At 37.1% G+C, this 56,850-nt stretch overlaps 1 protein-coding gene and 1 long non-coding RNA gene across 2 annotated transcripts; one reads left to right on the top strand and one right to left on the bottom strand.

Annotated features, from left to right (window-relative positions):
• Positions 1 to 366: 366 nt before the first annotated feature.
• GMFB (glia maturation factor beta) lies at positions 367 to 31,861 on the bottom strand. The gene is made up of 7 exons (XM_078151567.1): positions 31,779 to 31,861; positions 18,492 to 18,588; positions 16,658 to 16,707; positions 15,469 to 15,518; positions 15,056 to 15,138; positions 5,907 to 5,980; positions 367 to 4,670 (listed from the first exon to the last, which is right to left on the bottom strand). Exons 1-7 carry the CDS (start codon positions 31,779 to 31,781, stop codon positions 4,599 to 4,601), a joined length of 429 nt encoding a protein of 142 aa, XP_078007693.1. The 5' UTR covers positions 31,782 to 31,861; the 3' UTR covers positions 367 to 4,598.
• On the top strand, positions 31,847 to 50,677 carry LOC110220634 (uncharacterized). The gene is made up of 3 exons (XR_002327928.2): positions 31,847 to 32,761; positions 35,894 to 35,997; positions 48,521 to 50,677. It is a non-coding gene; the product is annotated as an uncharacterized LOC110220634 (long non-coding RNA).
• The last annotated feature ends 6,173 nt before the right edge of the window (positions 50,678 to 56,850 follow it).

Here is a 56,850-nt window from a genome sequence, read left to right on the forward strand (position 1 = left end):
ATTTTTTTTCTGGGGTATTCAGTGCTTTTTGACTCCTTACCTCTTTACAACAAAGAGTCAAATCCCTTGACCAATATTCTATTCTGCTTCTATTTACTGATAAAAATTTACTGCTTAAGCTAGTAGTTTCTAAATAGTGTGTTCTGTAAATGAACCATTTTAACATCAGAGCAAGCCTCTTTACAATTTAAAAAAATAATTTTTTTTTCACCTTCCCCTTACTCTGCACTGAATTCCCTTTTTCAGCCCAAGTTGTTCCAGTTATAAAAGAAGCCTTCTGTATCCAGTCACAATATTCCTAGCTAGGTAGCCAATGAAGATTTTAAGTAATGGTGAAAAAAAAAATGGAAACATTATTCTTTCATGTAACATTTTATTTAAACCAATACACTCATCATGCTTAGCTAGAGACCATTTAAAATAAACATGCAGTATGAAATAGCGAAGACTGACACAACGTGAGGAGGTTGAGCCACTTGTTACTGTTAAAACAACTACATGAAACTGTTAACATAGATGAGACTGAGCTTAATGTTTCAAGCTTCCTTGATAAAATAAGGTTGTATTAGAACATTGCCATCACTGGAAGCTTGACCTGCCATGTCAGAGTTCTCAAAACGTTCAGGTAATCTTTGTGGCTATGGAAATTTGCAGTTTCAATGAAAACTTAATTCAGTCCTTTAAATCGAAATATTACAGGTATCTAATTACTATTATGTGTAGAAGATATGAGAGTAAACAACTTAAAGTTTTGCTTAAATATATTCTACTTGGGACCCTTTGTTACTAGATAAAAGGTTAATTTTTTCCCCTCAAATATAAAATAAAATTTGACCAGAAGATTTTGAGACTGACTTTTATATGCTAAGTTGTGATGGCTCAAATCCCAGATTCCAGTATAATCAACCTAATCTATTGAATTAACAGAGATAACACATAGTGCTAAAGGAGTAATTACAAAACACGAATTACTCCCTATTTCTACCAAATACTAGCATTTAAACTTCTATGAAAACATCCAAAATCATTAGTCCAACTTTATGGGTTAATGACTTACAATTATGCTTATGTCTGAAAATTAATCTAGTCATTTTTAATTAGTAAGAGCTTAAAAACAAATCCACAAACTTTATTTACTCAATGAATTTTTGAATATCAAAATCAAACCTGGTAATAAACTTCCAATGCCAGAGATTTTATTCAAGGTTCAGACCTGAGCACACCAACTTTTTATGGCTGTCTGACTCCTGAAAATAGGAGTTTTTATTAGGGGAAAAAGTGTTGCAAGACCTTTTGCTACAAAGGCTATTATTAATATTGCTATAAAAATATTTGTAATTGTATCAACACTTGCTCAAATATAAGAGGGTGCTTAACTGTATTAGGCATGTAGTAGACATTTCCAGAAACAATAATACAAAACTGATGGCTTAAAAAAAATCTAAAACTCAGTGTAATAGATTGGTAATAGGCTCTTTCCTAGATTTGCTCTGATACCAGAAAAAAGAACGCTACACGATGCTTGGAGAACATTTTGACATTACAATATAGTAATCGATCAACCACCAATCATTTATTAAGCACCTACTATGTGCTAGGCACTGTTTAACCTTCAAATGTAGATGACTTCCCCACATAAACTAAATACAGGACGGGATAATTCATTTGTCCCACCTTGACAAAATGTACTCTTACTGCAATAATGCAAAAAAAAAAAAAAGGCCAACTATTTCCAAATGAATGCTAACTTAGATGGCAAGTAACTAAAGTCATGCCTGTGAGGCAATTAGTTCTTGAAGTCTGATCAGCAACCCTCCCAATAGTCTCAAGGTCTGAAAGTGCTACCAGATGAGGGAAAGATGAAGAACTATTAAGTATAAAAATCAGATTATGAACCAGATGGGAGCAGTTTCTATTTGGAAGGTGGGAAATATTTTAAAATGGAATGGAATAAATGGAATGAATTCCGTGGTAATTCTTTGAGGAAGAAAAAAGAGAAAGGAGCAAAGATACAGACTGTTACAAGGGAAATTTAATAATCATTATAATAGCTAAGATTTACATACAGCCTTAAGGTTTGCTAAGTTTTTCATACATATTATCTCATTTGATCCTCTCAACACCCCTGTGAAGGTGCTATGAAACTTATTTTAAAAGAAACCCAAAATGTACTAGGACTAAAAAATGTTTTCATTTTCAAATTCTGAGAATATTTTTTCTAGTATTGGTATTAATTGTTCCTTAAGAGTTTGATAGACTTCCCCTGTAAGCCCATGAGGACCATGGCTTTTTTCTTGTTAGTTCCTTTACAGCTAGTTCTAGTACTGGAAAAAGGGACCATAAAATAATGAAGTGACAAAGGGGAATCTGGCCAAAAGTCTGAGAACATTTAAGCTCAGGTGTCTCTAATAAAGCACTGTGCTAAGGAGGCCAAGGTTGCAAGTTTAATGACCAGTTATCAAAGTTAATTTCATAGTAGAAAAAAATATCACTTCCATTGAACCCATTACTATAACTAGCTGCCTTTAAATGTATGTATGCCATTGGTCATAAAGGGAAGAATCTGGATTGTTTATCACAACCCAGTGCCACAACTAGAAAAACAATGAAAAATTATTTCAATGACAGTAGGTCAATAAGTATACAGGATCTTAGTACAAAAGACAAAAATTTCCTATATTTTAAGATCACAGCACATTAAATACATTCTTTGACAGCACTGTTTCCTTTTATTGCTGTGACCTGAGACAACAGAATATTACTTCTTTAGTCAAAAGCATGCCTACACTAATAGCATAGAGGTTTTACCCTCCTGATTCCAGAATTCCAGGATCAGGATGTGACTTCAGTCACTGAACGTCTCTCCGCTTCATGTTACTCATTTATGAAATGAAGAGGTTGGACAAGATGGCCTCTAAAATTTCTTCCAGTCTAGATCCAAGATCCTATGAATGTAAGTGACATTTCATTTCTGAAAAGTCCCAAAGAGCAAAAATTGTGTATTTAAATAAAAGTTCATAAAATTCTTAAATTTTGTAGAAGTAATATGTGAAAGAAATAAGGAATCTCTTCTACTCTTTAACAATAACAACAAAGAAAAAAAACACAATAAAAATCTCTTTTCTCTTTTTTCCATATGTCTTATTTCCTGTTTCCTTTAATTTCCTGCTTTCCTATTAAGGAAGATACATGATAAATTATTTAGGTCATGAAAGATTCTCATTCAGTAATATTAGAAAATGTTAATACCTCTAAATTTAGTTGGCACATACATTTGAAAGAAAGATAGAAATTATGAATTAAATATAATCCATTGCAAAAAGGCTTTTGCTAATTTTTTTAGAAAATGACTAAGATATAAGATGAATCATTTTACTTGGTTGTTACATTACTGTTTGAGGACAGATCTTGGTAAGTCTTTGTAAAATGTCTACTTTTGAATGTTTTAAAGTAAACATTTTAAAAAGACATTTTAAAGTATCCTTCATAATAAGATTTATGCTAATGACATGTATGAAGAATAGCTCAATTATTCAAGTATTCATTTAGCTTGGAATGCCATTCTGATAACTAAAGTATTACAGCATCAATATGAATTTGATTGACATATTATTTTTGTTGACATATTATTGTTAATAACATATTGACTTATGTTATTATTGACATATTATTCCAAACAGTTAGTATGACCAAGGTTTAAGATCAATACTTCTTCCCTCTGATACAAATCTAAATCACCGACACATACAAAATCCTAACTTTTAACTGCCAGGTATTCACTAATGCAAGGAAATGGCTGGAATTTACAGAAGTGAAGTTGGTTTTGTTACAAATTTCAGTTATAGAATTAGACACTACAAAACATTTTACTTGGACCTTTACAAAAGTATTCATTTCAACAAGTCTGGATTACTGGCAGTGTAAAACTCTCTAGATTAATTTTAAAGCTAACAAATCAAAGGCACAGTATTAACAGGTTTAAAATGACTAACACTCATATGACATCAGGAAATACTCAAGTTTATAATTCCATAGTACTTAATATTGTTCGATAATTATGGATATTAGAGGTTATGGAAGAAAAATGTAGTAAACTAAATTAAGTTATAGAATTAATGAAAAAAGACTTAGAATACATGATACTCTAAGGTCATATTTATAGGCTCAAATTTGGGTGATTCAAGCCTTAAAATGTGTTTCACATATCTGACAAGTAATATTATGCTAACATCCAGTACTTGTCAAAAGGAGGCAACCATTGCTCATCAAAAGCAAATTACCCATTTTCCAATGGTGAATGAAAATAGTAACAAATTCTGAACCAGAAGTAATAGAAATTAGTCACAAGAGTGCAAAAATTCCCTGCAGAAGTATTCCACTAAACAATTACAAATATGAGGAAACACTTTTAAAATTTTCATTACTATAAGAAGAATCTTCTCCTTTGTACAAACTTTGTACAACTGAAGATTTTTATTTGCTGCAGGAAACAGAATTGTAAATAACAGTGCATTTTTAGGCATAAATAAGTATTTATGTCTGGTTCCAGTATAGTCAGGTTAGTACATAAATACTTAAAGAGTAACAGGAAGTTCACTTTAGTGGAAAAATCCAAGTTTCTCACATAACCATTCTTCAGTTAGATCTTCAGTATTTCTTATTTCAAATACCTTGAAAGACAAAAGCTGAAGTTAAAATTGTATCAAAATTTAGTTTCATTTTCCTTATCTGACCTCTGTGAACAGCAAATTGGGACTCTTAAGGAATGTTCAATTACTGATACTTAATATTTGGGAGAATTAATTTAAAGTATTTACTCAAAAGGACTGGAAGAGGTATAAATCAGATAAAAACATGTACTGGGCCTGAAAACTCAAATATTCCAAAGAATAGGTCTGAAAACTATAGGCCAGAGCACTCAAGTTTCAGTTGACTTTTTTCTTCTGGTGAGGCAAGGGGATTAAGTGACTTGCCTACGGTTACACAGTTAGTAAGTATCAAGTATCTGAGTCCAAATTTGAACTCAGCTCCTTCTGACTCCAAAGCTGGTATTCTAGCCACTGTGCCAACCACCCCTCAGTTGACTTTTAAAAGACTGGAGATAGTCAATGAAGTAACTGGGCTGTGGTACACTTTTGACAGAGTGGATTAGAACACTGTTCACTCCCACCAAATGATCACAACTCTCAAAGTTTATATGTTCCAAGAAATATTCCTCAAAATGTAGAACAAATAGTCCTTCCACTTCTGGCAGACTAGAACCATTTCAAATTTGGGTAAATCACTCATAGTCCACTAGCTGCGTTTACTCCACCCTTGATCAAAAAATCCCTCAGCACCAGAGATGCTGCTTCAGGGTAAAAGGTAGAGGAAAAAATGCACAAATAACATTCATATAGGCTGATGGGTGGAAAGCAATGGGGGTAAGCCTTAAAGCAAAGCAAAGAGATGGGAGGCAGCTGAATAAGAGAAGAGGTGGGAAAGATACTATATTAAAAAATAAACTAAAATTTTTTTGATTAATCTATTTTTATTACTATAACATGAGGAATAAGAAAATCATCAACTAAAAACTGGTATAGGAAGTTCAATAAGTTTTTAGAGAAACAAGATTTTATTTCAGTCTTCAACAGGACCAAAGGACAGCAAGTAGTTATGAAGTCTTATATCAATCTCCTCGTATAAGGAAAGTGGTATGTTCTTTAAAAATCATTAATAATCTTAAATATCCCAAGAATGTTAATCTTGGATTCTAAGAAATCATTTAGTTTTGGGTACAGTTAACTGCATAGTAAGTAGCTTACTCACTGAACTGGATTCATTCAATAAATGATTTCCTAATCTTCTGTAGTGACGTGCTTTAGTAAGCACATTCTCAACAAACAAGTCATATATTAAAATGATACCTTGGTTAGTTCAGCTGTTTGAACTAGCTTATTCTTACTCCCAGCATACATCATCTGTTGTTCAGGCTTACACCCTGTAGTTTAGAAAAGAGGGAAAGCAGGAGATATGAGAATTTGAGAAAGAAAAATTGAAAAACTGTTTTCTTTACTTACATTTAATTTAGTTACATTTATTTAGAATTTCTTTTGATATTAAGACAAATACAATTAAATTCGCATGTCCCATACTTCGAAGTATTCATTAAAGCACACACATGAGTTGATATCAAAGATATATTTGGTCAGAAACTGGTTATATTGTGAGAATGAGGAATAACAAAAGGTCAAGCTTGTATCACTGGTACTCCTAAAGTGCCAAGAGACAACAAGTGCTGACATCATTTTTAGCTCTAAAGTTTATAAAGCCCTTTACCAGCATTTCATTTGATCCTTACAGCCCTGTTAGGTTAGGTGCTATCTACATTACTACCCCATCCTTCAGATAAGGAAACTGAAACTCAGAGGGTGAGTGACTTCTCCGAGGTCACAATGCAAGTTAAGTGTCAGAAGCAGGATCTAAACTTTGGTCTTTTCTGACTCCAAGTTAAATGCTCTTTCCATTACACCACCCTACATCACTAGGAAGATCTTCTAATGCTGGGTAGATAACCTGGTAGAGAATTTATGGGAAGATATAATGGACAAGAGTCAAATAGGACTCTTTTTTTTTCCTCTTCAAATTCCTGGTTTAATATATATATTTTTAATTTTGAAGAAAAAAGTTCCAAACAGCAGGCTGCTTCACATGAATAACTCACAATATCAACTTTTTTTTTGGGGGGGGTGTTGGGGGCATGGGGAGTGAGGCAATAAGGGTTAAGTTACTTGGCCAGGGTCACACAGCCAGTAAGTGTCAAGTGTAATGAAGCCGCATTTGAATTCGGATCCTCCTAACTCCATGACTGGTGCTCTATCCACTGCATCACCTAGCTGCCCCACAATATCAACTTCAGAAAACAAAGTCTGTTTAAAAGAAATATATGTAGGTAAGAAATAACCTGTAGCCCTGAAGAAAATACCCATGTCAATGAGATCCACTGAAATACTGGAGAACCAGATTACACGCGAGCATGCAAAAGATGCAATTACATTATATTTAACACCATTCAAAGTAAATATAAGTAAAGTAGTCAAGTTTCAGCCAACTGCAGCTTTGATTCACAATCCTTAAGTTACCAAAAAGACAAGAATACTCTGTACTCTGGCTTATGCATTATAAAGAGCTGGACTTCTAGCAACTATCTACACTTGACTGATTGACTATCCAGATAGATTTTAATAAAGCTTTACAATTTGCAAGGTACTATTAGGTGCTGTGGGAGAAAAAGAAAAGTACAAAAGTCTTCTCTCCACAAGCTAGTTGTGGAAATGATTCATCCTTTTAGAGATTTCACATGCATCTAAACACATATGTAATATAGGAATAGAGATCAGACTTATGATGGCATTGGTACAGAGAACACCAAGTTAAGTAAAGTCTGTTTACTGCTCACGTTGACACATCCTCTGCAATCTTAGAGAGCTAACATGGCATCAAGAGGTAAAACGACTCGCCAAAGGTCAAACAGTCAGCAGCTAGGAGAAGCAGGGCTTAAACCCAAGTACTTCTGGCTCCAGCCCCAGTTTTCTGTGCCCTATATCATGCTGCCTTTATGTACACCTGAGATTTCAGGAAGGCAGATTTCAAAGAGTACAGAAGGATAGATAGGATTCCATGGACTAAAATTCTATAAGGGAAGTCAGCCTAGTAGGGAAAGGTGGCTCTGAAGAATGAAATTCTGAAGATAGTGAAACAATTCTGATGAGGAAGAAAAAGAGATTGATAGGGATACACAGGAAATTCAGGAGCCAAACTAGATTTTTAAGAAATATACTGGTAACAGAAGATGAATACAAATGCATTGTAGAGAATACTGGCATGCTGAATGAGGTAAGGGTGGTAGGGAAAGGTAAGGACAACAAAAACAGGTTTTGTTTTGTATTTTTTTTTTTTGGCTAGGCAATGAGGTTAAGTGACTTGCTCAGGGTCAACACAGCTAGTAAGTGTTATGTGTCTGAGGCCGGATTTGACCTCAGGTCCTCCTGAATCCAGGGCCAGTGCTCTATCCACTGTGCCACCTCGCTGCCCCTTGTTTTGTATTTTTAAAAGCTATCCTGGGATAAAGAAGATGACAATCAGTATTCAGGGAAGAGGGGCTATTGATAACTGACTACAGAGAGACAGCAAAGATGTTCTTATTTTGCTTCTGCTATCTCTGCCTAAGAAGATGAGCTGCAGCCTGCAAAGGACAGAACAATGGCTAACAGGGAGCTTATACTAGGCCTGAGTAAGAAGGTATTGATAGACTGTCCATCTACTCTTGATGAATTCAAAATGTCATCAATGAGCCACTTCAGTACTAATGATGTGCGGGATAAGCCACTGTCAGTGACAATGATGTGCCACTTTCAGTGATAGCTTAAAAATTATGGAGAATTGTAAAGATACCACAGAACTGCAGAAAGATAAATATCTTGATTTTGAAAAAAACAGAGAGAGAGAGGGAAAGAACATAATCTGGAAACTTTAAGCCAGTGACCTTGACACTGATTCATGACAAAAGTCCAAAATTATTAAAGAAGCGATTACTGAACATCTAGAGGAGGAGCCACTGACTACAAAAAGCCAGTATAGCTTGATCAAGAAGACATGATGCTAGGCTAACCTTGTTTTCTTTTTTGATGGGATTACTAAATTGTTGTATAAGAGGAACACAGTTTTTCTTGGCAATAGCAAAACATTTGATTGTCTCTCCATTTCATGCAGAAAAGATGGAGATGTGGCCTAGGAAAGATACAATTAGATGGACTCAGAACTGGCTTAAAAGTAGTCACTAATAGTTTGATATCATTTTGGGAGGTCTTCAGGGAGGAAATGGATAAATGAATGGAAATTATTTTTTAAGGTTACACATGTGCGATCATGTTAAACATATTTCCAAATTTGTCATGTTGTAAAAGAAAAAACAGAACAAAAAAGGAAAAACCAAGAAAAAAAAGTGAAAACAGTATGCTTCAATTTGCACTCAGATTCCATAGTTCTTTTTCTGGATGTGGACAGCAGGAAAATCATTTTTGAAGAGCTTACTATTTGCCAAGCACTGGGGATAAAAACAGAAAAGTGACACAGTCCCTGCTTTTAAGAAGCTCACATTCTAGTTGAGGGAAGATTGAAGTTAAACCCTGCTCCATTTAACATTTTTATCAGTGACTGAGATAAAGGCATTGAGCACATACTTCAAGTTTGTGAAAGACAGAAGGTTGGGATGTACTGCCAGCACAATGGATAAAAGGATGTTAATAGGCTAGAATACAGGGCCAAATCTAATAAGACAAAATTTAATAGTAACTTACCTGCAAACAATTAATTTCACAATGTACAAGATGGGCATCTACCTCACCAAGATTGTTGTGAAAATCAAATGAGAATACACATGTACAAAATATTTATAGCTGTTCTTTTTAGGATGCCCATCAACTGGGGAATGGCTGAGCAAGTTGTGGTATATGAATGTAATGGAATACTATTGTGCTATAAAAAATGATGAACAGGCTGACTTCAGAAAAACCTGGAAAGACTTGTATGGTCTGATGCTGAGTGAAGTGAGCAGAACCAAGAGGACTTTGTACACATTAATAGCCACGTTATGCAATGACTAATATTGTTAAACTGAACCCTTCTCAGCATTACAAGGATCTAAGACATCTCCAAAGGTGTCGGGATAGAAAATGCTGTCCACATCCAAAGAAAGAACTATGGAAGTCGAATCGCTATCATTTATTTTTACCTTCTGTGAGTTTTGTTTCATCTTTCTGATGGTTCCTCCTATTGGTTTTAATTTTTACTTACAACTTCACTAATGTGAAAATGTTTAATGGGTATGTAAATGTAAAGCCTATATCAAATTGTGCGCCGTCTTGGGGAGGGTTGGGGGGGAGGAAGGGGAAGAAAAATTTTCAACTCAAAAGCATATGGAAGTGGTTGATAAATCAAAATAAATTAATAAAAATTTAAAAATAAAGTGATTCTAAACCACAAAAAAAATCAAATGAGAATATATGCAAAACTAATTAAGGCCTGCATGGGAGCTATTATATTTAGGTCATAACAGATAAATATATTTAAGTTACATGTAAAAAACAATGGGGATATAGGGCCAGAAAATCAGATTTGGTCATATGGCTGAAAGTATTTTTTGGGGAAAAAAGTGATGAATAGGCAGGTTATGGAGCCTGGCCATTATTTTTTAGAAAATGTGGACCAATTGAAAAAGGAGAGTACTGGGCACAAAAATCTAGTGGCAGTGTACAAGAAGGAATGAAGGGGGTAAAGACTAGAGGTGAGGGGATCGATGTAGTTTTTACAGAACATAAGTGGATAAGAGACTAAATTAATGTGGTAGTAGTGGGAATTAAAGTAGTTAACTTAAGTAACTTCAATTATCTAGACATCTGCTAGAGCTCTTGCTCTGCCAAAAAGCAGAGCAGCTAATAACATCTTATTATTTCATCCTTCGAGAAGTAGAAGGACAAAGAGAAATTCTATTTTGGATATGAATCTCACCAACAAGGAAAAGATGAAAATGTGGGGTGAAAATATGCAGAATCTTAGTGGCACAGGGAAGAAGTAACTACTCTATTTTAAGAGCATATTATAGTGGGGGCAGCCAGATGGCAGTGGATAGAGCACCGGCCCTGAAGTCAGGAGGACCTGAGTTAAAATCCAGCCTCAGACCAAACACTTGACACTTATTAGCTGTGTGATCCTGGGCAAGTCACTTAACCCCAACTGCCTAAAAAAAAAATGTGGAGAAAAAGAGTATATTATAGTGGACAGAAATAAAAAGCTAGGTATACTCAGACATGTATTTTAGATTTGGGGAAGGCAGATTTCATAAAGTTCAGAAGAAAGGTAAGTAGGATGCCACTGACTAAAATTTTATAGCAGATGACAGCTCAGGAGGGACAGGAAACTCTCAAGAATGAAATTGTGAAGACTGTAACATGAACCTAAGGCCAACAGAAAGGATTAGTGTACTTGCACATGTGTGTGTGTTTGAAGTGAAATGGAGGGAAAATGAAGAACAAGGGAAGTGAGAGGACTGTTGCATGGAAGGGGTGGAAGGAGGTAAGCTGCAAACAGAGAGGCGGCTGAGGGGCTCAACTCTTATTTTGCTTCTATTTTCTCTGCTCAGGAGAGTGACCTGTGCATGTGAATAGAAAAAAACGGCTGAAAGGGAGTTGGTACCCAAGATAAGCAAAAAGAATAAGAGAATACCTAGCTGCTCTTATTGAATTTAAGTCATCCAGCCCAGATTAACTATATTGTTGGCTACTGAAGGAACATGCAGGTATGAGTGTTGGGCTGTGGTCAGTGATATCTGAAAGACCATGGAAAACAAGATGGGAGAAGTGCTGTTCACCTAATTTTCTAAAAAGAGAAGGGGAACAGAATGGCCAGACTTTAAGCCTATGAACTTGATTTCCTGGAAAGATTTTAGAACGGATCATTAAAAAGATGGTTTGTGACTATCTATAAAAAGAAGTGATTTCAAAGAGCCAGCATGCCCTGATTAAACTAATCTGATTCCCTTTTGACAGGGTTACTCAATTGGAGGATGAGGATGAAATCCTATAGATAAAATTTACATGTATTTTGAAGTGCTAAAGTATCACATATTTTTATGGAAAATATGGAGACTAGATAATTGGTTAAATGGCAAGATTCTGGAGTAGTCATTCAATGTCAACTTGGCAGGCCTATACTCAATTTAAAAGAAAAGTCAAATTCAAAAATAAAGGATCAGGGATGTATGTTTAGACAATATTTCCATCTGAAAAAGATCTGAGGGTTTTACTGGACTTCAAGCTCGATGAGTCAGCAGTATAAGATGGCAGCCAAGAGAGCTAATGAAGTCCTAGACTACATTAATAGAGGTAAGCATTACGAGTTTCTAGAAATAAAGAGATGATTATCCTCTGTACTTTTTCCTGTTAAGAATACATCTGTATAATTGTGTTCAGTTCTTGGCACCTCTTTTAAAAGGGTTATGATAAGCTAGAAGGTGTCAGAGAAAGGCAACCAGGATGGTGAAGAGTGTTCAGCCTATGTCACACGAGGATAAATTGAAGGAACTAGGGATGTTCAACCTGGAGAAGTCAGATGGGTGGGGAGAACACTATGTAGAAGAGGGATTAGACTTGTTTTGTTGTTTGGCTGCAGAGGCTAGAATCCAGGGCAATGTGCAGAAATTGTAAAAAGGCAAATCTAGGAAAAACTTCTAATGATTAGAGGTATGCCAAAATGGAATGGACTATTTCAGGAAGTTGTAAGCTCTTCATTCAACTTTTCAAACAGATCATGGATTACCACTTATCAGATATATTGTAGTAGGGAGTCCTTTCAGGTATGATTTGAACTAGATGGCCAGAAGTCTCTTCTAATTCTGAAGTTCTGTGATGGGGAGATGTTACAAAGGAAGATTATACAGGTTTGGTAACTAACTATATATAGGAGTCATGTGACAGAGTCAAGAAAACTTTATTGATATAATGTTTTCCTTAATGTCTAGTCTCTGGAGTTCCACAATCTTTTCTCGTGATGGGTATAAAGAGATAGTTTCGGGGCAGCTAGATGGCGCAGTGGATAGAGCACTGGCCCTGAAGTCAGGAGGACCTGAGTTAAAATCTGGCCTTAGACCAAACACTTGATACTTACTAGCTGTGTGACCCTGGGCAAGTCACTTAACCCCAACTGCCTAAAAAAAAAAAAGACAAAAAAAGACAGTTTTGCTTATTCGAGCTCTGTTAACTGCAAATGTCACCCTTCCTCATTCTCAATGAATCAATACTGCTTTTTAAAATGAACCAATACTGCTTTTTAAAATGAACAAATGAATGAAAAAGCATGTACTGCCTTCTATTAAATGTATACATACATTCAAGAAATTTATATGTAGCTATATTAAGAGGACATTTATTCTGCTTGTTAAGACCTTTGTGTATTTTTCCCCCCTTTCCCTATAGAATCTGAGTTAGCATGTCATATTTTGAATCCCAAGGTGGAAAATCATAAACACCTCTATAAGTTCTCTGATTCATCAACAGAAAGAATAACCCAAGGCCATTCTTCTGGCACTTGCCAGATAATTTAAGAGGCAGAACTACAAGGCAATTCTGCCTACACCAATGAACATGTATCCAGTAAGTGTTAACTGTCCCTTGCTTTTTGCTTTCATCCCTATCCACTCCTTTCCCAATAATGACTTCAAGAAATGCCCATCCCATCAAATGGCTTCAGTCTGTCTAGCATCACATATGCCAAACTCTGTCTTACATTTCCCTTGTTACATAACCTTGAGTAAATTAGAGAACATAACAGTCTCACACTCTCATCTCCCTCAACCAATTACTGTACTTCCTAAGAACAGATCTAGAAGCAGATAGCAGATGATAACTTGCTCCCCAGTAACACCACCCTCGAATCCCCCCAAAGAGAGGACCATCTCTGTCACATCAGAAATGAGACCTTTTCTTCTTTAAAAAAAAAAATAGTGAAAGAAAGCCAGGGAGCCATCTTTAACGCTGCCACAACCATTCCAATATGGTGAACTGTCACACTATTACCCAGTCTAGAAATAGACTCAGAAATCTGTAGCATTCTACTCCTGTCTCCAGTTAGCAACAATGAACATTCTTTAATAAATCTCTTTAGGGTGAACTTTCTCTTTACTTAGAATGTATACAGAGTTGCTACATAAATCATTCATTTGAAGGAGCATATACCACCAAATGAAGAAACTGAAATAAATAGAAGAAACTGATCAAGTTTCATCATCATTCTTAAAACCAGGGAACCTTTGTTCCAATTACTGCAATGAGTTGTCCTAATCATTAGGTAAAGGAAAGGAAAAGGTCCAAGAAAAGAAAAACATAATAATAGAATAACAACTTAAATGTAGATAAACTAACCAAATTAACAGGAAATAAATGAGAAAACAAAATCATTAGCTTTTTATATTACTAATTTGCCAACCAGTGTATTTTGTAAAATCTATTTTAAATCAGTCATATAATTTTAAATTGAACTGCAAAGGAAAAAAATAAAATCTAGAATCTGTTTTGAATAAAAATAAATATTTCATTTCAGTAACAACTGTTTCATTTTTTTAAATCTCAAAAGTAATTAAATATAACATTTGAACGGTGTTGTATTTATATAATATACACACTTCCCTTAAAATAACACTTTACTTAGTAGCAAAAACTAAATACTTTTAAAAACTAAGAATATATGAATTTGAAGATCACAAATGTTTTCATCAAATTTCAATTTACTGTACACTTAAAAAAACCTTACCAATAATAATTCTCTGTTACATCTACAAATTACCATAAATGGACAGATTTCTCAGGATTTCAGGTTGAGGGGAAAAAAGACTAATTCAGTATTCTGAAAGGTGATGCCTACAATATATTTGTCCATTATTTACTCCTTCTAACCCTAGAGAGCAAAAATTATTCTGAACTCAAGTAGGTCACTGTATGAAAGAGCGCATTTGCAGATGGATTGGCCAATCTGTGAATTAGTAGATTAAATTTACTATGTGTAGAGAAAAATCTTAAGAAATCAGTTTTATCTCATTTTTTAAAAAAAGCCCCTTGAATCTGAGAACAAATTTAAAATTTATAGTAACTGATCTTGAAATCAAGAGAACACTTCATTACTCAAATAATTTTAACAATAAAAAAAAGTAGAGTTTAAAGTTCAAACTTTTCTACTGGGGGAAAGCCCAAATTCTACAGTCTGTATTTCATCTAGCGCTCATGCTATTCACAAAGTCTATGCCATGTGACTACTTCGTGATATTTTTCATTAATAATCCCCTTGGATGAAGTCCATTTTAGGCTGACTTTAAAGAAAACTGTTATACAGGGATACTCATGTTTATACAACATGACAAATTTAAGAAATCTAGCATATTTCATCTTCTAGTACATCATTCAACATAATTCACCTTTACTAGGATGTATTTATTTACATATATACATTATATGAGAATCATACTTACCAACAGGACTAGAGAAAATAAAGCACAGAGGGTATGAAACTCTTCCATCATCATGTTGATATTTATAACTATATACAATGAAGGTTTTTCTTAAGTTAAGGAAATGTGAAAAAACTATTTTAGTACTTGAATAAGAATCTTTTTAAAAAGAACACTAGATTAGAAAAATTGGATTACTCTTCAATCAGTTTAAACTAGGCCCCTACCTACCTCATTTTACATTCTTCCATGATATTATACAATAGTAACGATATAAACGGAATATTATGAAATAAAATAAAACACAATAGAAATGTACAACAGATTTTTTAAAAACAGAACAAGTTTTATATATGTGTGTATGTATAAAATAATTTTTTTGCTCTCTGAGGAAAATAAAATAATTTTAAAAAGCAGAAAAATAAAAAGGATATCGAGGTTGTCGTTCAGGCAGTTCATCTTTAAGCTCATCAGGTGAAATGCCCTGGCAATTTAACAAAAAGCAATGTTCAAGAATGTTCTTGGACAAAAGTAATTAGCAGAATAAAATGCAACAGTATTACTGTATAATTATAGACTTACAACCTTCATGAGTAAAGTAAAACTTGACTAAATTGAACATCTACAACAGAACTAATAATTTCTAGGTTAGTAAAGAAATCTATTCTAACCTCACCTATTCCATTCTAACCAACATCTATTTTTTTTTTTGATGAGGCAATTGGAGTCAAGTGACTTGCCTAGAGTCACACAGCTAGTGAGTGTTATGTGTCTGAGGCCATATTTGAACTCAGGTCCTCCTGATTCCAGGGCCACTGCTCTATCCATTGTGCCACCAGCTGCCCCCAACATCTATTCTAACCTCAACTATGCTGACTAAATGACAGGCTGATATAAACGGAAAATTAAACTGTGCTAGGTCTTCAACTGCAAGGACCCCACTGCTGAGTGAATGAATGAGCATTCTTTCTTCTCCAAATAAGTTTAATTTGTTTCTTCTGGAGTTAAAAAATAAAGTTAATTTATTTTCACTTCACTAAGTTAATTTTTTTTTAAGCCAAATCACACTGAAGCTTTAATTCATCTGCTAAACTAAGTTCATAAAAGAGTAATGAAGTTTGGCCTTGGAGACAAGAAGACCAAATTGAGTTTTTAATCTGGCACCTGACAAATTCTATCTTTGTAACCTTGTCACTTAACCTGAGTGCTCTAGGCAAGTCTCCAAGAGTCTAAGTTGCCAAGTAGATGGTGACTTGAATTGGTAGAGGGTTTCCTACACCAACAAAATCCCAGGCACAATCCCTTTCTGTAACTTGTAGAAAGTCAATTTATATTGGCTGAGCAGCAGTTCAGCAAAAACTTATCTTAGGGGCTTGTCACACCTCATTTGATAAAAAGAATTCTTCCATGATTATGTTTATTAGATGGGATTTCCTTATCACTTAAAATAAGATAATTAACTTTACTTAGCAAGATAATATAATTATTAAGATTTTTTTCATTTAGTGACCACACATTTGAAAGAGATAACTAAACTTTACATGGGAAAGCAAAGATAGCATTTTTCATGTGATAACATGATTGAACTATAATGAAAGATTATCTTTAGTTGATTTGACAAACCTCAAGTTCTTCATCCAGGACTACCAGACGTTTATCCTTGTCAATCTTCACTATAATAAAAACACAGTATATGTGAATTTGTGCACATCTAATGTGAATTTAATTTTCCCATCCCTTGGACTTATTTCTTTAGCATCTAAAATGGAAACTGACCAAGAAACACATGAGTCAAACTCACTGATGACTTATTAGCCTAATATTTGTTCTTTGGGATAATTATATTTTTATTTAGTCAACTCTTGAAAGCAGGATTCTCACAGATGATCAAGTTAGTTGACAGTACCTGTAGTAGGTCTATTTTATGAAGCAGCAGTACTTAATTTACTTATTTAGAATATTGCTGTCTCAGTTACCTCTATATATTTTACAAAGAAGTCTTTTAAAATCCAAATACTTAATTTCCTACCCTAATCCTGGGAAGATCTGAAAAGGGCCAAGCTTTGCACCAGTCAGAATGATCTATACCCAGCATGGAATGAATGAGCCGTAGACAAAAGTTGACCAATACAGAAAGAAAATTGGACAATATGAGAAAAAGGATGGCTTACTAGGTCTTCCTGAGTCAGGACATTAATGCCACGTCTTTTTTTTTTTTCTGGCAAGGCAAATGGGGTTAAGTGACTTGCCCAGAGTCGCACAGCTAGTAAGTGTTATGTGTCTGAGGCCACATTTGAACTCAAGTCCTCCTGACTCCAGGGCCGGTGTTCTATCCACTGTGCCACCTAGCTGCCCCTTAATGCCACCTCTTTATTTTACTTGAAGTGAATTTCCCCAAGCATTAGATATCTACATTCAAATACTGGGACAAACATACATTCCAAAGTCAAACACATATGATTTTTTAAATATCCTGTTCATCTCCTTTGGTGCAAGCAAGTATTTTCTTAAGTTAAAGAAATGGGGGGAGGGGGGAAGCTACTATTTTATTTGAGCAAGTGACATTATGTTATGCCTTTATTTTATCTGAAGTAAATTCCCTCTGTGAATTGCTTGCTAATATTTTAGCAAACCTTCAAACACATATTTTTGATCAAAAAGATTCTGTCTTGGGGTAAAAACTGAATTCACTATAGCAATAAAACATGCAGTTTCATTTTTCACAACTATGTGCTTAGATTGGTTTTAATTTGTAGCTTAAGTACAGTTGCAAAGATATCACTATTAATTTGCTTTAGTTTGCCACATGCATTTTAGTTAAGAAGCACAGACTACAGAATTTACATTCCCCTCCCTCCTCGACTACACCTTTCTCATCATTACCAAATACTACAATTTCAGACTCTCATATTGCCCATGAAGAAGAGTTTTGAAAGTCAAATTCATTGTTTATGAGAAATGGGGGAGGCAAGACACAAAACTACTCTTCTCATCTTTTGCTAGATTTAGGAAAAAGTGAAATTTGTTCTTAAATAGTAGCTTACTACTTCCGAAAAAAGTGGACATGTTGAATACTTAAAGAGCTCCTGAATATTACTATATCTAAATAAAGCTAGACCACATCTCCTTTACCCTAAAAGAAAAAATAATCATTTAAAAGTATTTGAGATAGGCATATATTTTTAATATTATGACATTTAAACCTAAAATAGAAGGGCAGCCAAAAGTCACTTGGAACTAACAAACTAGTTCTTAACTAGGAGCTGCCACAATTGTGGGGTATCTTTCTTCCCCTGTTTTGTGACTTTTAGCTGTTGTTTCTGTGTGAAAAGTAAAATTAAAAGAAAAAATTGGGAAGGGAAATTACTTTAGAAAAAATTGTTACATGAGCTGTGGCTTTTAGTGAAGGATTAAACAAGTATAAGACTATAACTTTGCTGACGATAGTTGAGCTTACTTATAATAGCAGCATTGTTAGTTTCTTTGCGAAAACGAAACTTTCTCAGTTTCTCCACTAGATCTTCAGCAACATCACAAACCACCAGAGATTCACTCTGGGAAAAAAAACACACACACACACACAAATGAAATAGTTTCAATATGTAATTTTTTAAAAAATCATACATGTAAATAAGCAATTTATACATGGCTAGATATTAGCAGTAAATGAATATAAATGCCAAATATACATAAATGAAATCATTGAAGAGTAGTTTTTACCTGTTAATAATTTAAACTCTTTTACTAACTTGTCCATGCAAACTTTTTTCTCCTACCTGATATGGTAAACTACATGAAGATGGATGGGATTATTTAATTCTCCTTGCCCTGATCAAGACAGATGCTATATGTTGGATATTTTCCATAGGGAGGAAAAATTCCATAAACATAAGACTATACAACTTCTTTAGAAAGCTTCCCTACAGCAAAAGGGGAAGGTCAAGGGTTAAGGGAGGTGGCAATATTTGGGAGAAAAAGTACATTTCAGAATATGTACAAAAGCACAGAATATGTAGGCACAAAAATTATTTCTAGCTATAATTAGCATCAGTAATGTCTTTGTTCAGATTTGGATACACAACGGAGGTATGGAGAAGAATTCCAAAATGGTCTATGAAAAGAATAATGACTCTTTATTGAAAGTCTGGATAACAGATTACATTAGAGAAAATTAAAGAAACTTAACATAGCTTGAAGATGGGAAAAAGTTAGGAGCTATTACAAGTTCACAGATTTAAGAGTTGGAAGTGAACTTTGGAAATGAGTCTAACTCCCTGGTTTTGCAGAGGAGGAAACTGAGACTCAGAGAAATTAAGTGATTCGTACAAGGTCACCCAAATAGTAAAGAGCAGAGCCAGGATCAGAATCCAGGTCCTCTTAAGTCCAAAGCTAGCGCTCTGGATTTTCAATGTACCAGAATACCTATTAGATATTATGAACTACTCAGTGCAATGAAGGAAAAAAAGGGGAAAGAGTATTAAAATTACAATTAAAGGGATTTAATTAGATATTATAAAGAATTTACTTCATGACTATAATTACAGCAAGAATAATTATCAAGGAAGGTCATGGAATTTTCTTCAGAGATTTTTGAGGAAGTAGTTAACAGCTATTATGCTAGAGTAGTTGAAAAGCAAATCTCCAGCTTTATGACAGAACTAGTAAAGGGAAATATTTTTAAACTATTAGGAAAACTAACTTATTCTAGATTAAAGGGACATATGTATTTCCTTTTGGTTCTCCTCAAGATGCTTCATGACTCCCAAAGGCTCTACCAGTGGAACGTAAGCTCTAGCTAGCTCTACCATGCTGGAAAGTCTCCACTTCTGGTCTTAGTAACAGACTAGATAAGTACGGATGGGTTAATTACCAGTAGACCAACCAGTCATTAGATGATGAATTCTATGGCTGTGGCAATTCATGTAACAAAATTACAAATGGCTTGGTCCTATATGGCAATAACAGTACTTCTAATAGCACCTAATGTTTGCAAAGCACTTTACAAGTATTATCTAATTTTATCCTCATCACAACCATGTAAGTGTTATTATTATCTTTATTTTACAGATGAAGGAACTGAAGTAGACAAAAGTTATGTGACCTTCCCAAGGTCACACAGTATGTGTCTTATGGCTGGATTTAAACTTAGGTCTTCCTGACTGCTACCTATTCACGTCCTTCCTGAGGTTATAGGGACAAAGTTAAGAAAAGGAGGCAGAGAGTGCTAACTAGTTTTTAGACTATCTGTAAATATTAATTTAACTGCTGGTACTATAAATATGATATCCTTGTCTAGGGACCAATTAGCTAACTTACTACTGGAGGAAATGAATCATCATAAGAATATTAATACTCTCACTATAAATGAAACTGGAAGATAAAAGGAAGTTGCAGCTATATGAAAAGTTGAATCAGGTTCCTCAGGAAGACAAATAATGAAGTTTGTTTTATTTTGCATCCAAAAGAAAAAAAGAAACATTATTTCAAAGAACAGTTGGGCATCTTGTATTGTGGTATATTTGCAAAAAGACCACCAAAAATCCCCAAAACCCAAACCCACTGTAGTTTTGTGTGCCAAATTCTAATGAAGATAAAGAAGTAGTCTAAAAGGAATCCACTAAAAGCTTCCAAATTAAATTGAAATATACTTTAATACTTGCTAACTTCAATGCAAAGGCAGGTATGAAAAAAAATCAAAATAAATAAAAAATGGAAAATGTGATTCACTATTAAGAAATGTACACAAGCATCTTACATGTGCACATAATGAATGCTCTTTTAAAGGAGAGACTCAAAACATAACAAACACCAAATAACATCACAAAAAATGAAATTAAATCACAAAAAACCATTAGTTACAAATGTAGGAATCATTTTTGAATCAGCCATGTGCTGCATGACTTGTTAGAATGAAGATTAAAATCATTACCAAAATTAGAAGACATTGTTACAATTAAAATAGCTCTAACCTGCCATATTTATACAAGTTAACATATGGTGAAAAATGGGAAATGGATAAAAGACAGACACTGACACTGACTTTTTCCTAAGGAAATGATAAACCAATTACTACAATGAAGTGGCCAAGAGAGTCTAAAAACTACCTCAGCAAAAAAATACTGATTGCTTTGCCAAGGGGAAAGATACTGCAGTCAAAGGCAATTCTGCTTTAGATTATAAACTACTAAAAAAAATCCTTCATAGAAGGATGGTGAAACACTACATATAGTATCATTCTATAAAATTAGTGGTGAAGAGAGAAAAAATAAGTCTTCAGAAAATGTGATGAGATATCCCATTAAGACTAGTCATCCTGTGAAATTAAGAATGAAATTGTAAGAATTACTCTCCCCCCCAAAAAAGAAAAAAATTGAAAAGATTTCTATAACAAAATTTTTTTCTCCATCTAGGACATGGATGGCCCTACAGTCGCCATATTTGGATTGTCATAGTTTCTACTGTGCTATAAGTGGAACAGAAATAGTTCCAAGAAAAATAAAGTAAGAGCAGCTGGACTAGACCAAGTATAAAAGAGGAGATTTGTGAAGGACGTGACACAATTTTGAGGGCATCAAAGGATCAGTTGTTGAGCTATCTGAATGGTGGGATGACACTAGCTACATGGATAAAATTACAGGTAATTATTACCTTTTTTTTTTTTTTAAACAAAATCAATCAGAAAATGTCAGTAGTTATCAGCTCATGTGCCTACCATTCTACCTTTAGAAAATATTTAGAATAATCTATGCCTACCCAGAGTATCTTTGAGGAAGGTATGAAAAAAGAGCTAGGCCTTCCCAAATAATATTCTACAACAGATCTAACCTTTAATCATGTAACTTACTGAAAGATGCCGAGAATACATAACTACATTGTACTTATTTTTTGCTGACCACAAGCAATGATCTGACTTGATAAAGCAAAATGCCTTAAAAACTTTAGAAAATCTAAAGGGACTCCTATGAAGGTACTAAAACCAAAAAAGAGTCCTTGAAAAATGCAAGAGGTAACTTTGTTTGAATACCCTGATTATGAATATCAAGTATGATATAAAAGCTATTCTCACGAAAGATGTTTTTATGGAAGATATTCTGTATAGATTTCAAATGAGAGATTACCTACAGATCACAGAATCATAAATGACAGAATTTCAAAGTAAAAAGGCACCCCAGAGGCCAACCAACTCAACATATACCTAGAAAAAAGATGATAAGGTCCTTGATATACTCTTCTTTGCAGATCAAACTGTAATGAGTATAAGAAGAACTGGAACACTGCCAAGTGTCCTAAATATGATTCATAATCACTCTAAAGAGTTTGGATTAAATCTTACACCACATACCAAAATAAAGTCAAAATGGGTTCATGATTTAGATATAAAGGCTGATACTATAAGCAAACTGGGAGAGCAAGGAATAGTTTACCTATCAGGTTTATGGAGAATAGAAGAATTCATGACTAAAAAGGAGATAGAGAACATTATGAAATGCAAAATGGAAAAATTATCCAAAATTATTACTAATCAAAATTAGATTAAATTGAAAAGTTTTTGTACAAACAAAGCCAATGCAACCAAGATTAGAAGGGAAGCAGAAAACTGGGAAAGATTTCTTACAGCTAGTATCTCTGATAAGTGCCTCGTTTCTAAAACATATAGAGTACTAAAGCAAATTTATAAGAATACAAGTCATTCCCCAATTGATAAATGGTCAAAGGATATGAACAGTTTTCAGATGAAGAAATTAAAGCCATCTATAGTCATATGAAAAAATGCTCTAAATCACTATTGATTACAGAAATGCAAATCAAAACAACTCTGAGGTACCACATCACACCTATCTGATTGGCCAACATGGCAAAACAGGAAAATGATAAATGTTGGGAGATGTGGGAAAATTGGAACACTAATGCATTACTGATGGAGTTGTGAAATGATGCAACCATTTTAGAGAGCAATTTGGAACTATGCCTAAAGGGCTATAAAAATGTGCATACCCTTTGACCCAGCAATAGCACTTCTAGGGCTGTATCCCAAAGAGACCATACAAATAGGAAAAGGACCCACATGTACAAAAATATTTACAGCAGCTCTTTCTGTGGTGGCAAAGAATTGGAAACTGAGGGGATGCCCATCAACTGGGAAATGGCTGAACAAGTTGTGGCATATAAATGTAATGGAACACTATTATGCTATAAGAAATGATGAGAAGGCAGACTTCAGAAAAACCTGGAAAGCCCTGTATGGACTGATGCTGAGTGAAGAGAGCAGAACCAGAATGGTGTACATAGTAACAGCCACACTGTATGACAACTGACTTTGACAGACTTAGCTCTTGCCAGCAATGCAAGGATCTATGACATCTCCAAAAGTCTCATGAGGGAAAATGCTATCCACATCCAGAGGAAGAACTGTAAAGTTTGAATGCAGATTGAAGCATATTATTTGCTCATTTTTTGTTCTTCCATTTTGTTTTGTTTCCTCTTTCTTGTGGTTCCTCCTATTGGTCTAATTCTTCCTTACAACACGATTAATGTGAAAATGTTTAATAGAAATGTGTATGTAGAGCCTATATCAGATTGCATGCTGTCTTGGGGAGGAAGGGGGAGAAAAATTTAAAACTCAAAAGCTTATGGAAGTGATTGCTGATAAATCAAAATAAATTAATAAAAAAGAAAAAGAAAACACTATATTACACAAGAGAAAAAATCTTTTGCCCACATTGAAATATTTTATTAATATAATAGTTTATAAGATAAATGTGATTGAATATGCTTCATTATTTTTTAAAACCTTGGCTTAACACTTTGTGACACAGAGATTTGGTCTGATTCTAAGTTGTTTATTTCAATAACTGGTTTTAATCACTGTTGTGGCTGAAAAAGATAGCTCATGTAGCTCTACAATGAAGAGGTGCATTATTATCTGTGCTGATTAAACACATTTTTCAAATTATCTTTTTGCCAATTTCATTTATTGTGAGGGCCAACTTGTGGCTAACAATCCCATGTGTCTGAAAAAGATATTACTAGGAGTAACCATTTTCTTGATCACGTATATGCATTATTAGTAGCATCTTCGATCTGAGGTTTCTTTCTAGGAATCTTTCTTTTTTTTGTTGTTCTTTGTAAATCTGTCTTGCCCTGGAGATTTTTTTCTAGGAAGTTCATCAATGGCTTGTTTAATTTCTTTTTCTGAGATGGGATTATTTAAGTATTTTATTTCCTCTTCTGTTAATCTGGGCAATTTATATTTTTATAAATATTTATCCATTTCACTAAGATTGTCAAATACGTTGGCATACAGTTGGGCAAAATAGTTCTTAATTATTGTTTTAATTTCCTCTTCGTTGGTGGTATATTCACCCTTTTCATTTTTGATACCGGTAATTTAGTTTTCTTCTTTCTTTTTTTAAATTAAATTAACCAAAAAAGAAAAATGAACAAAAAAAAATTAAATTAACCAAAGGTTTATCTATTTTATTGGTTTTTTTCATAAAACCAGCTCTTAGCTTTATTTATTAGTTCAGTAGTTTTCTTAAATTTCAATTTCATTAATTTCTCCTTTGGTTTTCAGTATTTGTAATTTGGTGTTTGAGGATTTTTAATTTATTCTTTTTCTGGTTTTTTTTGTTGTATGCCCAATTCATTGATCGTCTTTCCTACTTTATTCATGTAAGCATTTAGAGATATAAAACTTCCCTTAAGAACTGCTTTAGCTGCATCCCATAAGTTTTGGTATGTTGTCTCACTATTATCATTCTCTTGAATGAAGTTATTGATTGTTTCTATGATTTGTTGTTTGACCCAATCGTTTTTGAGGATTAGATTATTTAGTCTCCAATTTTTTTTAGTCTATCTTTCCATGACCCTTTATTACATATAATTTTTATTGTATCATGATCTGAAAAGGATGCATTTAATATTTCTGCCTTTCTGCACTGGACTGTGAGGTTTTTGTGCCCTGGTACACGGTTAATTTTTGTGTATGTGCCATGTGCTGCTGAGAAAAAGTATATTCCTTTTTATCTCCATTCAATTTTCTACACAAGTCTATCATACCTAACTTTTCTAATATTCTATTCACCTCCGTAACCTCTTTGTTGTTTATTTTGTGCTTAGATTTATCTAGTTCAGAGAGGGGGAAGTTGAGGCCCCCACTTGTAAATTTTTGCTGTCTATTTCTTCCTGTAACTCCCTGAACTTCTCCTCTAAGAATCTGGATGCTATACCACTTGGTACATATACGGTTAGTAATGACATTACTTCATTGCCTATGGTGCCTTTTAGCAGGATGTAGTTTCCTTCCTTATCTCTTTTGATAAGATCTATTTTTGCTTTTGCTTTGTCTGAGATCAGGATTGCCACCCCTGTTTTTTTTTTACTTCAGCTGAAGCATAATATATTCTACTCCAGCCTTTTACCTTTACCCTGTGTATGTCCCTCTGTTTCAAATGTGTTTCCTGTAAGCAACACATTATAGGATTATGGTTTTTAATCCATTTTGCTATTTGCTTCCATTTTATGGGAGAGGTCATTCCATTCACATTCACAGTTATGATTACTATCTGTGTCTTTCTCTCCACCCTATTTCCCCCATTTATGCTTTTCTTTTTCTTTTTTCCCCTTCCCTCCTCACTAGTATTTTGCTTTTGACCACTGCCTCTCTGAGTGCCCTCCCTTTTCTTCCCCTTTACCCTTACTACTTCTTCCCTCCCTTTTGTCCTCCCTCTTTTTTCTTTCCCCCTTTCCCTCCTACTGCTATAGGGCAAGTGAGATTTCTATACCTAACTGATTATGTTATTTCCTTCTAGAACCAAATCTGATGAGAGTAAGGTTCAAACAATGCTCATTTCCCTCCCTTTTTTTCCTCTACTGTAATAGATTTTTGTGCCTTTTCCTGTAATGTAATTTACCCTTGTCTGCCTCCTTCTTTCCTTTTCTCTCAGTACATTTTCTTAGTTAGATCAGATTAATCCACTTACTTGGATCCATTTAACCCACTGCAGAAATCTTTTAAACCACACGTTTGTTTTATATGGGTTAGGTAAAACTATGTAATTCTTAAATTCACTTAATTGAGCACATATATGTTGACAGCAAATAAGCAAAGACACCACTGTCAACCCGTCTGTGTTATGTAACTGCCATTTTACCCTCAATTTCTCCCTGAGACTCCCCTCTTTTTTAATACCAATTGTCTTCCGAGGATGATATATAGCTAGGAGTTATGGAATACTACAGTCTCTAAAGAATTAAAGTTAAACATACTACTAGTGGGTGAATAGCTCAAGAAGTCAAGACAAAAGGAAATAACGGAGCAAAAAAACTGAAAATGAAGTGAGTATCCATTAATTGGGAAATGAATGGCTGAACAAATTGTATTACAAGAATATTTTTTAACATTGTACTAGAAGAAATGGCAAATGAACTGATACAGAATAAACTAAGCAAACTAAGAGAATATACACAACCATAATAATGTTAAGAAATATAACATTAAAAGACATCAGAATTCAGATCAATGAAATGATCAATCTTGAATCTAGAGAGTGGAAAATGAGTATCTCTCTCCTTTCTGTAATAGTCTACAGATGTGGCATAATCTAAGAGACATAATGACATTATGTCAGTTTCACTACCTCTTGGTTACAAGGGAAAGCCATTATTAGGAAATGACAGATTCGTGCATGTGTTTATATACACACATGTATACACATTCTGAAGCACTAATAAAATATATTTTAAAAGTCACAGGTCATCCACAGGGCAGTGATACACATGGTGGATATAAAATAGCAGTATATATCATTAAATAGATAAATGACCAGAAAATGTGGTGAGCAAGTCATGTGGAAAGAACAAAGACCAAGAGATGGGTAGTACGATTACTTCATAGATAACCTAGGTATTGTCAAGAAATCCAGAAGGCAACCTGGAATGTTGGTTGGGTCCTCTGGAAGACTTATGTTAGAACATGGATAAAAAACACAAAATGAGTATGTGAGGTTGTGTGATTTGTACCACTAGAGAAAGTAACCATGTGGATGAAATAATTTATTTGTTGAAGTACTAAAGAATTATCCCTAAAGTTTATTATTTTTTCTACAACAGTTTCAGACATCATCATGTCTTTATTTCAAATCCAAACCTATAACTCTCTCAACTTTCAAAAAAAGAACTCTTAATATGCACTCCCCATAAAGAAACCTGGATTGTGCTCTAAAACTGAGTTGACGGATGAATTAAAATGTTTTAAAGGCTACAAATATTAGCCAAATAAAGGAATCATACACTCTGATCTTTGGAAGCCAACAGTTTTATGTCCATTATGTGTGCTCATAAAAGAAACCTAAAGGAACTTAATCATTAACATAATTAGCCGGATCAATTTAAATCTAGAGGTAGAAGGGACATTGAAGGTCATGCAATCCACTGCCCTCATTTTACAGAAGAAGAAACTAATGTCCAGGGAGGGTAAGTGCCTTGTACCAGTCACACAAATAATAAGTATGCTCTGAACGTAGGTCCTGTGACTCAGAATCAGTACTTTTCCCACTACTTTTCTAAAATCTGAAGTAAAATGTTCAATTATTTTAATATGCTTAACCTACACCCTTAATAATTTCCAAAATAAAACATTACTTCTTAACTTAGCCTCCAAACAATGCACTGAGCACTAATAATTATATTTAAAAAATGCCACTATAAAAAAGTGAATTAAAGTTTACTTTCATATTTGTGATGTACAAACTCATCTCAACCTGTTTAGTTCAGTAATTTTCAACAGGCTTTACAAAATACTTGTGAAATTCTACTTCACCATCTAAAATGGCTTAGTAGTTATTTGCCAAAGTACCTAAAAAACCAAATTTCTTAGAACTATTTGTAGGTAATTGCCCATTAAAAAAATTAAAAGATATTTTTAGTAGGACCTTGTGACAGAATCACTCTCTACAAGGGTCACTGCCTACCTAGCCACATGGCTTAGAGGCTAGCTTTTCTATGAAAGGTGACAAGGCTGTCCCTAGGCCTTGCTTGGCCCAGGCGGCTAAGGCTGAAGTGTGCCTTCAATGATAGTTTTCTGTTCACCTAAAGGCATAAAAAAACGCTCACCTATGTAGGGTCAGGACTCAATGGACTTGGTGGATGTTCCCAAACTGCATGTTTCCGTACTGGGAGTGTGGTGGTATGGTGGAGAGGGTTGTGTCTACCCAAATTAAGTTTCTAGAATATCCTTGTTGAATATCCTTCCTATTAATGATGGCAAAGTAACCTCATTTTGTTCACTGCTGAATGACGACCTATGACTGCCTAATTTCATTTCAACATCAAACCTAAACCAACAAGGTACTGGCCTATTTCAGCACTACCCCTAGCAGAACTGTTGCCTGCTTGCTGTGTGTTATCGTGTACCCTATACATATTTAATCAGTTATACAAATAAATATAAAATGTACCTCCCATCAAGTGTTGTCACTACTGAAGACTCCAAATGAATAGCAATAATATAAAAAAATTGAGAAGAGATAGGAAAGCATATTAGAAAAAGGTATAAGGAAAAAGGTAGGAGGTAATAATTCAATTTGAAAAACCAAAAATACTATTAAGAAATGGGCTAGAATAAATAACACAGAATTTAGTGATTTTAAAATTTTGGCCTATGTACTTTGTGGGAGTTACTAAATTAGTTCTTCAAACCTGCCAGTATTGTTGCTTAATTTTAGTTTTAACACTTTTTTTGGGGGGGGTCAACTTGTGATTTTACTATCAGGGAACTTTTGGTGAGGAAACCCCCTCTATTAATGTAAACTCAATTGTTCTACAACTTACTGTCTTACAAAGTTAAAGTTAAATGACTTGCCTAGGGTTACACAGGCAGCATATGTTGTATGTGTTAGAGGCTTGAAATCAGGTCTCCCTGTTCAGCAGGTACTCTAACAGATCAACTTTCCCATTACTTCTGTCAGGGGTATGACAAGCTGTTCCCCTATGGTCTCACTCATCTTCCCAGTAACTTTCAGGACCAAGATGCCCCTTTCTATACATAATTCATCCTCAATTCATGTTGCCTCCCCCATTACAATGTAAACTCCTCATGAGCAGAGGAAATCTTTGCTTCTGCATTTTTATCCTCAGTGCTTAGCAGATAGTAAGTGTTTAATAAATTCTTTTTCACTCGTATTTTGCCTCTCAGTCATGCAGATATTTCTATGTTTATACAAGCATGTTTTATTTTTTAAGGTGCTTCTCAATATTGCTATGCCTGTTTAAAAAAATTTTTTTTAATCTATATATTCTCCAAGCAGCTGAACAGGCTTTAATGATTTTAAAATAGCACCTACCTCTCAGGATTGTTGTGAGGATCAAATGAGATAAATATTTGTAAAGCACTTAGCATCTGGAACATACTAGGCGCTATATAATGTTAGCTATTATTTGAACCCATACTCCATCCTTTATTTTGTCAGTGGCAGATCCAGGCTCCACTGCCCACCCGAATCCTTATCTTCACCTCCAGTGTTAAACAAAAATATAAAAGTAATAACTTTTGGCATTTAAGGTTAAGTTATCCTATCAATTTAGCATATTTATAAGGTGATATACCAACTATACCAACTACCAGCACTAAAGAATCAATACTTCCCATTCAATGGGTATTATGTATCATTTAAGAGGCTAGGTAACTCTATTTTGCTCCTGTGATGAAGCAAAGAGATCTTGAAGAAGTCATTTGTCAATTCCTGAAACTTATACTGACTCATTTTCTACTCTCTCCCAACTTTATTTCCTTTTCTTTCACAGACACTCTGTGTTGGGGGTGGTGGAGTGATGGGAGTGGGAGGAGTCAGTTTGAAAACTAGAGATTAAGTCATTCATTATGTCTTCTTCCCTGAGATGGTAATCATTATTACAATTTTAATAACAAACTCAATGGAGAGTGGTTGAATTAAAATTAAACTACTATATCTGGGCTAAAATAACTGTAGAGATTATCACCTTTCAAAACTAGATTGGGCAACAATAGGTACTCAAGGAAAACCAAGAATAACGTTTTAATTGCTCTTCTTCATAGTTAAAAAGACAACAATGTGATTTAATTTGTATGCCTCCCTTTCTAATCTTCTTCTCCCTTCTAAATGGCATAAGGGAATTATACTAAGCTGTAGTTAGAGAGAGATAGGGCCTGGCTCTGTAGTTTTACTGGCTCTGGGGTCAACTTTCAAATTAGTGAACTACTACTGTCTCTAAGTGTAAAATAAAAACATTTAAATATCTAGTGTGTAAAGATTTGGAGGGTGAGGTGTGATTAAAAAAAAAGCATTGGCTCCAGAGTTGGAGAAGCCTGTTTAAAATCCCACTTCTCCCCTTACTACCTGTGGTGTTGTTCATTTGTGGGGACTCTTCCTGACCCTATTTGGAGTTTTCTTGGTAAAGATACTGAAGTGCTTTGCCATTTCCTTCTCCAGCTCATTTAATAGACGAAGAAACGGAGGTAAACAGAGTTAAGTAACTTGCCCAGGGTTACACAGCTACTAATGTCTGAGACCAGATCTGAACTCAGGTCTTCCTGATTCCAGGCCCAGCGCTCTATCCATTGCCTCACCTAGCTGCCCTACCAGAGTAACCTCAAGCAAATCAGTTAAAATCCCTGGGCCTTAGTGGCATCAACTGTAAAAGAAGGGGATTCGACTAGATAGCCTCTGAGATCCCTTTCAGCTGCCACCTGTGTCTCAACTGCCCATCTTAAGCATGAAGTCTAAAACAGGCAGCTAGGTCACTGGGGCAGTAGACAAAGAACTGTTTGCCATTCAGGCCTGAGTTTAAATCCGGCCTGAGACACTAGTAGTATTACCCTAGGCAAGTCACTTAACCTGTGCCTCAGTTTCCTCATCTGCAGAATGGGGCTAAACATGGCTGTTACGAGGATAAAAATAAGAAAATATTGGTAAAGTGCTTTAATGCTACAGAAATACTAGCTCCTAATACAATTACTCTTTTCAAAATTTCTACCATGACCTCCGTACCCGAAAGAAAACGAGTCAAGCGGAATCAAGGCAATTTCCCGGATAATCTGAACCAAACTATGCAGATAATCAAGACCAGCGTGGCACGTGGGCTTGAGCTGTCAAGAGAATGCCTCAGGCTTAAGGAACACGAGGCCGAAGCCACCAGAACCCAAGAAGCAGTTTTTGCCACCACTTCGGGCGCCTCCTTTTCTCAGATGATGAAAGAGCGGCTCCCGGCCGGTACCTAAGGACCGGAGAAATCGGGGAGGGGTGTGGGGGTGGCCCCGCGGGGGAAGGCGGGGCTGCGATGAGCCCAAGAACCAGAGCACCGAACCTCGCCCCGGGGGCTCCGCGACACTGTCCCCGCCCCAGCCCCAGGGGCCTCTCGCCACCTCCACCCCAGGGAGGCGCCTGGGAGCCCACGACTCATCCGGGGCCGGGAAGACCGCAAGGTCTCGCTAGAGGCCACATCGCTCAGGAGCCGGGACGCTAAGACCTCGGGGCCCGCCCTTTCGCAAGGGCGAGGCTGCGGCAGCCGTTGGGCAAGGAGGAAAACGAGGCACACTGGAGCACAGCCAAGGCCTACCGAGGCCAGGAGGCCTCCCCCCACCCCCCACCCCCGCAGCCTCGGGGTAGCCCTACACCTCAGTCGGACCCCGCAGGGCTGAGAAAGCTCAATCCGGTCAGTCCAGTCCCCCGCCCACTCCCCCGCCTCCGCCTCCCAGGCGGCAACTCACCATTTTCCTTCCGGCCGGCCACCACCCCGGCGGAGCCTTCCCTACCGCCCTTTCAAGAATGGAATCACTACCGCCTTCCTTCCGGCAACTGGCGAGCCGCCCGATGCCCCATCCAATCAACCAACGGGAGCTGGGCGGAGCCAGCGGCGGAAGTGACGGTGTGCGGTACTGCTCAAAGTTCGCTGGTGCGCGATTTCTAAGCCGGTTGTGTTTTGTTTATTTTTTTGTTATCTAAAGCCGTTATCTCCAAACATTTTTTAAAAAATCCTGAGCATGCTCAATAGGAAATTTTGGGGACCGTCCCCCTCATCTGTTTGTATTTATAAACTATAAAGATGAAAGTATTTTGTAAAACTAGAGGCAACATGGCACAGGGGATGGGGAAGCCAGACTTGAAGTCAGAAAGACCTGAGGTCAAGTCCCAGCCCCGACGCTACTGACCCGGTGACCTTGGGCAACACACTTCACCTCTCTGTGGCCTAGGCGACTGGGAAGCCTGTAAATGACGGGAAAGGGGCCAACCTGCCCTCATAGAGGGCGATTTCCTCACCAGCGAGTTCTCCTGTAACAGTGAAATCATGGGGCCCGTCCTTGTCGCTGCTGGAGTAACGTTATAGAACTTTAAAAAAATAGAAATTTAAAAAAGAATTAGATAAGATGGAACATTAGATAAGAATGAAATATTTCTTGTAAAGACAGAGAAGAATGTCCTAATGAGAAGAAGGATAATCAAGAGAGTCTAGAAAGTAGAGAATTGGTGCAGCAAGCAGTGTGTTTTCAGGACTGTCCAAGCTTCAGAAAGAGAAACTGGACCAATATTCCTTTCAGGTAGAAGTGTGCTTCATTAGGTTCTGCTCTAGCCTTGATAGAGTGGCCCTCAAGGCAATTTTCTACTCTCTCTTCTGTTTCCACATTCACTAAGCAACCACCTGGTTACTGATTCATTTCATTAGGTACCTGGACACAAGACATGTGGTGCCTTGGTGAGTGGGACTGAATATTTGATTATTAGAAAAATTATTATTTTTCATTTTAAGTTAATAAATTTGCTTTGGATTTAAAAAAATGAAATATTTCATTTTGGAGTCAATGGGAAGCCACTGAAGTTTATGGAGGTAGGAAGAAATATCGTCAGGTCTGACCTTAAGGAAAATCACTTAGGATGCAGTAAAGTTGTGGGAGACTTGAGAAAGACCAGTCAAGTCTGTTGCAAGCAATATAAGCAAAGGATGATAAGGGCCTGAATTAAGGTGGGAACTCTGTGAGTAGAGGGAAGGAGTCTGAGTCAAGAGATGTTTTAGAGACAGTAAAAGTAAGATTTGACCAGTAACGGGATATAGCTGGTGGGGTAGAGTGGAGACTCAAAGATAACTTTGAATTTACAAATCTGGGAGCCTGGAAAGATGGTAGTTCCTTTGACAGAAATAGTGACATGTGGAAGACGGAAGGGTTTTGGGGAAAACAGAACGAGTTCAGTTTTAGACATATTGAGTTTGAGTGGGCACCAAGATATCTTATTTAAAATGTCCAATAGGCAATTGATGATGTGGGACCAAAGCTCAAGAGAGAGACAAGGATTAGATATATAGATCTGTAAGTCATCTGTAGAGAAATGTAGAGAAACCAATGGGAACTAACAATATTACTAAGAGTGCATAGAGAAAGAAGAGAAGAGGGTCTAGGACAGAACTTTTGATACAAGTATTAGGGGGTGGATGATGAGTTAGCAAAGGAGACTAAGATGAGATGATCAGACTGGTAGTAGAGGACCCAGGAGAGTCATGTTACAAAAACTCAGAGAAGAGAGTAGTATCTAGAATGAGAGGGTAGTCAACAGTATCAAATGAGGAAGATAGGGGGGTAAGTTTGAAGACTGCATTTAATTTGGCAATTAAGAATTTGTTGGTAACTTTTGAGAAAGCAGTTTCAGTTAAGATTGGAAGCCACATTACAAAGAGCTGAAAAATAAGTGAGAGGGAAAGAAATGGAAGAGGCAACTGTGGATAGCTTTTTCAAGAAAGGGGAGAAAATATGTAAAATAGCAGCTTAAGGAAATGATAGGGTCTATGATAGAGTTTTAAGAATAGAGAGACATGGACATGTTTTGTGAAAAATAATTTATTTTTATTTTTTAATTTTATTTTAGCCCCTGGCTAGTATTATTCAGTTGTTTGATTCCATAAAGACAGTAATTATTATTGTTGTATTTGTCTACAATTAATCTAGTAGGAATCCATTTGCTTAACCAATGTTTGATGAGTAAATGACCAAGTCCAGGGGGACTCAATGGCATGGAAACCCGTTCCCCACCCCCTGCTATTTTTGATTGTACCTCCACCCTCATTATTCCTTCAACTAGGGAAACAGCCCTTTGGCATTTGGCCAACAGGTGCTCTGAGTACTTGACCAATAGGTGACCCTATCTTCACATTGCAGGAGCTGCCTGAGAAATCCATTCCTCAATCTGTTGCCCAACATGGGGCCAATGAAAGACATCAGCTTTGCTCATATTCGTTAGATATCTTCTACCAGCTAATCTATGGCAATGCTGAGCTGAAGGTTCTCCTGAAAGTTCAAGATGTAGGTCTATCAAACAATGAGACTGTGTGTTTTACTTTGCCTCTTCTTGTATCATCTGGGTAGCAAGCACTACAAAACTAAGACTTTAAGGAAAGGGGACCTCTCAGATTATGAGGAAGATCTAAGATCCACTTCATTAGAGGGGGCCATGGACCCTTTAATAAAGTGCTATTGGCTCAGAACTCTGCCTCAGTTTCTTTTACTGTAGATTGGACAGGATTGGACCCCCGAAGTTTGAAGGCAGTGTAAAAGGATCCAGTAGATAAGGAGAGGTTGAAGAGTTGACAGAGGGGATAATTGAGGATATAATCTTTTGGGAAAGATAAGAGATAACAGGTTTAAGGACTTGGCAAAGAGAAGAGCTACCCATTTACCAGAGACTGAGAGAAAAGGATGATATCAAGGGGATTTGATGTGAAGAGAAGACTTCCAACTCACCTGACCAACAAGATAGAGAACTAGGCATTTTCTCTCATCTTTACAATCTCTGAAACCTCTCTGAAATAGGAATTATGTGCCAGAGATAAGAACAATTTCAGCTGTCTCATTTAGGACACCAATAACACAGATGAGGTAAAAACTTGATGAACTAACAGCACAGAAGGCCAGTATTCTCCAGTCCCTCAGCACTCCATTTCCCCCACTGCCCATCCCACTCAGTGGCAGGGCTGCACAAGCCAGCCCAGGCATTTGCAACAGAATTCAACTCTACATCCTGAATTCCCATTGCCTTGGAGACCCCAACTCCAAACAGCAGAAATTTTACTCAGGCTGCAATAACAGCATGGAAAGTGTTCCATGTTTGTGAGCCAGAGTTACTGAGATTGAGGGAACAGAGGCAAGACTCCTTTGTTGGGGTGGGGGAAGAGAGGTTCTGTGTGGTACTTCACTAAGCCAGAGAGAAGAGGCCCGGCATCCAGTTGGGGCCAGTTCTGTCACTCCCTCCACCCCGAAGGTCATTTCTGCAGAGTGGTGAATTGACCAGAAGGACAAGGAGAATGCTTTGAGATGTAACTGCCCTCTTCCCCACCCCCAAACAACCATCAAATGAGAGGGAGTCAGAAAGTGAGCAACAGAGGTGTGGAAATGGAATGAATGATGAGTTTACTCATCACCTTGATTTGCTTGAGCTCCATTATTATCCAGGAGAGGCTGAAATAACCTGGGAATTAGAATCAACCAATCAGGAATGAGGAATGCTTGAGTTTGACATACTAATGATCCTGTTATAGATGTATCCCCTGAGTGAACCCTGAACACCTCTGCTGTTCCAGCAACCACAGGGCCAGCTCAAACTAGTTCAAAACAGCCCCAAACAGATAGAACTTGCACAAAAATCCTGGTTCCAAGTACTCTGCACTCCTCCTATTCTCCTGCCTCTCTGTTGTAAAACCATATAAACCCATTTCCTAAACCCCCAATCTTCAGAGCAGCCAGACTAAGTTTACTCTTTCTGGAGCATGTGTGTGCTATACTCACCCAACAAATGCTTCCAGGTTTTGCACTTGAACTATGCCTTGTTTCCCTCTGTTCAGGTGGACGCTGTACCTCAATTAATTGTTCTGCCACAGTTAATCAGGGGAAAATAATGAAAAAAGGCAAAAATTACCAAGGATCTCAGGAGAGGTCTGTCATCTGGGTAAGGATTTCTACCTCCTGTTCTTCTTTATAAAAAAAAATTTCAATCTATTTTTTGTTGCATTTTAAGTTTTGAACTGTTTCCCTCCCTCCCTTCACACCTTGCACCAGAGAAGGCCATCATTTGATACAATAAGTATATGTAAAACCATATTATATATACTTCTGTTTATTAATTCTTTCTCTGCAGATTCCTTCATAGGTTCTTTCTAGTTGATTTGAGTATTTCTAATACTCAGAAAAACTTGGTTGTTCACAATTATTCTTCAAACAATATTGCTGTTACTATATGCGATGTTCTCTTGGTTCTGCTCATTTCACTTTTCATTATTTCATGCAAGTTTTTCCATGTTTTTCCAAAACCAACCAGCTCATCATTACTTACAGCACAGTAATATTCCTTTACAATTATATACCACAACTTGTTTAGCCATTCCCCAATTGATGGGCATCCACTCAATTTCCAGTTCTTTTCCTCCATGAAGAGAGCTGCTATAAATATTTTAGAACATATAGATTCTTTTCCTTTTTTTCTGATCACTTTGGGAAACAGACCTAATAGTAGTATTCTGGGTCAAAGGGTATACACAGTTTTATTACTTGTTGGGCATAATTCCAGATTGATTTCCAAAATGGTTGGATCAGTTCACAGTTCCACCAACAGTGTATTAATGTCCCAATTTTTCTATGTCCTCTCCAACATTTGTCATTTTCCCCTTCTATCATTTTAGCCAGTGTGATAGATGTGAGATGATATCTCAAAGTTGTTTTAGTTTGTGTTTCTCTTATAAATTTGACCAAGTTCTTTGTATATTTGAGAAACTGTCTATAAAATTTCCCCAAATTTCTGCTTTCCTTCTAATTTTGATACATTGCTTTTATTTGTACAAAATCTTTTCAATTTGATACAATCAGAATTATCCATTTTACATCTCACAATGTTCTCTTTCTCTTGTTTATTAAAAAAAAATTCTCTTATCCATAAGTCTGATAGGTAATATGCTCCATGTTCTTCTAATTTTCTAAGCTTTGTTTTAATCTTTATGTTTTCTTTCCATTTTTTTCCCCAAGGAGCTCATTTCATTTTTTATCTCTTGCTTCATTATTCTTGTAGTCCTGGTGGCCAAGACATTTTTTTCTTTGAAGCTTTATTGGTAATTGTAGAATTATTCTCTTCTATGCTTACCTCTTGAGCATTTATTAACTCACAGTATTTCTTTATTGTCTTTTTCTTTTTATTCATATTTGTAGCCTCCATTCCTATTGTGGGACTTTATGCCAAGACCAGACTCCTCCCCATCCCAACTCTTGGATGGGTGGTCAGGCAACCTTTGGCCATTACCTTGATTTCCTTAGCTCTTGCTACTGGCTTCTACTTCCCCTGGTGTGTTTGCACTCAGTGTTTGCAAGTGTCAGACTTCCCTGGATCATCTAGGGCCAGAGCTTTGTAGTCTTCAGATCCCCTTGGGGTATCCTGGTTGTGGTCTTCCAGTACTCCTGGAATGTTTGTGATCAGAAAGCTGCCAGCTTCAAGTTCTCTTCCCCTCAACAGAGCACTTCAGACTTCAGCAGCCCTTGCAGTGTCCCTGGTCAGAGCACATAGGTTTCAAAACAGCCTGTTTCCATAACATCTCTTGCATCTCTTCCCTTCTCTCCACTTATGTGACCACTAGCTTGATTCTGGCCCTTGCCACTCGCTTCTAGACCATAGTAATAACCTTTGGTTTCTTTGCTTCGAGTCTCTCCCCTCTCCAGTCAGTTTTCCACAAAGCTGCCAAATTCATATTCCCAAAGCATAGGTCTGCCTGTCACTACCCTGTTCAAGAAGCTCCAATGGCTCTCTCTTGCCTCTAGGATAAAAGATGAAATACTTGGCAACTAGAGCCCTTTATAGAGTTCTAAATCCAGACTATGTTCCCCAGCTTATTGCATATTACTCTCTTTCATAAACTCTTAAGTTTCAGCCAACCTGACCTCCTTGTTCTTCTCTGTATACAACATTCTATTTTCCATTTCTATGCCTTTGCACAGGTTATCCTGTGACAAGCACAGGAGGGGTTGGCAAGATTCTTGCCAGAGTCTTCTTTAATAGACTGATCCTTTATCTGGAAAACAGTTATCCACCTGAGAGCCAATATGGCTTCAGAAAGGGCTGTGGAACGGTTGATATGGTGTTTGCTGCCAGTATTCATCAGTATTTGTGTCAGCTTCATGATGGCATGCTTGCCGGGGTGCTAGATAATGAATGATCCTCTTGTGCTTTGTGCTTCCTCCCCATAGCAGTGCTACGTAGTTCCTCCCATGCTTTTTAGTGTGAGATTTTCAGCAATGTTGTCAGACGCCTTCAACAAGGATGAAAATGGCATCAAGGTCAGCTATTGCACTGATGCTAAATTGTTTGACTTGAAAAGGCTACAAACCAAGACTAAAGTGGAGGGAGAGTTGACTTTTTGTTTCTTGTTGATTGTGTACTCAATGCAGCCTCTGAAGCTGAGATGCAACAGATTATGATCAGTTCTCTGTTGCTTGTGTTAATTTTGGCCTCATGATTAACACAAAGGAAACAGGGGTTCTCCACCAGCCAGCACCACACCAACCATGCATGGAAACATGGGTTACAGCAAATGGAGAAATTTTGAATGCTATGGATAAGTTCAGGGATGTAAACATAGATAATGAGGTTGATATGCATATTGCCAGAGCTAGCTCAGTGTTTTGGAGGCTCAGACAAAGTGTGGGAGAGAAGAGGTATTAGATCGCCTCTGAACTAAAGGTCTATGGAGCTGTTGTGCTGACCTCATTGCAGGATGCCTGTGAAACCTGGATAGTATATCATCACCATGTCAGGAAATAGAATCACTTCCATTTGGATTGTCTTAGGAAGATTCTGAAGATCACCTGGCCAGATAAGGTACCAGACACTGAGGCCCTTTCTTGAACTGTACTGCCAAGCATTCAAATTCTGCTGCAGAGAGCATGACTCAGGTGGGCTGGCCACATTATTTGAATGCCAAGTGTATGTTTGCCTAAAAGATTACTTTGCAGAGAACTCACACAAGGTAGGCACTCATGTGGAGGTCAGGGTCATTCTCATGGTCTCCCTGAAGAATTTTGGAATGAATTATTTCACATGGAAGACACTGGCAAAGGATCAGCGAGCATGGTGTACCCACATCAAAGAAGGCACTATGCCCTATGAGTGAAGCAGAATTACAGTGGCTCAAAGGAAGTATGAGCTGTGCAAATTTAGAGACATTTCCATTCCAAATGTTCATATAAGCTATTTGTGCCTGACCTGTGATAGAGCCTTCCAAGCTCCTATTGATCTGTTCAGCCACAGTCAAACTCACTGTAACCTGACCCCATCATAGTGATATCATTTTGGTCCTCTTCAAGAGCAAAGAATGACAACCAACCCACCCATCAGCATTGGTAGAGCAAGTTTCCCTTTAGAAGTTCTTATGCTATTGAAATCACAGGTCTGATTTACACACACACACACACACAGTCATGGAAGAGCAAATTTCAATTACAAGTGGTTTGAATATAAATTCTTGTGGTACTGTCTAACTTTGGGGCTAATTGAAAGGTCAAGTCAGTTCAATAGAATATAAGCTCCTTGAGGGCAGGGATGTTTTCTTTTTTTTTTTGTATCCGTATTGCTTAGCAGAGTACATAGTATGTCCTAAATAAATACTGATTTAATTGATTTATATAATAGCTATCTTTTGGTATAATACACACACACATACACACACACACACACACACACACATATATTTTGTGAGGCAATTGGGGTTAAGTGACTTGCCCCAAGTCACACAGCTAGTAAGTGTTAATGTGTCTGAGGCTACATTTGAATTCAGGTCCTTCTCTCTCCAAGGCCAGTGCTCTATCCACTGCGCCACCTAGCTGCCCCAAGCATGATATATTTTTGATATACAGCATAAGATTTGGGGTAACTTTCCTAAATCCCAGAAGTTAGGATTCCCAAAGGCTACTAAATCATCTCTTAACATTCACCAAAGGTCTGTGGGACACCTTCCCACCAGTTTATCTAGAATACAGGGGAAACTGGGCTCAGACTTAGACAGTACATCTCACAAAGAGGTAACCTACAACTTTTGGTTGCTAGGAGTCTTTTTCATGGTCTCCTCATGAAGTTCCCCTTAGGCATGGTGCAACATTTTTTGCTGCACTTCTTGTATTATCATGAAGCTGTTGAGGTCAGATTTGGGAGAGCAGTTCAAGTGTGAAAGAATTCACTTAGTCTCTCTAGCCATCAAGAGCTTTTATTTACATGAAAAGCACACAGGCCTTTTGAGCAAAAAGCTAATTGAGGCACAAATATTTTGGGGGACCAGGCTTATATAGAGGTTTCAGAATGATGATATAGTTTTAGAGGTTTTATGTGGGTTAAAGATTAAGGACAGACAAGAAAGGATTTTATGACGTAGAATGAGGGAGATGAAAGGATTTATTTATGGTCCAGGATAAGGTTTTTTATGATTTTATGATTTAAAGACAGGGCAGGAGAACACAGGTTAAAGATTAAGGGACAGAGGAACACAGTTTAAGGGAGAGAAAAGCAATTCTTTTGGTACAGGTTAAAGAGAAGTTTTATGGTATTTCAAGATAAAGGAAAAAGGACTTTAGGACACTCTCAAGTTACAGGTTTAGTTACAGCATGACTTCCCATCCCCCACCCACCCACCCAGGAGGGGCCTCGAAAAAGTTCAGGAAAAGCAACCCTTAATATTCTTCTTGTGTGGGACAGCAACCCTAACCCAAATTAAACTCAGAGACTTCTCAAGGTGGAAAGCAAAGGTTACCTTTATTACAGTCTCCCAAGATAGCTGTCTGCTCCTTCCATACACGTGGAGAGAGAGAGACTGAGTAACAGGGGCTGCCTTATAAAAGCAAATCTTTGCCCACCATGTGAACAAGTCTCCACCCACCACTATCCCTTACCCCCTTAACTGGGGATGGGCTTACATTCTAAGCAGGAAAGTTTCTTCCTATCCTCTTAACCTGGAGGTGGGGCTTACACTACAGGCTCGAAATTCAAAGACAAAGAAAGAGGCCAGAAGCCAAGGGCGCAAATGGCTCAGGTTGGGGGGTGGGGCAGGGCTTATTCTTTCTGTTAAGTGCTTAAACACAGGGTCTGAGTGGAGGAGGATTTTGAAAGTAATAATCAAGAATTATTTGACCCTTTGAGGAGCCTTCACTTCTGAGAGTTCATTTCTCACACTACCTTCTGACCTCATTACCTTAATTACACTGAGAAGTCTTCACTGGGACATCCCATTCATTCTTAACCCTTAGGGAACTGTTTGTATCCACATCAAAGCTGCTTTCTTTAAAATTCCTCATTTATCCTTAGCTATGAAGATACTGTAGGCAGTTAGGTGGTAAAGTTGATAGAGTGCTGGGCCTGGAGTTCAGAAAACTCATCTTCCTGAATTCAGATCTGGCCTTAGACACTTATTAGCTGTGTGACTCTGGGCAAGTCACTTAACTCTGTTTGCCTTAGTTTCCTAATCTGTAAAATGAGATGGAGAAGGACATGGCAAACCACTCCAGTATCTTTGCCAAGAAAATGACGAATGGGGTCCTGAAGAGTCAGACACAACTGAAATGACTGAACAACACTGCAGACGCTACTGACAGTCCCTCTTCTTCTAGGGTGCTGCTAGGACTCTGATGAAAAAGTCCACATCATATGGCTTCTCCCACAGACACAAAGGCTTCCTCTGTCAAGGAGGGAGAGGCTAAGGTACTTTTCTCCTTTGTCCTCTTATACCCACAATTTCTTCTCAGGGACTCAGCTAGAACAGCTTCCATAACTAAGCTGCCAGATACTACAATTTTCAGTTTGAAATGAATTTACTGGTTTTATATGATACCCATTTATTCCTTTTCCTTCAATGCTTTTCAGGACTTCTACATTAATTACTATCTGTTCCTACTGATGGGGTATGAGCCCAAGATGAGCACTAAGAAACCCCCTCCTTAAACTTTCCTTGAACTCTCTTGGTTGCTGGCCTTTCCTTATCACCTACTCCCAATCTCCCAGTTCTTTGTTACCCTTAATTGAGTACATTTCCCTATTGTCTGTTACTTCTGGATGTCCCCCAGCCACTTGTCTCCATTAAGGTGCTGAGATTCTTAGTCTAGCCAATGCTCAGATTCTCATAATCTAGCCAATAGCTCACAAATGTTCAAATTCTTTAAGAGTCTGGCGAATGTGGCAGATCTTTAATAAACCTTGTTTTTGGCTGAAAGAAGACTTGGGCTGAATTCATTGGGACAGGACCCATGTGTCATGATTTTGGGGTCTCAGCACCCCTAACCCTCTAAACCTCAACACTACTGTAAAGCTTTTGAGTGATAGATAGATATTTGCTTTATTCAATTAAGATATGTTCTCAGATAATTATAGATTTATTGACATAATGGAAGAGTTCTTACCTGATAAAAGCATCAGGGAACAAAATCTACTTGGTTACTTTAAGGAGGATAGGTTAATTGATTGAATTAATTGACAACCCCTACCACCCCAGTCTTATCAATAAAAATAAGTCTGCACCACAGATTCAATTCCTGGGAGTAGAGGAACCTAGGAAACCCCACTACAAAGTAATTTCTCTTCCCACCTCAGTTTCCTTTTGTCTTGGTCTTTTCGGCTCACTAAATCCTTCTGCTCATCACCTTGGACTGGCTAAAGGCTAGGAAGAATCAGATTCCCAACTGATGGGAACTGCCTAGAGCAAGACTTAGCTCTTTCTCATTTTCCAGATATATATACTAGGTACTAGCTGAGTCTACAATTTTATTCTAGATGCCTGTGACAATTCTTCCCTCCCATCTCTATAGTTCCCAAATAACAACTAAAATATAGGTTAGTGCTGGTTAGAGAAGAAAGTGCCAACCAGCATCATTCACTGGAGATACAACAGTTAGCACAAAGCTAATCTATTGACTGCAAGAGCAGGAAATGATTTTCCTATTTAGATTCTGGAGTATAAGCAGTTAACTATGAGAATTGTAAGTGAGTGTGGGGGAAGGAAAATATCTCTAAAGAGGCAGTTTTACTGATCTAAATCCATTTAGAACTGGAATGCCTCATTGTTTTCACTGTAGGTGCCAACCAGAGAACAGTGACAAATGGGCTTATCATTGTCACAGGCTCTTGAAGAAAAGATCTGAGGCAAAGCTGGGCACCAATTCTCCCGTTCTCAAGATAAAGGACCCTTACCTAACCCCTTTTCCCCAGAACTCTCTCCAAACCAATAACAGTAACCTTTACACACAGCCTTCCAGGATCTTTGTTCCAACACATTTATTTCTGTACATTTCCTGCCTAATAAGATGCAGCTACACCTCCTTTGTGATTCTTGGTGTAACCCAGGCTGATCTGGGTATACACAGGCTGATCTCAGCACACCCTCAAAGGGCCTTTGGAACATGCCTAAGTTTCATTGATAATATTAATATCAAAATAAGTATAAACAGTAATTTTAGCATCATCAGAGGTAAGCAGGGTTTAATCATCTTCTTGACTGAATTTTTTGCTTGCTAAAGGAACAATATCTGGAAAAGCACCTATTGTACAGGTGGAAGAAATCAAAGTAAAGATATGTGTCCCTGATTACAAAGCAGATCAGTATACTAAGTATCCTAGGTATATACTAGGTCCTCATTCCTTTCCAGACTGAATGCCAGACTTCCTCCACTATGGCCCAGATCTTCATCTTGAAGCCTCATTTCAGTGCTAGAATTCACAGTACCTTCTGCCCTTGCAACCTCTCTTTCTGATTGGATGGAATCTCCTTTTAAAGAGGGCACCGTGTTTTCTTTCACAACATGACTATTATGAATATGTTTTACCGACTATACATGTATAACCTATAAGGCATTGCTTGCCTTCTCATTGGGGATGGAGAGCGAGGAGGGAGAAAGGGAGAGAATTTGAAGCTCAAATTCTTAAAAATGAATGTTAAAAATTGTTTTTACATGTAACTGGAGGAAAAAAAATACTAAAAAAAGCTTAAAAAAAGTTTAAAAAAATGAAGAGGGCACCCTATGCCAGCCAAGTCTCTCATTAAATGTTAGTTGACTGACTATACAGATCATAAATCAATTTACATTGTCCAAGAGGTTTCAATCCAAGATTAATGATACTCATACGTGCACCCACAGTGTCCCACAGTATCCTACAGTCTCCTGGTCACTTAGTCCACTGAACCACCTTTACTTCTACTCCCAAGAAACTGGATTGCTTTAAGGAGAAATAAAAAATCTTAGTTTATTTGCAAATGGCTTTTAAAGATTTTTAAAAATAGATTAAAGTATGACGTATGTTGTGAGAAATAACTCATTCAGACTCAGGAGGGAGAAGTTAAAAGCCCAGTTTATTATGAAGTTGCAAAAGCGGGTGTCCTATTGAACAGACACATACACCAAAGCAAGAGTTCACTATTTATTTCTAATACTGGCTACAAAGTCCCTCCTCTGTTTCCTCACTGTCTGAGTACTCTAGAATGTACAACTTTCCAGCACGCCTATTACCCAAGTACTCCCTAACATATTGTTCCTTCTTCTACATACATGCATGTTCAGAAAATGGCATCTTAACCCCACCCAGAGGTGGAGAAGTTAATATTCATGAGCCTATTAAGCATGCACACTCTAAGCAAAGCTTAACCTTTGTCCTACTTACTGACTTCTAACAGCAAAATAAGATAAGGCCAGCTGTGTCCTGGTTTACTTGGTTACTTTTTAAGCAGTTGTTTCAATTTTATGGAAAGAAACATTTTTGTTGTATCTCTCATGTGTTACAGAAAGGAGTGACATTTCTATTTCCTATACTATGTTGTGCAACTGAATTATTCAATCAGTATTTCTCCTGTGTATTAAAGAAATATTAGGAATTTCAGGAAAATTATAGAAGAAAAGTGAATTGATTTTATTCCCTCTTAAGGAGATTAATAGAAAGACAAAATGATCTTTAATTTGGGGAAAAAAGTCAACTATAGGCTTATTCTGAAAGAATATAAACTAGCAGTATCTGGAGAGAAGTGTTTTTCAAATGTAAAAATATAAAATTATCTGAGCCTTATTAAAGAAAAACCTCTGTGAACTGTTACACAGAAGAAGCCCCAGGTCCAAAAAGGTGGACCTGGATTGAATCAGAATAGATCACAATTTACACAGATTATAAATGCATTTATTGCTTGAGAAGAAGCTTGCAAGCTGGAACACTTAGTCAGTGTTCTCACTTATTCAAAGAGGAGTTGGAAGGAGTGAGGCATTTATGTTTTTTAAACAAAGGAAGAAGAAAAGGTGGGAATTTGGCCTGATCCTAGGTAGGAAGCCCCATTCCCAAAGATATCAGAGAGCCAGGAAACAAAGGGAATGAGGAATTCCAGGTGAGGCCCTTTGACACACATATCAGAAGGCATTCTTGGTGATAAGCAGTCCTGGCATTTCAAGAGGATATCTCAAAAAAACATAAAACAGGGTGTGTCTGACAGCCCCATAACCAATAGTTAAGGGAGCCTCTGAAGATAAGGATATCATTTGAAGGTCCATTAGCCATCAAATGGCTCAGGCTCTGCTTCAAAGCTAGTATTGTTGAGGTTTAGATGTTAGGGTGCTCGGACCCCAAAATCACGACACTCAGGTCCTGACCGAAAGAATTCAGCCCAAGCCTTCTTTCAGCCAAAGACAAGATTTATTAAAGATGAGCCAAATAGGCCAGATTCTTAAGGAATCTAAACATTTGTGGGACTTGTGAGGATGAGCGTACATAAGAAAGCCTCAGCCCCTAAATGGCAGCTAGGATGGATCTTATATATAGAAAGACTATGGGAGGAATCTAGGAGTGGCTAAGTAGTTTGAGGTGACTGGAGGAGGGGCTGGGAGAAGGATGTCTTGATGGGAGTGGCCACTAAACTGGGTAACTGGAGAGTCTAGGGAGGATCTGAATGGGAATGACTGGGACAATAGAGGGCTAGGCTTAATTATAGTAACAAAGAATTGGGAGATTGGGTGTAGTCCATAAAGAAAGGCCAGTTGAGTGTATTATAGCCTCAGGTAACCACTAGAGACTTCCTTGACCAAGTAGATGAATTCAAGGTAAGTTCAAAGATTTTCTGGGGCTGGTAGACCCAAATTCTTTTTGGGGTAAAGGGCAAAGGTCTCAGCTTGGGCCCATACCCCATCATTATGAGCTTAATTGGCTTCAAAGTTGCTGATTTTCTGTACATCCAGCTGGGTTTACTCTTGGTCACTGCAAAGGACTGTTGATATGTCAAGCCACTCTGTTATCTCAGCTAATATAGCCAGTCCTCATACAGCCCTTCTCAGTTACCATGGATAATTGGGGGCTCAAGCAAATCAAGGTATCCATTTTCACAACCTGTAAATTTATAACTATGGAATAACTAGTCAGTTTACATACTTGTAGATAGGAAGGTGAAAACAACTGAACATAATGATTCTGGAACTCAAGATTAATAGGCATTTTGGGTAGTGTTTCATAGCTGGGGTGAAGGCATCCATTTCTGTCTCACATGAAATGTTATTTAGATGTTTTACATAATTATGAAAATAATTTTCTATCCTTTTCATTTTTTCCTACATCTATATCCATATCTCTGAGATAGATGGACTCTAAGTTAGAAAACCAATCAGGTATTTATTTGGCAGTCTGGCACAAATATTGAAAGTCAAATCTTTTCCAAATATTCAGGAGAGAAAAGAGAAAAGAAATCCTTCAAGGTGATTATCATGAGACTAGACCTTTATAATTATCTCTTGAAAAGATTATTTAATTCAATTAAAAAATACAGTTAAGTCTTGAATGGAATAAGAATGACTATATTCTGGAGTGCTTGATAAAATTTGAAAAATCAACATTAAATGTAACAGGTATCAATACAGAGCTTCTGATAGCTATACTAGATTCCTATTAGGTTCTCACTAATACTTTCTTTGGTTCATTTTTCCTCTGCCCAGCTTTAAAAAAATGTCTTATTCATGCTTTTTTTAATGTCATTTCACAATAACATAACCTCTTCCTTTTCTATTATATTAATATATTAATTTTTATTACATTAATAACCAATTATTAAATCAGGATTCAGGTTTTTCCTTTCTATTTCCTCATTTAGGGACTTGAGATTGCCCAAATCCTTGGGATACAGCCTCCTAGATCTTGGGCAGGACTCCAGCCAACTAGAAGAACTTACTTCTATTTAAAGTGTAAACAGAATCCAGTGTAGATGTGTTTCTGCCCCCAAGGAAATGAGCCCCTGTCCTGGGAACCTTCCATTAGAATTTAGAGTGACCCTGCTTATGAAGGAGAAAACCAACCAGAGTGGTCTGGGTAGAGAAGGATTCCTTTGTCCAGATTGCTGGAGGCAGCTGAGTCTCATGATCAAGTCACATTCTCAACAAGAGGAGCTGAAGACTTTTAGCTCACCTCCTCATTAATATGACCACCCCCTCATTAATTGTTCACCAATGAGGGTTGATTTTCACCTGTCAAAGGCACCGCCTTTTCTAAAGATATTTAAGCATTCAGGGATCTCCATGGTTTTGTCTTTGGTTACCTGGAGAGACCGCTGATCATCAATTTATCTATTATTTGCTAGCCTAATTAATAAATTGATTATTAATTACCTAGAAACTCTGCCTCAGGCTTTTCATTTCTCACAATGGGATACACACACACACACACACACAAAACAAGCTTTGGTCATTTTTTAGAGTATGTACCCAGTTCTGTACTATCAAGATACTATTAGGAGATACCCTCTTTTCCAGAGCTAAGACCCGGCAAGCAAACTGTGCCCTGAGCTTGGAATAACAACAATCCTTTGCACTTACCCTCTGGATCATCTCACTTTCTGGCAAAATCATGTAATTATTGTATTGCTTTGATGAGCACCAGGTGTTTTCTGAGCTTAGACAAGTTCTGGTCATGAAGCCCTGCTAGGAATGAAACTTGTCACATTGTTGCTGTTACCCCTCATTGTCAGGGCTACAGCTTACTGTGTAGCCACTGATATGAGCATCAAGTTTAGCTATACTAAATCCAATCCCCACAATGGTTTGGGGCCTTGGCACGTGTTTCTAGATCCTCTCCTTGCTTGCAAACCATTTCCCTCACTTTGAAATTAAACTTTGATTTGATTCCTGACTCTCCTGTCTCTAGCCTGCTCTGTCTGGTTCCAGCCATCCACATGTTAGAGGCAGGTTCAGTTCAGTTGACAATACCTATAATATTCTCTCTTTGGGAGGAAAGAAGTATATTTCATTGTCCATCCTCTTGAGTCAATTGCCTTTTTATCACTGTTTTCTTTGCATCCTTATGGTCATTATTTAAATTGACTAAATTGTCATCCCTACTTTGCATCAATTCATACAACCTTTGCTAAATTTCTTTGAATTCTTTACATTCATTCCTTCTAAAAGTGTTATAATATAATAATGCATTCATGTGATTTTATTGACAGCAATATTATAAGAAGAGAAGATGGGCTGATCACGTAAGAGCAGAGGCATTCCATTCACATTCTCATGATGGGAGAAGAATGTTAGAAGTCCCTCAGCATTTAAGGTGGACCCTCTATGGCAAAGTTATGAAAGGACATGGACAAGAATTGCATAGGCTGGGCAGGTAGAGACTGGTTGTGATTTGCATCATTGGAGAAAACATCTAGACCAATGAGATGATATCCATTTGAGTATGTTCATATGCCACAACTTGTTCAGCCTTGCCTCTCATTGATGGGTGCCTCATCTGATACCAATTTTTTGCTACCACAAAAACATTGCTGCTCTAAATAGTTGTGTATTTATGAGACTTTTCTCTCTGGCTTTCACTTTCCATATCCAAGATTTAAAAGCTCTAGAAAACTTATTATCTCTGCTTCAAATATATTCATTTGATTCATCTGATAGCAAAATAAGGCTTCCAGTGGCTTGAAACAAATACATTTCTTTATATAGTTTCTGTTTCCAGATGTCAATAAGGATAAAAGGTCTGAGAGCTAGTCAGAGAAGAAGTTCTTTCATACAGATCATTTTCCAGTTCTCACTGGCTTGGAGGAAATTGACAAGGGCTCCTTTTTCCCGCTGTAGGAGATGAAGGAGACAACTTTGGAGGTGGAGAATAGCAGAGGTGTGGGACTAGCAGGGGGATAGGAAAGAACCCTCACTGAGGTCCTTGTGTTGAATTTTCTTAGTTCAGAGTTGAGCAAGGGTCAAATAGCTGCTGCTCTTCTGACCAAGAAAGAGCTCTGGGCACCAGGGACTAGCAGTGCAGAGAAGGGACAATCCAGACATTGTGTTTGTTGGTTTAACTGATGAAGAATAGGCTTGTGTGTCACGGTGTCTGTCCTGAAAGAATTCACTCTGTCTTCAAGTTAATAAAGGCATTTAGTGGGGTGACTGCCCAGCAAGCTCTGTTTCTTATGAGAGGCCAGAGCAGTGAGCCAGATTGTATGTCTGGTCTATAAACAGTTTGATGGGATAGAGGGATGGGGGGTGCTACTACAGTTTAAGAAAATGGGAAGGGGCATTGGAGAGGGGAGGAAGAGGAGGAGGAGGAGCAGCAGCAGTTACTCTGGAGTGTCTGAATGTCAGCTAGTCAGAGGTGCTTTGTGAATGCATACAGATAATATATAGTCTTACTGATCACTTTTTAGCTGGTCCCACCTTGAATCTTATCTCATATCTCATCTTCTGCATCCCGTTTGCCCCGTCTCCTGGAACACTCCTTTCTAAAACTACTTAGCTACCACTGTTCTTTCCTGGGAACTGAGAAGCACCTGCTTCTTATCTGCCTTTCTCTACTTTCTACTTAATCACCCTTGTAGTAAAGAATAGGGTGGAGAGGATGGAAAGATGGCGGAATTGAGATCTGTTACATCTTCAAGCAGTATTTTCAGTTTCTTTTTGTATATTTCAATATGCATAAAAACATATAGCTACCCACTTCTAGGGCTATATCCCAAAGAGATCATACAAATGGGAAAAGGACCCACATGTATAAAAATATTTATAGCTGTTCTTTTTGTCATGGCAAAGAATTGGAAACTGAGAGGATGCCCATCAATTGGGGAATGGCTGAGCAAGTTGTGGTATATGAATGTAATGGAATACTATTGTGCTATAAGAAATGATGAACAGGCTGACTTCAGAAAAACCTAGAAAGGCTTGTATGGTCTGATGCTGAGTGAAGTGAGCAGAACCAAGAGAATGTTGTATACAATAACAGCCACGTTGTTTGATGACTAATATTAATAAACTTAACCCTTCCCAACAATACAAGGATCCAAGAAATCTCCAAAGCCCTCGTGATGGAAAATGCTATCCACATCCAAAGAAAGAACTATTGAGTTTGAATGCAGATCGAAGCATACTATTTGCTATTTTTTTTCCTTCTGATGAATTTTGTTTCCTATTTCTGGTGGTTCCTCCTATTGGTTCTAATTCTTACTTATAACATCACTAATGTGAAAATATGTTTAATAGGAATGTATATGGGAATGTATATGTGTAGCCAATATCAGATTGTGCACCATCTTGGTGGTGGGGAAGAAGGGGGAGAAGATTTTAAACTCAAAAGCATATGGAAGTGATTGTTGGTAAATCAAAATAAATTAATAAAAAAAACCATAGCTATCAAATATGTGTCGTTTCTGCTTCTCTGAAAACATGCAGTGAGATGTCAAAAGAGAGATGAAAGTCAAGAAGGAAGGAAATCTAAATTATGGAAACCAAACTTGAATTTTGCCAGGGCACACTGGCTGGAATTTAGAGCCATATGTTTCATGGATATAAGGGTTTATGAATTTGTTTTAATAATTGGGCATAGAGAGAAATGTAACTACTCAGGAAGATTCTGCTAGACTTTAGCCATTACTTTTGTGAGTGAACTGAGATGGGCACTCATTTTTTTTTCTTTCCCTCCGGAAAGGCATAAAGCACAAGGTTTGAAAGGAAAGCTGCATACTGCAAGGGCAATGAATTGCAAAAGATTAATTCCCTAGACATCCCTAGGATCAGAGGTGATTGACAACAGCCTGGTAAACCCATCTTACCAGTGCCACCTGATGGTCATATTTATGAGAGAAATAAATAGTAAAGCAACAGAAATAACCATAGCATGCATTCTCTTGGCTCACAAAGTAGTTTTGGTCTTGATGTAATCCAGCTATAACTCCAATAACAGAATACTAAGAAAATTTCAAAGTGGCAAGACATTTCAGTGAAGGCAGTATTTGCATTTCTGTACAAATCACAAGCCATACTCATACCCAATGAGTCTCTAGCCAGTGAAGAAGCTTCCCTTTTAAGGTGGTCGTCACCTCATCACACTGGCCAACTTCTGTCTCTGGATATGGCTACCATTTCACTTATGCTTTCCTCCCAGCAGTCTCTTTTTTCAGTCACATGGTCTTTTAAAGCACAGAATACTGAGAAATGTACTTCACAACTTTTGAAGTGAAGCTTTTTCTATAGCTACATATTTTTTCTATGAAAAATTTTTTCTATAGCTATTTTCTTTTTTTTTTTAGGCACTTGGTGTCATGTGACTTGCCCAGGGTCGCACAGCTATTAAGTGTCAAGTGTTTGGTCTGAGGCGGGATTTTAATTCAGGTTCTCCTGACTTCAGGGTTGGTGCTCTATCCACTACGCCACCTAGCTGCCCCTATAGTTATCTGTAGCTACATATTTTCCCCCTAGGCTGCCACCAAGGTCTGGAGGTTTGAAAGACATTGCTATTTCCAAGGCTCTTGGGTTCAGGGGCCCGAGTTGTCTCCCTTAGGGTCTAAGTAGAGATAATGGCCAAAAAGGAGGTAGCATTCCGAATTGCCTGGTCTTCTGTTTCTTCCTCAGAGTACCTTGTTGCTTTGCTTAGACTGGTTTGCCTGCTGACCTGGTGATTAGTTAGCATTTGGTTGCAATGGCTACAGTGGTTTTCTCTCCTTCAGAGTCTTCTGAGTGGGAAACTTTTGATGCTCAGTGGCCAGTCCTCTTCAGCACAGCACCTTGCCACACCACAGGATGACTTTGGTCATGCATTCCCTTAATTAAGAGGCCAAATCATATGTCTTGCTGAAAGTGTCTAAGATGAAGTGGCTTCATGGGAAATGCCCTAGGCAGAAAATGTGCCACCATAAATTTCCAGGGTACAGGCTCATCCTTATGCGTGCTCCATTAGGATGGCCACTATTAAACGCACATCACTAAAGATGATTTTCATTGAAAAGTCAATACCCTATCTCCCCCATGTCACATACAAACAATGCTCCCCTTCAGAAATCTAAGCAAAATTAGCAGTTTTAATCTGATTTCTCCCACTGTTTTACTTCTCTCTAGGAATTTCAATCTATCCTCTCTTAATACCATCCTCTTCAAAATGTTCCATGTTCCAAAAATACCCCCTCCCTCTTCTTTAACTATTGGTAAAATGTCTTTTCACTGAACCTATTCTCAGAAAATCACAAAATAAGAAAGGGATTTTAGAGATTACCCACTTTAATCTGTTCACTTCTCAATAATTATCGTCTTTTTCTTGATGACTTTTGTTCTTTGAATCACATTCATTTTAAAATATATCCCTTCATCTGCCCTGTCAACTGAATTGTCCTTTATAACAATGATTTTAGAACAGGACAAAAGTAATTCAGCAAAACTAAACAACATGCTGATGATAACCAACATCTTACAGTAATTCCACATCCATAATAACACCTATCCTATCCCTTCAATAAATGGAGAGAAATGTGATTCCTCAACTTTACTTCAGTGTTATGCTCAGTCATTATAATTACACAGATTTCACTTTGTGTGTCTGTTGTCTCTATTTATATTGTTATACTTATCATGTATATGATTTTTAATGGTTCTGCCGATTTTACTCTGCATTAGCTCATATATGTCTTCCTGTAGTCTGAATCCCTTCTTTTTAAGGAGCAAAAAAGATGAAATTACTTGATCACAATTATTTGTTGTTCAGTTATCTCAGTCACGTCTGAATCTTCATGACCTCATTTGAGGTTTTCTTGGCAAAGATACTGCAGTAGTTTGCCATTTCTTTCTCACGCTCATTTTACATATGAGGAAACTCAGGCAAACAGAGTTAAGTGACTTGCTCAAGGTAACACAGCTAGGAAGTGTCTGAGGCCAGATCTGAACTCAAGTATTCCTAACTCCAGGCTTGGTGCTTTAATACACAGTGCCACCTAGCTGCCCTGCTCACAACTACATAAACCTAGATTTGGAGTCAGGAAACTTGATTTTGAATCCAAGCTTTGACTTATTTTTTTTTGCCACGGAAAAGTCACTTAACTTAAAAGCTTGTTTTCTTGGGCAGCTAGGTGGCGCAGTGGATAGAGCACTGGCCCTGAAGTCGGGAGACCTGAGTTCAAATCTGGCCTAAGACCAAACCCTTGACACTTACTAGCTGTGTGACCCTGGGCAAGTCACGTGACCCCAAGTGCCTAAAAAAAAAAGAGGAAAAAGCTTGTTTTCTCATCTGTAAAATGTGGATAATAATATTTGAACTTCTTACCTTACAGTGTTATCATGAGGATAACCCTAAAGAAGACATTATCAATGAAGTGTATGACTAGAAAAGGGAAATTCTGGTGATGTTGCAATAGTGCAGGATAATAAACAACCCGAGTGTCATGTTGATATTCATGAAATGTTAAACTATGTGGATAAAGTCTTCAAGATCATAGGGTAGATTGCCTATAGAAGATTTATGCAAAGGCTATGATTTATAGGTTGTAGGAAGGATCCATATCAATGAGATCATGGATCCAGCAAAATTCTGAAATATTTAATAAACCATTTGCCCTGATTACTGAAACAATTGTCTTCCTAATAATAGTAATAATATATTGCATAGTATTTCTAGTTTTCAAAGCACTTTCACATATTTCATTTGAGATTATATGACACATTTGAGGTGAGGCAAGCTATATTTAATTATTTAAGATCGCATGATCTTATTAGTATAATGGACTTATAAACTTAGAGTCTTATGGCACTGAGATTTCTGGGATCACAAATTCAGTATGTAATAGAAGTGGGACTTAAATTTAGGTCTTCCTGACACTAAGTCAGGCTCTCTACCTACTATGTCTTGCTGCCTCTCTCTAAGATTCAGGTGAAGAAAATTAGAAGATAACTGACTTGTCCAGGGTAACTTAATGGACCTAAATGTCTCAAAAAGTATTTGTATCCCAAGAGAGGGACTTTGATACTTCAATGAATATAAGATCTCACTAATATCTCCCTCCATCAATGAAATTCCAAACCCATATCCTATGTGACTCTTACTCATATCTACCCATAAACTTTCTACACTTAATATGCCTGTGGTCTCCTTCTAGTATTGTGTGAATGTATAACATGACAACAAAAATCAATGTACATTTAAGGGTTATAAAGCACTTTCTTAAAAACAACATGAAGTAAGTAGTACAAGCATTATTATCTTCCACTTATAGATGAAGGAATTAATTGTTAGAGAGGTTAATGACTTGCATATGATTACATAGATATGGCATGTCAGAGACTCAAATCAAAATCTTCTTGCATAGCAATATGTTGACACTTACCAACAACCCCACCCCTCTTCCTCACTCTGAAAGGTGCTCTCATATCCAGTAGGCTCAATAAAAGCATGGGGAAAATGGTAAATTGACAGAGTGAATAGTGAATACCAAAGCTGAGATTGAGAGGGTCTTCTTTAGCTAGTTGATATTTTGCAAACATTTGACTTCCATCTTACTGCCTCCTACTAGGTGCCATCACCAAAGTATTAAACAGTAGTATTAAAGGTGTGATAAATAATTTCCATTTCTCTCAGTTCCAAGGATGATCTATTAAATAGTGCTGTATATTAAAGCTAATAGTCCTAGTTTAGGCTTCCTAAGTATGAGATAATAAACTGTGGAAGACTCAGAGAGGATGCGAAGGTTCTAAAACAAACAAATCAGAGTTCATATCAGATGCAAATGGTCCAAAGCACTCTCAAAGTTGGTGTGAACAGGAGGAGGAATGTTGAGGGCTGTCATGCCATCCCATAATAAAATCAGATAAGTGCAAAGATCTCAACAATGGAAATCCAGGAGTCAAGATTTGGTGGATGGGATGGAGAAAGAGTGACAGATACTAAGGAATCCCTAAGTAGAATAAAAGAGAGTGAAGGACCTATCCCCAAACACCATTATTGACCATCTTACCCCTTCCCCATCACCACCAATACCTTCCCTCAATTAATCCTCTGTATCTATGATGACAATGAGGGACAGACAATAATGCTCACCATGCCACTTGAAATCCCTGGCTTCCCTACTCTCAGATATTAGAAATTTTCTTTTTAGATATGAGTTTTTAACAATTTTGTATTGCATCAAAAATTTTAATACATCATAAACAACTTCTGCTGTCTCAAAGCCCTAATATCACCAATATCATTATTGACCAGTCATGTATCTATGACATTTTCCTTATGAAATTTACTGCCCCCTGCAGCAGCATCTCATCTTTATAGTACCACTTAATGTTTGATGAATTATGCCTGGTTCTTCAGGTTTTCATTGATGTGACAAATAAGCATAACATTGCTGCCACAGACTGATGGTACCTCTCTTACTTGATTGTGAGGATCCCTTATTAATGTCTAAAAATATTAGTATATGTTGAATGCAAAGATGCATGATGACACATTCTTTTGAAAAATTATTTTTATCTTTTCAATTTTTAAAAATAAATTTATTTATTTTTAGTTTCCAACATTTTCTTCAATAAGATTTTGAGTTCCAAATTTTCTCCACGTCTCTCCCCTCTCCCACCCCAAGATAGCATACAATTTGACATAGGCTCAATATATACATTCATATTAAACCTATTTTCACATTAGTCATGTTGTAAAGAAGAAGTAGAACCAATGGGAGAAACCACGAGAAAGAAACAAGAGAGAGCGAGAGTGAGAGAGAGTAAGCCAATAATAGACTTCGATTTGCATTCAGACTCCATAGTCCTTTTTCTGGACATGGACAGCATTTTCCATCATCTGTCTTTTGGAGTTTCTTAGATCCTTGCATTGCTAAGAAAAGATGTCTATCAAAGTCATCACACAATGTAGCTGTTCTCCTGGTTCCGTTCACTTCATTCAGCATCAGTTCATATAAGTCTTTCCAGGTTTTTTTGAAGTCTGCTTGCTCATCATTTCCTATAGCACAATAGTATTCCATTATATTAATATACCACATTTCCCAATATACTGTCATTTCCCAATTTATGGGTATCCCCTCAATTTCCAATTTTTTGCCACCACAAAAAAGAGCTGCTATACATGGGTCCTTTTCCCATTTGTCTTTGGGATCTCTTTGGGATACAGACCTAGAAGTGATATTGCTGCGTCAAAGGGTATGCACAGTATTATAGTCCTTTGGGTATAGTTCCAAGCAAAATTATTATTTTTAACCACACCAACATTAACATACACTTGAAAAACTGTTATACATATATTAGAATTACATTACTCATTCAGTCTCCAGAAGGTATGTTTATTTGTATGTTATACTGAATGATGCAATGTATGTTAGTGTGTAGTACTAAAAGTTATTAAGAATATGTATAGTAACCATGCAAAATAAATTTCTACATTATTTATGTTCCCCAATAAAAACAAGAAAAATAATGTGCTTCAATCTGCACTTTGAGACCATCAGTTCTCTATCTGGAGGTGGATAGCATGTTCCATTATGAGTCCTTTAGAATTGTGGTGAGTCATTGTGTTGCCCAGAGGTATTAA

The sequence above is a fragment of the Phascolarctos cinereus genome, unplaced genomic scaffold (genome assembly GCF_003287225.1).
Source record: "Phascolarctos cinereus isolate Bilbo 61053 unplaced genomic scaffold, phaCin_HiC Scaffold_3;HRSCAF=262, whole genome shotgun sequence".
NCBI lineage: Eukaryota > Metazoa > Chordata > Mammalia > Diprotodontia > Phascolarctidae > Phascolarctos > Phascolarctos cinereus.

Bases quoted from the DNA above. Each gene is read 5' to 3' on its own strand.
- GMFB (XM_078151567.1), bottom strand. The intron at 15,519-16,657 runs GTTTGTCAAATC...TTAAATTGCCAG, and splicing joins TCCTGGATGAAGAACTTGAG to GGCATTTCACCTGATGAGCT. The intron at 5,981-15,055 runs GTAAGTATGATT...TCTAAACTACAG, and splicing joins TATTTTCTCTAGTCCTGTTG to GGTGTAAGCCTGAACAACAG.